The sequence below is a fragment of the Pituophis catenifer genome, unplaced genomic scaffold (genome assembly GCF_029215685.1).
Source record: "Pituophis catenifer annectens isolate HBS135680 unplaced genomic scaffold, rPitCat1.0.hap2 SCAF_2, whole genome shotgun sequence".
Classification (NCBI taxonomy): Eukaryota; Metazoa; Chordata; class Lepidosauria; order Squamata; family Colubridae; genus Pituophis; species Pituophis catenifer.
Window position 1 is genome coordinate 36,221,591 of NW_027256882.1, and position 72,089 is coordinate 36,293,679.

At 38.7% G+C, this 72,089-nt stretch overlaps 3 protein-coding genes across 3 annotated transcripts in view; all 3 read right to left on the reverse strand.

Annotated features, from left to right (window-relative positions):
• Nucleotides 1-17,925: 17,925 nt before the first annotated feature.
• LOC139310122 (vomeronasal type-2 receptor 26-like) lies at nucleotides 17,926-25,843 on the reverse strand. The gene is made up of 5 exons (XM_070934279.1): nucleotides 25,682-25,843; nucleotides 24,131-24,961; nucleotides 21,058-21,207; nucleotides 19,256-19,382; nucleotides 17,926-18,827 (listed from the first exon to the last, which is right to left on the reverse strand). The coding sequence occupies exons 1-5, from the start codon at nucleotides 25,841-25,843 to the stop codon at nucleotides 17,926-17,928; spliced, it is 2,172 nt and encodes a 723-aa protein (XP_070790380.1).
• An 11,786-nt stretch (nucleotides 25,844-37,629) lies between these two features.
• On the reverse strand, nucleotides 37,630-45,730 carry LOC139310123 (vomeronasal type-2 receptor 26-like). Its single transcript, XM_070934280.1, has 6 exons — nucleotides 45,726-45,730; nucleotides 44,977-45,289; nucleotides 43,330-44,166; nucleotides 40,827-41,054; nucleotides 38,974-39,100; nucleotides 37,630-38,531 (listed from the first exon to the last, which is right to left on the reverse strand). Exons 1-6 carry the CDS (start codon nucleotides 45,728-45,730, stop codon nucleotides 37,630-37,632), a joined length of 2,412 nt encoding a protein of 803 aa, XP_070790381.1.
• Nucleotides 45,731-66,240: 20,510 nt separating this feature from the next.
• The window catches only part of LOC139310124 (vomeronasal type-2 receptor 26-like), a 14,371-nt gene continuing 8,522 nt past the window's right edge, over nucleotides 66,241-72,089 (reverse strand). Inside the window, exons 3-5 of the mRNA XM_070934281.1 lie at nucleotides 70,382-70,609; nucleotides 67,673-67,799; nucleotides 66,241-67,142 (exon numbers count right to left, since the gene is read on the reverse strand). Coding sequence (XP_070790382.1) covers nucleotides 66,241-67,142; nucleotides 67,673-67,799; nucleotides 70,382-70,609 — 1,257 coding nt within the window. The remainder of the gene's footprint in view (nucleotides 67,143-67,672; nucleotides 67,800-70,381; nucleotides 70,610-72,089) is intronic.

Sequence of the window (72,089 nt, forward strand, 5' to 3'; positions counted from 1 at the left end):
CACCCTGAGGAGGCCCACTCTGTGTGAGCGTACTGGCCGGTGGGAGGCTATTGGTGGCAGAAGGCGGTCTCGTAAGTACCCCGGCCCTAAGCCATGGAGCGCTTTAAAGGTGGTCACCAACACCTTGAAGCGCACCCGGAAGACCACCGGGAGCCAGTGCAGCTCGCGCAGGAGAGGTGTCACGTGGGAGCGCCTCGTCGCCCCCATGATCCCCCGCGCGGCCGCGTTCTGGACCAGCTGGAGCCTCCGGGTGCACCCCAGGGGGAGCCCCATGTAGAGAGCGTTGCAGTAGTCCAGGCGGGAGGTGACGAGTGCCTGAGTGACTGTGCGTAGGGAGTCCCGATCTAGAAAGGGACGCAACTGGCGTATCAGGCGAACCTGATAAAAAGCCCCCCTGGCCACGGCCGTCAAATGATCTTCCAAGGACAGCCGTGCGTCCAGGAGGACGCCCAAGTTGCGAGCCCTCTCCGTGGGGGCGAGTGATTCACCCCCAATAGTCAGCGATGGCGTCAGCTGGCTATATCGGGACGCCGGGAGCCACAGCCACTCGGTCTTGGAGGGGTTGAGTTGGAGCCTGTTTCTCCCCATCCAGGCCCGCACGGCCTCCAGGCACTGGGACAACACTTCAAGGGCATCATTGGGGTGGCCTGGGGTGGAGATATACAGCTGGGTGTCATCCGCGTATTGATGGAACTCCACCCCGAAGCCACGGATGATCTCACCCAGCGGCTTTACATAAATGTTGAACAGAAGGGGCGAGAGCACCGACCCTTGTGGCACCCCACAAGCAAGGTGCCTCGGGGTCGACCGCTGCCCCCCTGTCAACACAGATTGCGACCGGTCGGAGAGGTAGGAGGAGAACCACCGCAAAACGGTGCCTCCCACCCCCAACCCCGCCAACCGGTGCAACATGATACCATGGTCGATGGTATCAAAAGCCGCTGAGAGGTCTAACAGGACCAGGATAGAGGAATGACCCCTATCCCGGGCCCTCCAGAGATCATCCACCAATGCGACCAATGCCGTTTCCGTGCTGTGCCCAGGCCGGAAGCCGGACTGGAGCGGGTCTAGATAGACAGCTTCATCCAGGTACCGGGGAAGCTGTTGCGCCACCACACTCTCAACAACCTTCGCAACGAAGCGAAGGTTGGAGACTGGACGATAGTTAGCCAAAACAGCCGGATCCAGAGAGGGCTTCTTGAGGAGGGGCCTCACCACCGCTTCTTTCAAAGCGGCCGGCAGGACCCCCTCACCCAAAGAAGCGTTAACAATCATCTGGAGCCAGCCTCGCGTCACCTCCCGGGAGGCCAGTACCAACCAGGAGGGACACGGGTCCAATAAACATGTGGTCGCGTTCAGCCGTCCCAGGATCCTGTCCATGTCCTCGGGAGTCACAGGGTCGAACTCCCCCCAGATAACACTCTCAAGACCTGCCTCAGTCATCCCGTCCGGACATACCCAGTCAGAGGCCAGCCCTTCTCGAATCTGAGCGATTTTGTCATACAGATATTGCACAAAATCCTCAGCTCGACCCTGCAAGGGGTCATCCCGCACTTCCAGATGGAGGAGGGAGCGGGTCACCCTAAACAGGGCGGCTGGGCGATTATCTGATGACGCGATAAGAGCGGCAAAATAGCTAGTTTTCGCCGCTTTTATCGCCACTAGGTAGGTCTTAATATGAGACCTCACCCGTGTTCGGTCAGATTCGGAGCGGCTGGTCCTCCAGCTACTCTCCAGGCGTCTTTTCCGGCGCTTCATCTCTCTAAGCTCCTCGGAGAACCAAGGAGCTAGGTGAGTTCGGTGCCGGGTCAGAGGCCGCAAAGGCACGACTCGGTCCAAGGCCCCGGCAGCCGCACTGTCCCAGGCGGCCACCAGGTCTTCCGCCGAGTCATGAGCCAGAATCTCAGGAAATGGCCCAAGCTCCATCTGGAACCTGTCAGGGTCCATCAGGCGCCTGGGGCGGAACCACCTTGTCGGTCCCGCCTCCCTGCGGCAGGGTGCAGCGGTTAGAAAGTCCAGTCGAAGGAGCGAGTGGTCAGACCATGACAAGGGTTCGATGACTATATCCCCTATATCAAGGCCACTCAACCACTGACCAGAGACAAAAACTAAGTCCAGAGTGTGTCCCCCTGTGTGAGTGGGGTCATGAATTAACTGAGTAAGGTCCATGGCCGTCATGGAAGCCATGAACTCTCGAGCCACCTCAGACGTTTCACCGATGGATGGCAGGTTAAAGTCCCCCATGATGGCAAGTCTGGGGGTAGCCACCGCCACCTCGGCTATAACGTTAAGGAGCTCGGGCAGGGCCGTTGCCACGTGGCAGGGAGCCAGGTACGTGACCAACAAGCCCATCTGTACTCCATGACCCCACTTCACAAAGAGGGACTCACATCCGGCTATCTGTGGAACAGTGGTCTCCCTTGGATCTAGACCTTCCTTTATAATAACCGCCACCCCCCCCGCCCCTGCCCTGAGCCCTCGGTTGATGAAATGCACGGAAGCCTGGTGGGCATATATCCACGAGGGGGACTCCCCCCTCATGGCCCAACCAGGTCTCCGTAATGCCCGCCAGGTCCGCCTCCCCCTCCTGAATAAGATCGTGAATGAGGGGGGCTTTATTAACAACGGACCTGGCATTGCACAGCATCAGCCGGAGGCTCTGGCCCTGAGAATCTGGACAGCCTGGGGAACAAGAAAAGCATTGGGGGCCGGAGTGCGCAATCGCTCTAAGATAGCGAGTGCGCATTCCCCGCACATGATATGGTCCCCAGCTTCCGCCATATCTGCCCCTCCCACTCACTATGCTGATGGAACAGCCCTCTTCAAATCGAACTCCAACCCCCTCCCCGACCTCCGGTTCTGCGTCCCTAGTGTCGCAGCCCTTCGCTAAGGCTGGTCTTGAACCCAGTGGATTTCCCCCAGAACCCACCCTAATCCCCCCCGAACCCCTTAAAATTTTTGTTAAAAACCCACTAAGAAACCCACTTAAAAAACCCCTCAAACTCTTCTTAGCCGCATGCCATCTCTCGGGGCTCCAACGCCCGTCATCAAGATAGGCCCTCGATAACGAAGAGGGCCAAGCCTGCGAGAGGGGGGAGTCTCGCAGGGCACGAAGGTCATTCCCCGAATACATCAACGTCAAGGGAGGTGATAATTCATGGCCAATAGCCAGGGGCCAATTTGATGTTAACACAGTCAGAAGGAGTGGAATGCCAGATTTCAATAGAGTTCCATTGGAGCATGTGAGACCTCAGTGCCCTCTCACGGCAATGGCGGGAGTAAAATGCTGTTTCGATCCGGCAGGGGTGACCCAGCCCCCCTCTCACGGCGGCTGGTCAACCACGATCGTCCAGAAGGCCGGAATTGAGACAGTAGTTATAGACCCACTCCACCACGACTTGAATCCCCAGATGTAAACCTCCATTCAATGGAGGGAAAGAATGGGATCAGGTCAGTCCACAAAGTCCAAGCAGGCTCAAATAGCGGAGATCATAACCGTCATTACCTCCGGGGAGGTCAAGATGGCACCTAGACCTGGAGATGAATTGTTCAGCAGGCATACCCAGCATGGCATCACCACATACAGGGGGGGGGAGAGCAAAAAGGAGAGCAGAGGCAACAAACTCCATAGGGGGAAAACCCCTCAGTCATAGTCCAGCTCTCCCCTACCCCTCCCAGATCTTCTTTGCAGCCATGCTGCTTGCCTCGCCCAACCTCGCCCAGCCTCCATAAGTCCACATGGAGGCCTCTGGGATGACCGAGGGGCCAAAAACAACGCCCCACGGTCGCCCAGGAGATCCAAAACGGCCAGTGAGCGGCTGCCAACCTCTCCGACGCTCCCACGCACCAAACTATGGCGGCTTCTTTCTTGTCCCGGCGGCCGCCATTTCCACGCCGCCAGCATCGCCGTCGCCGCCGCTGCCAGCCTCCCCGTCCCTACCTCGCCCCCCCCCTCCGCCCCTAGCACATGTCCAGGGCGGATTGGGTTGGCGAGGATCCCAGCGAGGGTGCTGCATCGCCGCCGCCGCGGCGCCGGCGCCGTCATCCTGGCTCTGCCGCCTTCGCAAAGAAAATCCGCCGCCGCCCTCCTCCTTCGGGCCGCTCTCGCCGTCCTACGGTCTCCGCAAGCCTCAAGGACACTCTAAGAGGCCGGAGACCCCTCAACAGAGAGCCCCAACACTCCTCCAGCTGGGCCAGGGCTGCAGCGGTCGAAATTCAGCCCTCCAGAGGCCCCCTGGAGCCATAATCACCCCCCCGAGGATCACCCGGATCACAGGGAAGCTGCCATCTTGCGCATGCGCAGAAACTTGGCTGAATACATCCCTCCCTGACTCCATTACTACAGTAAGAGACTATCATGTTTACCGGTCAGATCGTGAAATCCGTAGAGGAGGTGCTGTTGCTATCTTCTACAAAAAGTCCCTACATCTAAAAAATATTCAAGTTACACGCAAACTTGCTCTTCCTGAGACCATCATCTGTGACCTGTCCTTAAATACCATATTTCGATTCTTACTTTGTTACAGAGCCCCAGATTACGACACCAAACATGCAAGCAAGTTAATTTCGCTACTAACCTGGACAGGCTCCAGCCCAAAACCAATAATCTTTCTTGGTGACCTTAACTTACCACTCATTAATTGGACCCTAAATGAATGTACAACTGAACCTATACATCCAACCCTGTACAATATTGTAACTAATCTGGGACTTGATCAACTACTAACTAACAACACTAGACTCAACAACTGCCTTGATCTCATCTTCTGCAACAGTTTAAATTCAATTTATGGACTACAAATAAAAGAACCATTCTCCAACAGCGACCACAGCATGATTGACACAGTTTACATAGACTTCTGTAAAGCTTTTGATTCAGTGGTGCACGACAAATTACTTCTAAAACTAAAATCCTATGGCATTTCTGGACTCCTACATAAATGGATAGCTGCCTTCCTGTCAAACAGACAACAAGTCGTCAAAATAGGAAATGCTCAATCAAATCTTGTACATGTTAATAGCGGTTTTCCCCAAGGCAGTGTTTTAGGTCCAACACTCTTCATACTTTACATAAATGACCTTTGTGATCATATTAAAAACAACTGTGTTCTCTTCGCTGATGATGTTAAACTATTCAACACCACCGACAATGCAACTACCCTTCAAAAAGACCTTGACTATGTGTCAGATTGGTCTAACAAGTGGCAACTTCAAATCTCAGCCAACAAATGCTCTGTCTTGCACATTGGCAAAAAAAATTAAAACATAAAATACAAATTAGATGGACATTACCTTGTAGATGATCCTTGCTCTGTCAAGGACCTTGGAGTACTCATTTCTAAAGATCTAAGTGCCCGAGCCCACTGTAACAACATTGCCAAAAAGGCATTAAAAGTTGTTAACCTAATCTTGTGTAGCTTCTTCTCTGATAATGTTGTACTACTAACTAGAGCATACAAAACATTTGCTAGACCAATTTTTGAATACAGCTCATCTGTCTGGAACCCACACTGCATATCGGTCATAAATACAATCGAGAGAGTCCAGAGATATTTTATGAGAAGAGTCCTCCAATCCTCTAACCGCAATAAAATACCTTATGACACCATACTCCAAATTTTGGGCTTAGACAACTTAGAACTACTCTGACTTCAGTCTGACCTAAGCATAGTACATAAAATTATCTGCCACAATGTCCTTCCTGTCAATGACTACTTCAGCTTCAACCACAACAACACACGAGCAAATAATAGATACAAACTCAAGGTAAACTGTTCCAAACTTGATTGCAGAGTGGTCAATGCCTGGAAAGCACTACCTAACTCTGTAGTTTCTTCCCCAAACCCCCAAAACTTTAAACTTAAACAGTCTACTGTTGACCCCATTCCTAAGAGGTCTGTAAGGGGCATGCATAAGTGCACCAGTGGGCCTACCATCCCTATCCTAATATTCCTTTTTACAAGAAAAAATGGTTGGAAACTAACGAAGGAGAGAAGCAACCTAGAACTAAAGATAAATTTCATAACAGTGAGGGCAATCAACCAATGGAATAGCTTGCCTTCAGAAGTTGTGAGTGCTCCATCATTGGAGGCTTTCAAAAAGAGACTGTGGAAATTGGGATCGTAGAAACACCCAGGAGCATAGAAGAGTCCAAAGGCAGATGCATGAATAAATGTGATAAATGTATTTATTCATATAACAAAACATATTAACTATATACAAAGGCTGTCTTAATATCCATTAGGATAGGGGGCACACAGCGTGTGTGACTACCCTTATTAAAGATCATGTCTCATGGAGAACAAATGTAAAAGAGAGCATGGTGGAAAGGTTAGAGGGGGTTTTATACTCAGTGTAAGCCCCTCCTCTCCACATAGGAGTGGGGGCACTTTCTGCCTCCACTAGTGTCTGTATGATACATGTGCCAATGGCTTGCAAATACTTGACAGAGACCTGGGCAACCATTTGTCTGAAATAGCATAGGGTCTCTGCTCGATTTGTGGGTTGGACTAGAAAAACCTCTGAGGTCCTTTCAAACTCTTATTATTCTATGTCTTATGTTCTATGTTTTGCTGTTTCACCATCACAGCCCCATCTGAGGCAAGACATTTTGCAGATATGGGAAAACTTGTAATCGGAGAAGATAGAGAATACAATTTTGCCATCAGTCCTGATCAAGATGAAGTTAGCGAAGTTTAACTTTGGGCTAGGAAGTGACAAAAATTGCATAGTGATGTTATCTCTTCCAAAGAATAGCTCCGGAAGCATATCCATTAGTTCAGGAGATGTGTGGATAAACCTTTTGTTGCTTTGATTAATATCTTGTTGCTATGTTAGAAACTTTTAGCCAGCAAAGTTCAATCTTAATCCAGAACAAACAATCCAGTTGAACTCCTTAGCTTGGAGACTAGATCTGATCGCAATAAGAGTTTGAGGATTGATGGAATATTCTGATGCTTGTTTAGTTTTGAAAATTACGTTTTCGCCATAGAGCTATTTCTGTCACCAAAGCATCCCAAACTAGCACAGGTTGTTTAACTTTGGAAGATTTTTCTCTATCATCTCTCTCTAACTCACCATCAGGGTTCCAGGTAATACGCCCATAGCAAACAGGACTCTGAGGCAAGCAGGTTCCTCAAATATCAGTTTTATTGGACATATCATATAGGCATAGGATGGTGAAAACTGACTCTAAATCTTCACTAAAATGTAGATAGAAAGGAAATATTTTTAAACATAATAGTGGCAAAATTAAAAGTTAGAAAGGGGACAGAAACTAGAGAGAGGGGGATTAATGGAATACACATCTTTATATAATAAGGTGAAGTAATAATAAGAGGGGAAATCAGAACGTGAATGATGGTACTATTAAGAATGTTTGAATAATATGGTGATTGACACAAAAATAACATATTGAAATATGGAATAACTAATTTAAGAATATAATTCAACAAAAATATGTTTATTATTACCAGAACTATATAAGCTTGTAACTGTAGTAAATATGATGAATATTATTTTATTTGTACCAAAATGTAACTCACTCAGGTGCCACATTGTTCACGAATTGGTATGTTTGTAAAAAATTGAAAAAAATGAAAAACTTGGAAAAAAGCAAAAAAAACATTTAGAAACGGTTTAATGTCAGGGTTCCGAATAATCCGCCCGTGGCAAACAAGACTCTGAAGCAAATGGGTTCCTCAAAATAAAGAAAAAGTTGTACTCCTCTTTCCAAACATTCAGTCACATGGTCCAATCAAGGTATCATCCAGTTGTCTGGTGACTTCACTCATCCTTCCTCCGGCCATTGGTGGGAATGTCCTTGGTTCCCAGGAGAAAGTATTTTGTTTTGGCTACAAAACTACAGCTATCTCTATTTCCCCCTCCATATCCCTCAGCTCCAGTGTGACAACACTGAAGCATCAAAATGGCCTCAGTCAGGTCAGCTTCAGGATTGACACTCACTCTCAAATACCACAAACTGGGCAACTGCTCTTTGGAATATCTCACCCCTTTCTACAACTAATTTAATATTGAGGAATTGGAAGGGGAGAATCCATGGAACCTCAAGGGAGAAGATTTACCTGCCATGGCTGTACAATCTGGGCTGGTTGATGGTCTCCAACTTGCATTCTCCTCTTACTCCGTTGGGAGGACAAAACAGCACTGAGGACCCAGGCCACAATTTGAATTATTTGGGAAATACTGGAGGAATCCTGAGACAGGATTCTTGCAATCACATCATGGGGTGGGAATTCCCAATTCTCTTTTTCTCTGCATTTTTTCCAAACTTTCTTAGATAACACAGGACTTGAATAAGAACATTGGAACACTTCCTTTCCATACAATATGACCATAGATGCATAAGATTTAATGTCATCATACTGAGTCTTTCTCTTTGTCTGGATGAGGAAGGAAAACAAAGCATATTTATTTTGGAGATCAACCCAGAGATAAAAAGTATCTACGCTTAAAGCTGTCAAAGTTGTTGCAATCCACACCCTTCCCACAATGGATGTATCAATACTTTGTATTATTACTGCTAAAGTTCCCGAGGCCTGAAAATCCAGTTGGCATACTATAATTTTTATTTGACTCTTGATAAGAGAAAGTAACATTTTCCATTTTTCTTGCATGAGAGTTTCTCCAGCACTTGGCTGCATATTTCCATCTGGGACGGTTCCTGACAGGACAATGCAAATCCTGTTTTTTAGAGTGAGAACTTCCAAGCGTCTTTTGAATTTTTCTCCTTTTTCATTGTCCCGAGAAAGGACACCGATCCACGTCCATTGGAAATGCAGGAGCAGCTTGACGATTGCTGAGTAAGGAGGTTCTTGGTTTGGGGTCATCCGATATGAAAAAGGAAAACGATGATTTTGCTCAGCCATCTGGTTGGTGACACTATAGTTGATCTAAGATAAAAGAGAAAATATTGATAGTTTTTGCCAGTTTTAATGATAAAAGTCAGATGGTAAATCTAAGGGCCTTTCCACACTGCTGAGAGACACTTCAAACGACAAGTGCATGAATTTTGCTGGTTCCCTTGATGTTCTGTCCTGTTGTCTTGTATGCTCCCTTTGAAACCAGGGAGCTCTGAATTATCCGTGGGTGATGTTCATTGGTGGTCCTCATAGAGCACACCCTTCTGGTCACATTATAACTCTGTGGGTCACTCATCCACTCAGTCAATTAGTCCATCAGAACAGAGCTGAAAAGTCTTCTAGTCCAATCACATATGTGTGTGTGTGTGTTTCTGTGAACGTGTGCTTTGTGTGTGTGTGCAGTGTTCAAAATACACCAATTTCAAGCTCTATAGCTTACCTTCTAAGGCAGCCCCAATAAGTAAAACACCTGAGGCATGGAAATCCACCATGCCAGGCAAATCAGCTGAGCTAAGAAATGTAGGACAGGATAGGGTGGGGGCAAGTGGGCAGGGACAACAGATCGCCGGAACTACCGGTTCGCCAGAACCAGGCCGAACTAGCACCAGCCCACCACTGTATGTATATAGAGACACACAAACATACTTTGTAAATTAAACATTCTTTCAGCTGTTCTAATATTTACTCTCAGACTTTCAATTTGTTTGGAGAAATATATACAAGTGCTGCCTTCTAGGTAAATCTGAACAATTTACAACATGGAATTTATTTCATTTGGCTTTATACCTGTGGAAATTTATAGATGCTCAAGACATTGGAAATATGATGAAAGAGTTCAGAATCCATCTCTTCAAGAATTGCCAGCAGGTTCTTTTCTTTTCCACATCTGTAGTTTGGGATGTTCTTCTGCCCTGTAGACAGCACATCCAGCATGGCCTCATATGTCATTCTTGCACTGAAAAAGTTCTCATAGATGTTGTAGCCCAGGGTGATGTTGGGTAAGAGCCTTGAATTCTGATTGACCTCATGAACAGCCAATAAGAAGGGCAGAATGTGGTTGAAGGTGTTTTCACTGCAATGTAAGACATTTCATCATCCTTTTTTTTTAAAAAAAAAGATTTATATGCCGCCTTTCTCCAGAGACTCAGGGCAGCTTACAATGCGTTAAGCAATTTTTTGCTCTACATTAACATTTTCTGTGATCAACTTAAAAGCAATTGTGTTCTTTTTGCTGATGACATAAAATTATTCAATTCTACAGATAATTCTGTTGTTTTTGCAAAGTGATCTCAACTACATTTTTGAATGGTGTCTGAATGGTCATCTATTTGGCAACTTCAAATTTCGATTCATAAATGCTCTTTCTTATATATTGGTAAACGTAGTCAGAATGCCAAGTGTAAGCTAGGTGGCATTGATCTACCAGATGATCCTCACCTTGTTAAGGACCTAGGTGTACTTATCTCGGATGATTTAGGCTCCAAAACTCACTGTAACAGCATTGCTAAAAAAGCATTAAGAGTTGTAAACTTAATTTTGCGAAGCTTTTTTTCTGTAAAACAATTTATTGCTCATTACAGCTTATGAAACTTATGACAGACCAATCAAAGAGTATTGTTCAATTGTTTGGAATCCCCACCATATATCTGACATCAGTATAATTGAGTGGGTTCAGAAGTATTTCATGAGAAAAGTCTTGCACTCTTTTGTACACAATAGAATTCATGTCAGGGTTCCAATGGATGCCCTAATTAAATCATGAGCCTTGAGCCAAGCTTCAAAAGAAATCCAGTTATTTATTAGGAGTTTCATGTCAGCACGTTCCGAACTGAAGCCAACTCTGACCCCACATAATTTATACCCTAATCATGATGCTGTTTCCTCCGTGCCCCCATGGTGTGTCATCAATCACATTCGACAATGGAGCAATTTCGCGGGTTTTAGAGATCACTCCTCTCCATCCGCTGTGGTAACCCTGGGATACTGCCTTGAGAGAGATAAGTCTGGAATGTGCATCTGGCTGCTGTGCTGTTTTGTCGGTTTCCCATCGCCCTTCCCTATTGCAATTTGAGAGCAGGCCAGGGATTCTTTGCGAGTTTGTTAGGATCAAAGGAATCCTATCAAAATCACCAGAACTGATTCTGCCTATCATTTTCTCCACATTATGATTTGGGAGGAAAAAATGAGGAAAATTATTCTTATAGTTCAGTAGCCAGGTAAGGAAAACGGTTACAATAGTAAGAAACCTCCACACCTTCTTCTACTCAAAAAGAAATTGTGAAGGTTTCTGACTATTGTAACTGTTTCAATCTGCTTAGAATAAACTTTTTGCAAAAGCAACCCATTTATTTTATTCACATACCTATTTACAAAGCTAATATATCACTCATATGATATATAATATATCACTAATATATATCACTAATATCATATATATACATATACATATACATATACATATACATATACATATACATATACATATACATATACATATACATATACATATACATATACATATACATATACATATACATATACATATATATATATATATATATATATATATATATATATATATATATATAACTAATATATCACTCATATGAAGGCTGAGACCACTCAAGGTTGATTCAGCCTTCCATCCATTCTAAGGTAGGTGAAATGAGGACCCAGATTGTGGGGACAATAAGCTGACTTTGTATAAATATACAAAAGTATGAAGGCTATTGCTTAACGCATTGTAAGCCACCCTGAGTCTCTGGAGAAGGGCGGCATATAAATGAAAGCAAAACAAAATAAATAAAATAAATATCAATTTACAAAAATCCATGAAATGTAATTAAAATTCACTCAGGTGTAATTAAAGTTCACTCAGGTGTGAACTAAATCATATCCTTGATGAATATACATTAGAGGTGACAAATAGATTTAAGGAATTAGATCTGATAGAGTGCCTGAAGAATTATGGACGGAGGTTCGCAACATTGTACAAGAGGTAGAAACTAAAACCATCCCAAAGAAAAAGAAAGGCAAGAAAGCAAAATGGCTGTCAGAGGAAGTTTTGCAAATAGCTGAGGAAAGAAGGGAAATGAAAGGCAAGGGAGAAAGAGAAAGATACACCCAATTGAATGCAGAATTCCAGAGAATAGCTAGAAGAGATAAGAATACTTCTTAAATGAACAGTGCAAAGAAATAGAAGAAAACAATAGAATTGGGAGGACCAGAGATCTCTTCAAGAAAATTGGAGATATGAACGAAACATTTCATGCAAAGACGGGCATGATAAAGGACCAAAATGGCAGGGACCTAACAGAAGCAGAAGAGATTAAGAAGAGGTGGCAAAATTACACAGAAGAACTATAAGTCCTCAAGAATGCGAATAAGGGATAATACCAAGTGTACATGTACAGATTGTGATCATATGATATGATTTCTTCCTGTTATATCACCCTGGAGAGGACTAAGGGTTGGATTTAAGTGCTAAATTAGCAAGTGGTATTACCAATCTGAAGATGGATATCTCTTCAGCAAGCCTTCTTTAGACCTAGAGATTTGCTGCAAAATATTCATGGCTGAGCGCCAAAGAATTGAGGCCTTTGAACTATGGTGCTGAAGAAACTTCTGCGAGTCCCTTGGACTGCAAGGCGATCAAACCGGTCAGTCCTAGAGGAGATCAACCCTGACTGCTCTTTAGAAGGCCAGATCCTGAAGATGAAACTCAAATACTTTGGCCACCTAAGGAGAAGGAAGGACTCAGTGCAGAAGAGCCTAGTGCTGGGAACGTTTGAGGGCAAAAGAAGAAGGGGACGGCAGAGAATGAGGTGGCTGGATGGAGTCACTGAAGCAGTCGGTGTGAGCTTAAATGTACTCTAGGGGATGGTAGAGGACAGGAAGGCATGGAGGAATGTTGTCCATGGGGTCAATGGGCTGAACACGACTTCAGCACTAACAACAACATTCATGGTCTTGGAGTTATTGTCCTCGATTCTACAGTTAACTACAGTTAATATGATTCCTCTGCCACTAAACATTAACTTATCTCATAAAGCCTATCCCTTCCTTGAATTTGGTTTTTAAAAAGTATCCTTTTATTTAAACCAAAAGGAAAAGGGAAGCCACAAAAGTGGCAAAAGTGTTAAAATATAGAAAGAAAGATCTGAGAGGGTGGTAGAAATTATAGAGTAAATGTAAGGAAGGGGAAGACAACAGTGGGGGAGAAAATACAAGAGATCTCACTATATTCTAAGGTATCATTCAATCACTTTATTGGGAGTTACTGTTTAATTATTGTTAATAAATAAATGAAATAGATATGAATAAATAAGTTGCTGACTCTTCACAGTCCTACCATCCCTTTCTTAATGTTTCTTTTATTTGTACCAATTTTATGTATCCAATTCATGCTCATACTTATTATCAAATACATTCTTGACAAATAAATAAATAATTAAATAAATAAATAAATAAATAATAAAATTTTTAAAGCAGGCAGAGCCCCATCATAGGACAGTGTACTCTGGGTAATGGTAGAGGACAGGAAGGCCTGGAGGAACGTTGTCCATGGGGTCGCAATGGGCTGAACACAACTTCGCGACTAACATCAACATTCATGGCTTTGGAGTTATTGTCCTCTATTCTACAGTTAACTACAGTTAATGTGATTCCTCTGTGACTAACATTAACTTATCACATAAAGTCTCTCCCCTCCTTGAATTTGGTATTTAAAAAGTATCCTTTTATTTAAACCAAAAGGAACAGGGAAGCCACAAAAGAGGCAAAAGTGTTAAAGGGTGGAAATAAAGAGTGGAGAGGGTGGTAGGAATTAGAGAGTAAATGTAAGGAAGGGGAAGACAACAGTGGGGAAAAATAGAAGAGATCTCACTCTGTTCTAAGGTATCATTCAATCACTTTTTGGGAGTTACTGTTTAGTTATTGTTAATAAATAAATAAAATAGATATGAATAAATAAGTTGCTGACTCTCCACAGTCCTACCATCCCTTTCCTATTTGTACCTATTTTATGCATCCAATTCATGCTTATACTTATTACCAAATACGTTCATGACAAATAAATAAATAAATAAATTAAAAAAAATAAAATTTTGAAAGCAGGCAAAGCCCCATCGTAGGACAATGTTGGCAGTGCCCAGTGTTGCCCAGTATTGAGGCTGACACTTTCCAAACTCAGGATTTACAAAATCATCAGGTTCCCCAGGAGCCTTTCCTCTAAAGCAAATTGGGATGGGCAATAATGACCTGCCTTTCTCAAGGTGAGGAATAGGGGAAAGGAAATCATTCCTAGAAAAGACATTGGAGGTATGTGGTTGGAGAAGATGATGCAGGAACATATCGATTTAAAACCTGGAGCATTCCTGTTGGGGATTCTACCAGAAGCTTATAGTAAAGAAAATGGATACTTGATTATTCATGTAATCATGTAATAACTAGAGCTAGAATTTTATTTTAACAAAATTGGAAAAGTGAAGAGATCCCTACAGATGAAACTATGATTAAGAAAATATTAGATTGTGCAGAAATGAATAGATTAACACTTGCAATCAAAGGAAAGGAAGAATCTGATTATTATAATATATGGGACTTATTCTATCAATGGTTGGAGAATAAATACGAAAGACATTGGAGCTGGTAAAATCAATCACTAGAATCCTTGGGTGAGCTGACAATTACCTTTTCAATTGGTGGGTTGGAGGCTCGGAGAACGAAAATGGGTACAAAAGAGCTACGAGTCCAGACATTATTCCAGTAATCCAGTAGTCTCCTGGCTTGTAGTAATGGAACCACTCCTTTTCTTCTATGATCACCTTAAATGGACATTTCATCAGTGTACTGGCACAGGGAATTTGAGACAGAAACTGAAGCAGAAAAAGCTGTATATGCAGCAGCAGCAACATTTGACATCCAGTATACTGCAGGAGATCCTTCCTAGAGTTCTTTCTTTGGAACAGAGTTAAATCTCAGAGATCATAAAAAGACCACAACTACAGTGAGGAAGGTCCAGTTTACCCCCAGATTTGGAAGAACTATCTGCAATTTCAGACTGCTAGAGTATTTGCCCAGCTTTACCCCAAACTCTGATCTCATCACAGGAGGCTGTTACAAATCAGATTATCACATGCTGTCTATCCCATTTGTTGTCACATTGATTGGCAACTAATTGTGGTGGTGGAAATCCCATAAACCTTGTTCAAAGGAGAATAAATAATTTTAATAATTAGAAAGGGAATTGGGAATGAGCCTTGGCCATAAAAGTGTGCTGTTGGAGAAAAGTGTTTTGTTTCACTCAGGAGAATAATCCTAATTTGAGAGTCGAGAAAGAAACAATACAGGGAAGTTTGATTGTTTTTTAGTCTCCAAACTTATTCTTGAGATTGTAAAGATTAAAATGTGAAAAAACAGTTCAACACTCTTGAACTAGGCAGTGAGCCAGTATAATTCCTTCTTATTTTGTCTGGTGTGGATGAGGCCATCTTCTTCAATGAAGGTTAGATACTCCAGAATGGTTAACTCCAGATCATGACATATTGAACAACCTATTGTTGTTGATGATGAGCCATGGTGACGCAGTGGTTAAGTGCAGGACTGCAGGCTACTTTTGCTGATCACCGGCTGCCAGCAGTTTGGCAGATTGAATCTCACCAGGCTCAAGGTTGACTCAGACTTCCATCCTTCCGAGGTTGGTAAAATGAGGACCCAGATTGTTGGGGGCCATAGGCTGACTCTGTAAACTGCTTAGAGAGGGCTGTAAAGCACCATGAAGTGGTATATAAATCTAAGTGCTATTGCTATTGCACCCCCTATTTAAATATCTTGTATCTTTCAAAATGTAGAAGAGACTATCAGTTTTAATGGTTACAAAGAAGAACTAGTCCAAATTCTCTGGGGCATTAATCTGAAACAATGGCCCATTACTGACTTCTTCATGATAGCAATCGCAATAGCAGACTTATATAATGCTTCATAGTGATTTTACAGCCCTGTCAAAGCAGTTTACAGAGTCAGCCTATTGTCCCCAACAATCTGGGTCCTTGTTTTACTGATCTCGGAAGGATGGAAGGCTGAGTCAACTTTGAACCGGTGAGAATCAAACTGCCAAATTGCTGGCAGCCAGAAGGCAGCAGAATAGCCTGCAATACTGCATTCTGAGCACTGTGCTTCCTCCTCCTTCTGATGTGATGACATTTGCTGTCTCTTACATAAGGTATCTAATAGGGAACCAAGAGATGATGCTATATGAGTACAATCCCACAATAGCTGAAGGTGAAGGGCTAAACAAAATTTGAGGACCTGAGCCCAGGGCCTTTGCTATATGACAGTGGTGATGAACCTTTTACTCACCAAGTGCCAAAGCATGACAAAACATGCTTCATGAATAGAATAGAATAGAATAGAATAGAATAGAATAGAATAGAATAGAATAGAATAGAATAGAATAGAATAGAATAGAATAGAATAGAATAACAGAGTTGGAAGGGACCTTGGAGGTCTTCTAGTCCAACCCTCTGCTTAGGTAGGAAACCGTATACCATTTTATTCTTGTTGAGTTCATTCTTGTTGAGTATTGGGTTCTGGACACTTTGATTTGGTAAACAATTGGAGGGAGGAAATGTTTCTCATCTTTGCAGATAACCTAGAAGTGGCTAGGATAGATTCGATACTACAATGACAGAAATCAAAATTAGGACAATCTAGAATCCTGATTTAGCATAATGAGTGAAACTGATCAGTATGTGAATAAAAATACATTGCAATTGCTTTGCTTTTCCAATGCTTTCTCAATATCCAAAGAAAGATAATTTAGAAGGCAGAGGTAATGGCATTGAGAGACCATTAGCAAGACAAGGTCAGATAAAAGTAGTACTGATTTATATGATATAGTTTTCCTAATCTGTAATACATTGAAGGTCTGACTGATAAAAAGACAAAGACAAAGAAAAGATACATGCACAAATTTAGGTTAGGTGGTTATAGGTAAAGATTTCCCCTGTCAGTCATGACCAACTCAAGGGGTGCTCATCTTTGATTCACAAATGAAGAGCCTTTATCTGAAGAAGCTTCCATGGTCATTTGGCTGGCATGACAATGCACTGAAGATGCACGAAACAGTGTTACTTTCTCACAAAAGTGGTACCTATTTATCTTCTTGCATTTACATGCTTTTGAATTGTTAGGTGGGCAGGACACACACAGAGACACACAGACACTGTATGTACAGTATATGGAAATGGATATGGATATGGATAAAAAGAGGAACCAATTTTAATACTCATAAGCACAACTTCATTGTCACATCATATCTACATGATTCCCCTCCCTCAAAAAATCATTCAGAGTTCTACATATTTTTCTTTTGATTAAAGACTGTCAAAAATAATAATTTGCCTCATTAATTGATTCAAAGGGATGGAGAAAAAAATTAAAGTTGCTCCAATGTTCATGTTGATATTTTATCTATTCTTAATATGCAGAATATTATCTGTCTCTCTATTTTTCTTTCTTTATTTCTCCTATCTATCTATCTATCTATCTATCTATCTATCTATCTATCTATCTATCACATTTCTCTATGAATGATCTTACATTATCGAGCCAGAAGAGATCAATCAAATATATCCAGTATTTGAAATTATCTATTTTTTAAAAACAAAGTCAGAACATCACCCCAAAAAATAAAATATAACACCAGCACACCAACCTATATAGTAACAAAAACACACGTCATTAGCCATAATCTTTAATTTAATCTAAAACGATATCAGAACAACTCTGGTCACAGTTTATCTGGCCTGGCTTCAGAAATTTTATAAATGTCATAATATGAATTCAGATTAGGACAATTGAAGGATATGATTATTTCAAATAGCTTGAAGTTTTTTTTAATAACTTTACTACTCAATTACTATAATTCAAAATTCACATGGAATGAAGAAAGATAAGCGACAACAGACAAAACATTACTTCGAAGTATGTGATTTTATGCTGCATGTAAACTGTACAAAAATAAATACCAACACAAGGAGACTTAATGATTTTTTATCCGCAGATGTTCCTTGGTGTTCATGGCAGGTCTCAGGATAATAATGTAGCATTTGGGGATAAAGTTGCAGCCCAGTAAACCCAGGCCAGAGGCCAAGATGGAGAAGATCTGCACAGCTACCATGTATTTCCCCTTGGTGCTCAGATATGTGGGAACAAAGGAGAGCCAAACGCTACAAAAAACCAACATGCTGAAGGTGATCAGTTTGGCTTCATTAAAGGCCCCTGGCAGATTTCGAGCCAGAAATATCACCAAGAAACAGATTGCAGCCAAAAAACCCATGTAGCCAAGAGCAGAATAGAACATGGTGACAGAGCCTTCATTGCACTGCAGCAGGATGTGTTCTGGTTGGGAATGAAAGTCAGAATCTGGGAATGGGGGAAAGACTCCCAGCCACATCATACAGAAGCCTACTTGAATACCAGAGCAGGATAAAACAATAGAGTTGGCTAGACTCTTCCCCAGCCATTTCCTCATGCTGCTGCCTGGCTTTGTGGCCAGAAAGGCCACCACCACCATGACAGTCTTGGCCAGCAAGGAAGACACAGCAACTGAGAAAACAACACTGAAAATGGTTTGTCGAAGGAGACAGGTCATTTTCACGGGGTGACCGATAAATAGAAGGGAGGTCAAGAAAGAAAGCAGGAGTGAAACCAGGAGGATGTAGGTGAGTTCACAGTTGTTGGCTTTGACTATGGGAGTGTCTCGGTATTTAATGAAGATTCCCAGAATAAAGGCAGTGGTTAGGGACAAAGCGATGGCAAAGAAAGCCAGGATGTGTCCCAACAATTCTTGATAGGATAAGAAGCTTATATTTTTGGGGACACACCGATCTCGCTTCTTATTGGAATACTGGTCATCTGGACACTTTTCACAATGGGCTGCATCTAAAAAAAATGGTTATGAATCTGTTTGTGCAGCTGTAGGAGCATGAAAACTACATCAAAAATCAATTACTTCATTTTCAAGGAATAATATAATATTTCTCCCCAGAAATATCCATACAAAACAACATTAATTAACACTCTTTTTAAAGGCTGAAGATGAATGTGATTATCAGTTCTCAAATCTTATTTCCTAAAACAAAGCAAGAAAGTAACAACTCAGTAGAAATCAACAACCTTTATTTTAATACTCACATCATCATCCAAATTTGGCAATAGTGCCCAATCTTTGAAGTTTGTGGATGCCTTCAAGAAATTTAATGTTTTTCTTACTTCTTGATCAAATACCCCCCCCCCCCAAAAAAAAACAAGATAGAATATTGATTGTATCTTGAATTTTTATGGGTTATTTTTGGAGCCACCTACTGTACCTTCTTGCCCAGAGAATGTTCCTTCCATACACAGAGAACAGTCATAGCAGCAAACTGGGGCTCCCTCTCTAACAACCTTGGCATAACCCGGGGAGCAACTTTCTGTACATCTTGAATAAGGCACCATCTAAACATAAACAGAAAGATTAGTCAAGGTAATATATGAATTAGAAAGATTTAGGGAAATCAAGTGGCTTCTAGAAGCTCAGGGTCACTTTGAGCAAAATCAGTCAAGAAGTAGTGGCATGAACTTTAATTACTCTACTTGCAAGGGGCAAATGAAAGGTCATTCTCTTTCTCTATCAATTTCCATTGTAGATCTCAAAACATACTCATTACCTCATTCTTTTTTCCAAAGGAAAGTAGTTCCATTGCAAAAAGTGTTTCTCCTTAGGGCATGTATGAGAATGCTATAACGTACAGTATTTTTCAGAGTATAAAATACACTCCCCCCCTAAAAGAGGGTGAAAATTTGAGTGCGTCTTATACACTGAACAAGGTTAAAACATGAGGCACGGAGCAGCAGAGGAAAACACAAGCAGAGGAGAAGAGTTTCAGTTTCAGAGATCAGCACAGCATGCAGCTTTAGAACAATTGACCTACTGTAAGCCATGCAGAGGCTCCTTCCTTGTTGCTCACACAGCAAATACTGTTTCAGTTTCCAAACAGCCGTCAACTCTTAACACGCCAACAAGACGCTATCCAGATGAATACGGATGAATGCTGGTAGCAAGAGGCAGATTTTTTTTCTTATTTTCCTCCTCCAAAACTAAGGTACGTCTTATACTCCGAAAAATATGGTATATATTTTTTCTCCATCTTTGCTTTCTCAGCTCCAATATCTAGCTTTCTTTAGAGTCCCTATCTTTCTCTCCTACAACTGATCATTGTATCATAATATGTAAATGACTTTTTTAGCTACCAACATTTCCTTCACCACATTCTTAGTGATATCTTTCTCTTATGCAATTCAGTGGGCTAAACCTTCATGTTCTGGATTTTCTCCCAAAGGTGCTTTTTCAAAAGGCACCTGGACTTTGTTTTTCCTTGAAGATGTTTCACTTCTCATCCAAGATGCTTCTTCAGTTCTGACTGAATGGTGAAGTATGGAAGGATTTATATTCTTTCCAGTCATCTAGTTGTTAGCAGTCTTTCTGAAAGTTGTTGAGGCCACTTGGAATTTATCTGTGCCCTCAGGGTCACGTGAATCATGCAAATGGGTGTGGAATCTTCCTGCAATTGCTGAATCTATATCCTGTTTACAACACAGTCTTTTCAGTAGTTCCAAATCTTTCCATCCTCCATCATTCAGAAAGAACTGAAGAAGCTTCTTGGATGAGAAGTGAAACATCTTCAAGGAAAAAACAAAGTCCAGGTGCCTTTTGAAAAAGGACCTTTGGCACAACCGTGACCTGGATGACTGAGAATCTCCATAGACATTCTGGATTTTCTCTTACTGAAAACAAGATAATTCGATTTACTTTAAATTGTGGCAACATATCCCAGTTTAATAATGTAGATTGCAATACTATGCGGCATCTTTCAGCGTGTGATAGATTATTGTAAAACCTCTAAAGTAAAATTATATCTAATAAATTAATGAGGCTTTAAGTTCTCTTATTTGGAAGTTTTCTCAATTGGACTCAATAAGAATTATTCCTGAGCAGAAAAATTCCCACATATAGAGATAAATAGAAGAGCAAAATCCAAGCAGCCTCAACTACTTTGTTAAATAAAGTTGGCCATTGGATGGCGCTTTGATTGACAGAAATCTTGACTTCCAAGGAGGCTTGTCTTTCTACAGTCCCAATTTTCACCCCCATGTCTGATTTGTTCATAACTGATGTCCACTGCATGATATCAAAGTCACCAACAGGAACTCCATTTTCATCAAAAGAAATCCCATCTCTGGAAATATTGTGATGTTGGAAGTTTCTCAGGAACCTATGAAGCTGCAGAAACATAGAAAAAACATTACAGTTTGAGCCTTTATTCAATGTTTTTTTTTTCTTGCTATTATTCTGGATTGGAGGTACTCTGAATAATTCCATCTCTTCAAATCACCACTGCAGTCTGAAGCAGATCAGTTCAGCATTTCATGGGAAGCTTCTTTCAGTCATACTCCAGGAATTTACAGCTCTTTTTCAAATACTGTATTTTTCGGACTATAAGACATACATTTTTGTCTTCCAAAAGGGGATGAAAATGCCTGTGCGTCTTATAGACCAAATATTGCTGAAGCCTTGCCCACTCACTGGTCATTTTGGTCTCTGCACACCCCATTTTCAGCCATTATTCGGCCTTTTTCAGGCATTTTTTGGCCCAACTTTGGAGCTTTTTTCAGGCGATTTTTGAGGCTTTTCTTTGGCCTGTTTTAGAGGCTTTTTGGCCTGAAAAAAGCCACAAAAATGGGCTGAAAAAAGGCTGGGAAAGGGCCAAGAAAGGGCCAAGAAAGGGCCAAGAAAAGGGCCAAGACTGGAGAGCGCAGAGGCCCAAAATGGTTTTTTTTCTTTGTTTTCCTCTTCTAAATTAATGTGTGTCTTATAGTCCAAAAAAATAAGGTATTTATCTCTCATTCTTGAAAACATGGTATAGATAACACCACCCTCAGGTGGCTTTGTAACTGGCTGACAAATTATATTCAACATGTAGTTCTCTGGGGAACCTCATCAACATGGAGGAACGTAAGCAATGGGGTACCCCAAGCTTCCATTTTCGGCCCAGCACTCTTCAATATTTTCAAAAAAGATCTAGGCGAGGGAATTGAAGGGGAACTGATCAGATTTGAAGATGACACTAAGCTGGCAGGAATAGCCAACACCCCCAGAAGACAAGCTAAAGATCAAACTCAAGCGCACACACACGACCCCACTGTGAACCAGTAGTAAAGGTAAGTAGACCCCACCCCTGGTCTAGTCTAAGGAAATGAAGGACTGGGAAGAAATGATACCATTTTTCTAACATTTGAGGGGCTCCTACAAAGATGAGGGGGTCAAAACATTTCCCAAAGCACCAATAGGCAAGACAAGAAACAATGGTTGGAAACTAATGAAGGAGAGAAGCAACCTAGAACTAAAGAGAAATTTCCTAATGTGAAAGCAATCAACCAATGCAATAGCTCGCGTTCAGAAGTTGTGAGTGCTCCATCATTGGAGGCTTTCAAAAAGAGACGCAGGCAACCATTTGTCTGAAATGGTATAGGGTCTCCTGCTTGATTAATGGGTTGGACTAGAAAAACCTCTGAGGTTCTTTCAAATTCTTATTATTCTGTTTAATGTTCTGTATTTTCTTGCTTTAATATCACAGCCCATCTGAGGCAAAAACAATTGTAGATATGGAAAAACTTGTAACAGGAGAAGATGGAGAATACAATTTTGCCATCAGTCCTGATCAAGATGAAATTAGCAGAGTTTATGTTGCTATGTTAGAAACTTTTAGCCAGAAAAATTCAATCTTAATCAGAACAAAGAATCCAGTTGAACTCCTTAGCTTGGAGACTAGATCTGATCGCAATAAGAGTTTGAGGATTGCTTGAATATTCTGATGCTTGTTTAGGTTTGAAAATTACGATGCCACTATAGAGCTATTTCTGACACAAAAGCATCCCAAACTAGCACAGGTTGTTTAACTTTGGAAGATTTTTCTCTATCATCTCTCTCTAACTCACTGTCAGGGTTCCAAGTAATACACCCATAGCAAACAGGACTCTGAGGCAAGCAGGTTGCTCAAATATCAGTTTTATTGGACATATCATATAGGCATAGGCTGCTGAAAACTGACTCTAAATCTTCACTAAAATATGGATGAAAAGGGAATATTTTTCAATATAGTAGTGGCAAAATTAAAAGTTAGAAAGGGGATGGAAACTAGAGAGAGGGAGATTAATGGAATACATATCTTTATATAATAAGATGAAGTAATAATAAGAGGGGAAATCAGAACGTGAACGATGGTAATATTAAAAATGTTTGAATAATATGGTGATTGGCATAAAAATAACATATTGAAATATTGAATAATTAAATAATGGAAGATTATCATTCAACAAAATATGTGTAATATTACCAGAACTATATAAGCTTGTCAACTGTAGTAAATATGATGAATATTATTTTATTGGTACAAAAATGTAAGTAACTCAGGCGACACACTGTTCATGCGTTGATATGTTTCTAAAAAATTAAAAACTTGAAAAAAAGAAAAAAAAATTTCTTTAGAGACTGTTTAATGTCAAGGTTCGTTTTATTTATTTTAATTTTGTTTTTATATGTTTTTATTCTATGGCTGTTCACCACTTTGAGTCCTTCGGGAGTAGGGCGGTATACAAATTCAATAACATAAATAAAAAATAAATAAAAAGGTTCCAAGTAATATGCCCATAGCAAACAGGACTCTGAGGCTGGCACTTTCCTCAAATATCAGTTTTATTGGAAATATCATATAGGCACAGGCTGGTGAAAGCTGACTCTAAATGTTCCCACAGTTTTCATCTAATTAAAAGTAAAAGATTTCCTCCTCTTTCCAAACAATCAGTCACATGGTCCAATCAAGATGTCATCCGGTTGCCTGGTGACTTCACTCATCCTCCCTCCGGCCATCGGTGGGAATGTCCTTGGTTCCCAGGAGAAAATATTTTGTTTTGGCTACAAAACCCCAGCTATCTCTATTTTCCACTCCCTATCCCTCAGCTCCAATGTGGCAACACTGAAGCCTCCAACATGGCCTCGGTCAGATCAGCTTCAGGGTTGACACTCACTCTTAAATACCACAAACTGGGCAACTGTTCCTTGGAATATCTGACCCCTTTATACATCTAATTTAATATTGAGGAATTGGAAGGGGAGAATCAGTGGAATCTCAAAGGAGGAGACTTACCTGCCATGGCTGTACAATCTGGGGTGGTTGATGGTCTCCAACTTGCATTCTCCTCTTACCCCTTTGGGAGGAAGAGGCAGCACTGAGGACCCAGGCCACAATTTGAATTATTTGGGAAATACTGGAGGAATCCTGAGACAGGATTCTTGCAATCACATCATTGGGTGGGAATTCCCAATCCTCTTTTTCTCTGCATTTTTTCCAAACTTTCTTAGATAATACAGGACTTGAATAAGAACATTGGAACGCTTCCTTTCCATACAATATGGCTGTAGATGCATAAGATTTAATGTCATCATACTGAGTCGTTCTTTTTGTCTGGAAGGAAAACAAAGCATATTTATTTTGGAGATCAACCCAGAGGTAAAATATATCTATACTTAAAGGTGTCAAAGTTGTTGCAATCCAAACCCTTCCCACAATTGATGTATTAGTCGTATCAATCGTTTGTATTATTGTTGCTAATATTCCTGAGGCCTTAAAATCCAGTTGGCATACTATAATTTTTATTTGACTCTTGATAAGAGAAAAGAACATTTCCCTTTTTTCTTGCATGAGAGTTTCTCCAGCACTTGTCTGCATATTTGCTTCTGGGACGGTTCCTGAGAGGACAATGCAAATCCCATATTTTAGAGCGAGAACTTCCAAGCGTCTTTTGAATTTTTCTCCTCTTTCATTGTCCCGAGAAAGGAGGCCGATCCACGTCCATTGGAAATGCAGGAGCAGCTTGACGATTGCTGAGTAAGGAGGTTCTTGGTTTGGGGTCATCCGATATGAAAAAGGAAAACGATGATTTTGCTCAGCCATCTGGTTGGTGATACTATAGTTGATCTAAGATGAAAGAGAAAATATTGGTAGTTTTTCCAGTTTTAATGATAAAAGTCGGATGGTAAATCTAAGGGCCTTTCCACACTGCTGAGAGACGTTTCAAATGATAACTGCATGAATTTTGCTAGTTCCCTTGATGTTCTGTCCTGTTTTTCTTGTATGCTCCCTTTCAAACCAGGGAGCTCTGAATTATCTGTGGGTGATGTTCATTGGTGGTCCTCATAGAGCACACCCTTCTGGTCACATTACAACTCTGTGGGTCATCCATCCATTCGGCCACAGCATTCAAAATACACCAATTTTAACATCTACAGCTTACCTTCTAGGGCAGCCCCAGTAAGTAAAACAGCTGAGGCACAGAAATCCACCATTCCAGTCAAATCAGCTGAGCTGAGAAACACGGAAGTATAGGACATGATAGGATGGGGGCAGGTGACATGGACAGGGACAACTGATTGCCAGAACTACCGGTTTACTAGAACCGGTCTGAACCGGCAGCAGCCCAGCACTGTATGTATATAGACACACACACAGACACACACACACACACAAACATATATATGTATATACACACACACATACTTTGTGAATTAAAAATTCTTTCAGCTCTTCTAATATTTACTCTCTGACTTTCAATTTATCTGGAGAAATATATCCAAGTGCTGCCCGCTAGGCAAATCTGAACAATTTACAACCCAGAATTTATTTCATTTGGCTTTATACCTGTGGAATTTTATAGATGCTCAGGACATTGGAAATATGATTAAAGAGTTCAGAATCCATCTCTTCAAGAATTGCTAGCAGGTTCTTTTGTCTTCCACATCTGTAGTTTGGGATGTTCTCTTGTCCTGTAGACAGCACATCCAGCATGGCCTCATATGTCATTCTTGCACTGAAAAAGTTCTGATAGATGTTGTAGCCCAGGGTGATGTTGGGTAAGAGCCTTGAATTCTGGTTGACTTCATGAACAGCCAACAAGAAGGGCAGAATGTGGTAGAAGGTGTTCTCACTGCAACGTAAGAAATTTCATCATCTTTTTTTGCTCTATATCAACGATTTATGTGATCAACTTAAAAGCAATTGCATTCTTTTTGCCGATGACATAAAATTATTCAATTCTACAGATAATTCCTTTGTTTTGAAAGTGATTATGTATCTGAATGGTCATCTATTTGGCAACTTCAAATTTTGATTAACAAATGCTCTGTCTTACATATTGATAAATGTAATCAGAATGTCAAGTATAAGATAGGTGGCATTGATCTAGCAGATGACCCTTACCTCGTTAAAGAACTAGGTGTACTTATCTCTGAGGATTTATGCTCCAAAGCTCACTGTAACAGCATTGCTAAAAAAGCATTAAGAGTTGTTAATTTAATTTTGCGAAGCTTTTTTTCTGGAAACATTGTATTGCTCATTACAGCTTATGAAACTTATGCTAGACCAATCTTAGAATATTGTTCAACTGTTTGGAATCCCCACCATATATCTGACATCAGTACAGTCGAGCGGGTTCAGAAGTATTTCATGAGAAAAGTTGTGCATTCTTCTGTACACAATAGAATTCCCTATGCTACTAGGCTCAAAATTCTCAGTTTGGATAAAGTAAAAAAAATTGAATTTCACAACTTCTATCGTCCCTGTCATTGTATATTTATTCTATTATTCTTGTTCTCATTTTCCTTTGTCAAATTCCAATAAAGAAATAAATAAATCTTCACTTTGGATTTTCATGAAAGCAAGTCATATTTACTGTAGCTTTATATCTATATAGTGCAATGCCAAAAAGATAATCAACTTCTCATTATTCATGTCAGGGATCCAATGGATGCCTTTATTAAATCATGAGCCTTGAGCCAAGCTTCAAAAGAAATCCAGATATTTATTAGGAGCTTCATGTCGGCATGTTCCCAAGTGAAGCCAACTCTGACCCCATATAATTTACGCCCCAATCATGACCCTGTTTCCTCCCTCCCCCCAGGGTGTGTCATCAATCACATTTGCCAATGGAGCAATTTTGCGGGTTGTAGAGATCACTCCTCTCCAGCCGCTGTGATAATCCTGGGATACAGCCTTAAGAGAGAGAAGTCTGGAATGTGCATCTGTCTTTGGCTGAAACGGTTACAATAGTAAGAAACCTTCACACTTTCTTCTACTCAAAAAGAAAGTGTGAAGGTTTCTTACTATTGTAACTGTTTCAATCTGCTTAGAATAAACTTTTTGCAAAACCAAAAGCATTTATTTTATTCACTTACCTATTTACAAAGCTAATATATCACTCATATCAATTCACAACAATCCATAAAATGTAATTAAAATCATACCACTCAGGTGTGAACTAAATCGTATCCCTGATGAATATACAGTAGAGGTGACAAATAGATTTAAGGAATTAGATCTGATAGACAGAGTGCCTGAAGAACTATGGACAGAGGTTCACAACATTGTACAAGAAGTAGCAACTAAAACCATCCCAAAGAAAAAGAAAGACAAGAAAGCAAAATGGCTGTCAGAGGAAGCTTTGGAAATAGCTGAGGAAAGAAGGGAAGCAAAAGGCAAGGGAGAAAGAGAAAGATACACCCAACTAAATGCAGAATTCCAGAGAATAGCTAGAAGAGATAAGAATACCTTCTTAAATGAACAGTGCAAAGAAAGAGATGAAAACAAAAAAATCGGGAGGACCAGAGATCTCTTCAAGAATATTGGAGATATGAAGGGAACATTTCATGAAAAGATGTGCATGATAAGAATAATTTTGGATACTTTAGACTATTATGAAGCACATCCTGAAAAACAAATGGCTTTGGTATTTTTAGATGCACAAAAAGCTTTTGACAACGTTAATTGGTGATTTATGATACTCCAAATGGAAATGATGGGCTTTGTAGGAAATTTATACAGGCAATTGAAGCTATTTATTTTAAACAGACGGCAAAAGTGATGATAAATGGAGAACTGACCGATCCTATTGAAATAGAAAAAGGCACTATACAAGGACCTTTTTATTTCAACAGACTGGCCTAGCCTAACTTCCTTTTAATTGTTAATTTTAAATTTGTTTTAAAACAATAGGGGTGTTTTAATCTGTATGGGCCAAATTATTTAATGTGCTTTTACATTGTTTTTTAAATTTTGTATTATGTGTGTTTTATCTTTTGGCTGTTCACCGCCCTGAATCCTTTGGGAGTAGGGCGGTATATAAATCCAAAATAAAGTAAAGTAAAAGTAAAAAGTAAAAGGATGCCAGCTGTCCCCATTGTTGTTTATATTGAGTTTAGAAGTTTTAAATAGACACATTAGAGAAGAAAAAGAGATAAAAGGCATGAAAATTTGAAAAGAAGAATATAAACTTCAAGCCTTTGCAGATGATTTGGTCTTTATTATTGAAGAACCATTAACAACAATAAATAAATTGATAGAAACTGTTGGAGAATTTGGCAAAGTAGCTGGCTTGAATATTAATAAAGATAAAACGAAGATAATTACTAAAAATATGTTGAAAAAGCAAAATGAAGAATTGATGGAGGTTTCAAAAATGCAGGTTACAAACAAAGTAAAATATTTTGGGATATATTTAACACCAAGGTGTAGTGCACTCAAAGAAAATAACTGTAATAAGCCTAAACAACAGATAGGGCAAAACTTGGCGAAATGGGGTAATTTGCAGTTATCTTTGATTGGTAGGATCTCAACTATTAAGATGAATATTTTGCCTAGAATTTTGTACCTATTTCAGACAATTCCAATTAAGTTGGGTAAGGAATTTTTTGTAGATTTAAACAAAATGATACTGAAATATATTTGGCAAGGAAAAAAGGCGAGAATAAAATTAAAACTGTTACAAGATGCTAAAGCCAGGGGTGGTTTTGGGTTGCCTAATTTTGAACTATATTATCAAGCAGCAAGTTTAATATGGACTAAAGAATGGATAACTTTGAGAAATACCAGATTATTGAATTTGGAGGGACATGATTTGTTGATGGGGTGGCACGTCTTTTTATAGTACAAAGGCACAAAAATACAAGGGTATTTTAGAAGACATCAGATACATGAAGTTTTATGGTTGAATTGGGAGAAGGTCAAAAAATATCATTATTTGAAGATTCCAACCTGGATATCTACAACTGAAGCTTTTTCATATCCAGTAATACTCAAAAGGGAACAAATTATTAGGTATAGTGAATTGTTGGATGAAAAGGGTGAACTTAAATTAAAGCAGGAATTAGAAGACCAGGGATATAAGATGGATTGGTTTTTATATATGCAAATATTTTCTAGATATCGAGAAGATCTCAAACAAGAAGACTTTTATAATGTCTTGACTAATTTAGATAAGATTTTGATGGGCTCTGATGATCATATAGTTAAAAAGTTGTATGGTTATTTGTTAGAAGTAAAACTGGAAGAAGAACAAGTTAAAGAAACAATGATAGCGTGGGGGAAAAATTTTGGTCACGGGATTGATTTAGAGAAATGGCAAAACTTGTGGTCACATAATTTTAAAATGACAATGTATACAGCATATAAGGAGAATTTGTATATGTTTTACAGGTGGCATCTACCCCTGACGAGGATAGCCAGAATGTTCCAGAATAAATTGGAGAAGTGTTGGAAGTGCCATCAGACTCCAGGATCGTATTACCACATGTGGTGGACATGTGGAGATGCAAAGAGATATTGGATCAAGACACACATGTGGTTGGAAAAAATGACTAAGAGACATATTGATCTTAAACCAGAGATATTTTTATTAGGTATCTTACCAGAAACATATAATAAAGAATTGCAATATTTAATTGTGAACCTTTTAACAGCAGCTAGAATTGTATTTGCAAAAAATTGGAAAGGAGAAAGGACACCTACTGATGAAAAAATTATTAAGAAAATGATGGACTGTGCTGAAATGAGTAAATTGACATTTAAAGTAAGAGAGCAGGAAGATAAACAATATTATTTGATATGGGATTTATTTTATCAATGGATGGACAATAAAAAATGGAGATAAACATGAAATATGTGGATGTTGAGATAAATTAAGTGATTTCTTTTTTTTTCATATGAAAATAACCTTAAAATAGTGATATGTTGAAGAGAGGAGGGAGCACAAAAGGACACAAAGCCATCAATATACTGTCTGTAATTGTATGGAATGATGATGTTTTTATGTTTTACTTTTGTTTAAAAATAAAAAAAATATTTGGAAAAAAAAAAGAATATTGGAGATATGAAGGAAAGGTTTCATGCAAAAATGGGCATGATAAAGGACCAAAACGGCAGGGACCTAACAGAGGCAGAAGAGATTAAAAAGAGGTGGCAAAATTACACAGAAGAACTATACAAGATCCGTATCTTCCCAGTCTTCAAGAATGCTAATAAGGGATGCTACCACCTGTACATTTATAGGTTTTGATCATATGATTTCTTCCTGTTATATCACCCTGGAGAAGACTAACAGTTGGGATTCAAGTGCTAGATTAGCAAGTGGTATTACCTATCTGAAAGTGGATATTTCTTTAGCAAGCCTTCTTTAGACCTAGAGATTTGCTGCAAAATACTCATGGCTTCCATAAGGAAGGCTGAGCACCAAAGAAGTAAGGCTTTGAACTATGGTGCTGAGGAAGACTTCTGTGAGTCCCTTGGACTGCAAGATGATCAATTGGTCAGTCCTAGAGGAGATCAACCCTGACTGCTCTTTAGAGGGCCAGATCCTGATGATGAAACTCAAATACTCTGGCCACCTAATGAGAAGGAAGGACTCACTGGAGAAGAGTAGGCGTGAGATTAAATGGACTCTGGGGGATGGTAGAGGACAGGAAGGCTAATTTAACTACAGTTAATGTGATTCCTCTGCAACTAAACATTAAGAACATAATATTCTTTTATCCCTTAACTCCATCCACTCTTTCAACCAGGTTATACAAGATGCTTGGTAATATATTTCCCATTCTGGGAATGCTACTCCTCCTCTATCTTTTGTGTCTTGCAATGTTTTTAGTCTAATTTTCGGTGTTTTTCCTTGCCATATAAATTTAGTAATTGTTTTATTTAATGTTTCAAAGAAAGTTTTCTTTAATTTTACTGGTATAACTTAGAAGAGAAATAATATTTTGGGCAAAATATTCATTTTGATCGTGGCGATCCTTCCCATAAATGAAATTTGTAAATTTTTCCAGTTATCTAAATCATTTTTAATTTGCTGTAGTAATTTGTCATAGTTGTCTTCCTTAATTGTAGAGCATCTTGCAGTAAGCCAAATCCCTAAGTATTTTATTTTCTTGGTTATTTGAATTTTTGTACTATATTCTAATTCTTTCTCTTGTTTCTTTGTAAGATTTCTCGTTAATCATTTGGATTTATTTTTGTTAATTTTAAGTCCTGCTACTTTACTAAATTCTTCTATTTTTTTAATCAATTTTGGGCCTGATTCTAATGCTTCCTCCACTATAAACACCAGATCATCAGCAAAAGCCTGAAGCTTATATTCTTCTTTCTTTATCTTTAACCCTTTTATTTCTCGATCCTCTCTAATTCTCTTCAGAAGCATTTCTAAAGTTAATATAAATAGAAGTGGAGAAAGTGGGCATCCTTGTCTCACCCCTTTTGTTATATCAATTTTTTCTGTCGTATCTTCATTCATAATTACCCTTGTTTTGTATAAATTTTTCTGATCATGTTTTCAAATTTAGTCCCAAATTCCATAAATTTCAATTGATTTAACATAAATTTCCAGTTCAAATTATCAGATGCCTCTTGGGCATCAAGGAAAACCAGTGAAACTTGTTTTTCCAGATGTATTTCATAAACCTCTAAGGTATTTATTATTGTTTTCATATTGTTTTTAATTTGTCGGCCTGGCAGGAAACCGTTTTGATCTGAATATATATGTTTGTTCAAGATTTTTTTTATTCTTTTGGCTATAATTGACATAAATATCTTGTAATCAGTATTTAACAATGAAATTGGTCTGTAGTTCTGTATTTGTTGATGGTCTGTATCTTCTTTGGGAATAAGAGTGAATATTGCTTCTGTCCATGTTTTAGGTATATTTGCCTGTTCTAGAGCCTCATTAAATATTTCCAACATCATCCCTCCCAGCATTTCTTGAGTGTTTTTATATAACTCCACTGGGAGTCCATCCGGGCCCAGTGTTTTGTTGTTGTTGTTTTTTTCCCATTGCCATTTCAAATTCTGTTTCCGTCATCGGTCTATTTAGTATTTCTTGTTGTTCCTCCGTAATTTTAGACAAGTTTGTTCCCTCTATATAATCTTTAACTTTTTCTTCTGCTATCTCTTCCTGACAATATAAATTTGAGAAAAACTTTTGTATAATTTCCTTTATATCCTCCCTTTTGTGTTGGGTTATTCCATTTTCATCTTCCAATTGATATATCATTCTTTTATCTTTTTCTTTTTTTAATCTATAGGCCAACCATCTACCCGTTTTATTTGCATGTTCAAAATAATTTTGTTTTGACATCTTTATTTTCTGTGCTATTTCCTTTGGGGTTGTTAAATTTATTTTATTTTTGACTATATTCCATTCCTCTTTAATTTTTTTTATTTTGGGGATCTTTCTGTAAATTTCTTTCTAACTTTTAAGTTCTTCCTGTAATTTTTCTTGTTGACATTTCCTTTCCTTCTTCTTCCTTGCATTATAAGCCATTGTCAGTCCTCAGATATATGCCTTTAGCGTGTCCCAGAGGTTTTGTATTGATGTATCTTCTTTTTTACTTACACTAAAAAATATCTTCAACTCACTTTCCAACATCTGTTTGTATTCTTTGTCTTTACATATATTTTGATTTAATGTCCATCTTTTAAATCTTTTTTGTCCTTTACATTTTATAGTTATTGGGATATGGTCTGTCCACTCATTTACTCCTATTTCTACTTCTTCCAATCCTGTCCGTATTTCAGCTTTCATCCAAACCATATCAATCCTGGATCAGGATTGATGTGGGTGTGAATAAAATGTATATTGGCTCTCTCCTCTATGCATTTCTCTGTATGTTTTAAAAGACAAATAAATTAAGAAGAGAAACGTTATAAATATATACATAAAGAAAAGACATTGGAGCAGATAAAATCAATCACCAGAATCCTTTGGATGAGTTGACAATTACCTTTTCAGTTGGTGGGTTGGAGGCTTGGAGAACGAAAATTGGTACAATAGAGCTACGATTCCAGACATTATTCCAGTAATCCAGTAGTCTCCTGGCTTGTAGTAATGGAACCATTCCTTTTCTTCTATGATCACCTTAAATGGACATTTCATCAGTGTACTGGCACAGGGAATTTGAGACAGAAACTGAAGCAGAAAAAGCTGGATATGCAGCAGCAGCAACATTTGACATACAGTATACTGCAGGAGATCCTTCCTAGAGTTCTTTCTTCAGCACAGAGTTAAATCTCAGAGATCATAAAAAGACCACAACTACAGTGAAGAAGGTCCAGTTTATCCCCAGATTTTGAAGAGCTATCTGCAATTTCAGCCTGCTATAGTATTTGCCCAGCTTTTCCCCAAACTCTGATCTCATCACAGGAGGCTGTTACAAATCAGATTATCACATGCTGTCTATCCCATTTGTTGTCACGTTGATTGGCCACTAATTGTGGTGGTGGAAATCCCATGAACCTTGTTCAAAGGAGAATAAATAATCATGATTGATCCCGGACCTCCGGACCTTCCGTAAAGCCCTGAAGATGTTTTTATTCCATCAAGCCGGCCTAGCCTAAATGGTTTTTTAATTGGGATTTTAAATTTTATGGATTTGGGGTTTTAAATTTGGGTAGCCAATGATTTAATTCTTTTAATTATCTTAACTTTTGCATTTGTATGTTTTTTAATTTTGGCTGTTCACCGCCCTGAGTCCCTTCTGGGAGAAGGGCGGTATACAAATTAAATTAATAAATAAATAAATAAATAAATGATTTTGATAATTAGAAGGGGAATTGGGAACGAGCCTTGGCCATAAAAGTGTGCCGTTGGAGAAAAGAGTTTTGTTTGATTCAGGAGAATAATTCTAATTTGAGAGTCGAGAAAGAAACAATACAGGGAAGTTTGACTGTTTTTTAGTCTCCAAACTTATTCTTGAGTTTGTAAAGATTTATGTGGAAAAACAGTTCAACACTCTTGAACTAGACAGTGGGCCATTATAATTCCTTCTTATTTTGTCTGGTGTGGATGAGGCCATCTTCTTCAATGAAGGTTTGATACTCTAGAATGGTTAACACCAGATCATGACATACTTAACAAACTATTGTTGTAGATGATGAGCTGCGGTGCCACAGTGGTTAAGTGCAGTACTCCAGGCTACTTCTGCTGATCACCGGCTGCCAGCAGTTTGGCAGATCAAATCTCACCAGGCTCAAGGTTGACTCAGCCTTCCATCCCTCTGGGGTCAATAAAATGTGGACCCAGATTGTTGGGGGCAATAGGCTGACTCTGTAAACTGCTTAGAGAGGGCTGTAAAGTACTATGCAGTGGTATATAAGTCTTAGTGCTATTGCTATTGGAGCCCCCTGTTAAATGTCTTGTATCTTTCAAAATGTAGAAGTGAGTATCAATGGTTACAAAGAAGATCTAGTTCAAATGCCCTGGGGCATTAAACTGAAACAATGGCCCGTTATTGACTTCTTCATGATAGCAATCGCAATAGCAGACTTATATAACCCCCAACAATCTGGGTCCTCATTTTACCGACCTCAGAAGGACAGAAGGCTGAGTCAACCTTGAACTGGTGAGAATCAAACTGCCAAAATGCAACAGCCAGCAGCCAGCAGAAATAGCCTGCAATACTGCATTCTAACCACTTTGCCTCCTCTTCCTCCTGATGTGATGACATTTGCTGTCTCTTATATAAGGTATCTAGTAGGGAACCAAGAGATGATGCTATATGAGTACAATGCCGCAATGGCTGAAGGTGAAGGGCTAAACAAAACTTGAGGACCTGAGCCCCGGGCCATTGCTCTATGACAGCGGTGGTGAAACTTTTACTCACCGAGTGCCAAAATATGACAAAACATGCTTAATGAATAGAATAGAATAGAATAGAATAGAATAGAATAGAATAGAATAGAATAGAATAGAATAGAATAGAATAACAGAGTTGGATCCAACCCCCTGCTGAGGCAGGAAACCATATAACATTTAGAATAGAATAGTTGGAAGGGATCTTGGTCTTCTACTCCAATCCCCTGCTAATGGGCATGGGGGGCAGAAAAGAAGATGTTTGAAGTGGAAACTTAAATTGACAAAAACCCAAAAAGAAAATTGACTTTTGAATAAAAATATTTGGAGAATTTAAAAATTAGAAGAAATAGCCCCAGAATTGGTTAAAGGATTGGAAAGAAAATAAGCAGATCCTTTTTTTTTAATGTTAAAGAAAAACAAAAGAGAAATTGAAATTTATTTATTTATTTATTTATTTATTTATTTATTTATTTATTTATTTATTTATTATTCGAACTTCTATACCGCCCTTCTCCTTTCGGACTCAGGGCGGTGAACAGCCAAAATAAAAAACATTTATACATAAAGTACAATTAAAAAATAAATTTAAAATAATTAGATAAATTTGGCCCGTAGTTTAAAATTTATCAATTTAAAATCCGTATCAAATTTTAAAACCAACCATAAAATCAAGACAGACCGGCTAACTGAAAAAAATAAGTTTTTAGGGCCTGACAAAAAGTCTGGAGGTCGGAGATCACTCGTATCTCTGGGGGTAGATTGTTCCAGAGGGTAGGTGCCACCACAGAGAAGGCTCTCCTCCTGGGGGTCGCCAGCCGGCATTGTCTGGCCGACGGCACCCTGAGGAGGCCCTCTCTGTGGGAGCAAACTGGCCGGTGGGAGGCTATTGGTGGCAGAAGGCGGTCCCGTAAGTACCCCGGCCCTAAGCCATGGTACGCTTTAAAGGTGATCACCAACACCTTGAAGCGCACCCGGAAGTCCACCGGAAGCCAATGCAGCTCGCGCAGGAGAGGAGTCACATGGGAGAGCCCCGTTGCTCCCATAATCCCCAGCGTGGTGCACTCTGCACCAGTTGGAGCCTCCGGGTGTACCCCAAGGGGAACCCCATGTAGAGAGCGTTACAATAGTCCAGACGAGAGGTGACGAGTGCTTGAGTGACTGTGCGTAGGGAGTCCCGATCCAGAAAGGGGCGCAACTGGCGTATCAGGCGAACCTGATAAAAAGCCCCCCTGGCCACGGCCGTCATATGCCCTTCTAAAGACAGCCGTGCGTCCAGGAGGACGCCCAAGTTGCGGGCCCTTTCCGTGGGGGTCAGTGATTTGCCCCCAATAACCAGCAATGGCGTCAGCTGGCTATACCGGGACGCCGGCAGTCACAGCCACTCGGTCTTGGAAGGGTTGAGTCGAATCCTGTTTCTCCCCATCCAGACCCGTACAGCCTCCAGGCACTGGGACATCACTTCCAAGGCAATTAAGCCCTGAAATAGAAGTGCTGTACAAAAAAAAAGGGGGGGGCATATTGTTTAATTTGGACTGGACTCTAAAACTGATATGGCATTTTCAAAGTTAAAAAGAAGAAAAGAGAAATTAGTAAAGACTGTTAACGTGGATTGAAACAAAATGGATACTTTGTCAGACTGCTGATTGGAATTGTGGATCGTAGAGAGACAACTTCAGGAGAAATAAGAACATTGCAATTCGGAACTTTTGTTTTGGAAAATTCTGAACTTTAATAGTGATAACAGTCGTGACAATTTTTGGGGAGGATTTCTTTGTCTGCAAGCGGCTTGACTTTGAAAAAAAAAGTGGAATAAAATGAAACTTTTAAATTGGAATAATATCAACCCTGAAAGAATAAAATGGTGCAGGAAATTAGAGAAATGATGAAAATGAAAGCAGAAATGATTAAGTTGTGGTTTTGAGGAATATATGGGGAAAGTTATTTGGTTTATTATTATCATGTAAAGAGAAAAGATGGCTACATAATTAACTGACTTTTTAAGAAGTTGGATTGTATGGAAATTGTATTAATTGGAATATTCATGTTTACATTCCTGGAATTTATATAATGATGGGTTTTAGAAATGTGAATAAAAGGGATATAAGGAAATATTAGGAATCATATTAGGTGAGATCTTAAATTTGAGGGGTACAACATAGATAGAAGGGAAAAATTGAAACTTGGTTAAGATTAGAGGTTAGGATGAAGGGTAATATTGGTTTCAAAAAAATAGAGAGAATAAATATTATGGCAAAAAGGAAGTATAGAAATTGTAAATTTAGTTGAAATGATTAAAACTGTTTAAATTTGTGAATCGGCCAATACTGTGTTCAGAAAAAATACATTGCATATTTGTATGTGTGTTTGTGTAAAAAAATTTAAAAAAACTTTTTAAAAAATAGCCATAGTCTTTAATTTAATCTAAAACCATATCAGAACATCTCTGGTCACAGTTTATCTGGCCTGGTTTCAGAAATTTTATTAATGTCATAATATGAACTCAGATTATGACAATTGAAGGATATGATTATTTCAAATAGTTTGAGTTGTTTTAGCAACCTTACTACTTAATTATTATACTACTCAAAATTCACATGGAATGAAGAAAGATAAGCAACAACACATGAAAAATTATTTCAAAGTATGTGATTTCATGCTGCATGTAAATGTACAAAAATAAAACCCAACACAAAGAAACTTAATAATTTTTTATCATCAGATGTTCTTTGGTGTTCATGGCAGGTCTGAGGATAATAATGTAGCATTTGGGGATAAAGATGCAGCCCAGTAAACCCAGGCCAGAGGCCAGGATGGAGAAAATCTGCACGGCTACCATGTATTTCCCCTTGGTGCTCAGATATGTGGGAACAAAGGAGATCCATACGCTACAAAAAACCAACATGCTGAAGGTGATCAGTTTGGCTTCATTAAAAGCCCCTGGCAGATTTCGAGCCAGAAATGCCACCAAGAAACAGATGGCAGCCAAAAAACCCATGTAGCCAAGAGCAGAGTAGAACATGGTGACAGAGCCTTCATTGCACTGCAGCAGGATATGTTCTGGTTGGGAATGAAAGTCAGAATCTGGGAATGGGGGAAAGACTCCCAGCCACATCATACAGAGGCCAACTTGAATACCAGAGCAGGATAAAACAATAGAGTTGGCCAGACTCTTCCCCAGCCATTTCCTCATGCTGCTGCCTGGCTTGGTGGCCAGAAAGGCCACCACCACCATGACAGTCTTGGCCAGCAAGGAAGACACAGCAACTGAGAAAACAATACTGAAAATGGTTTGTCGAAGGAGACAGGTCATTTTCACGGGGCGACCGATGAATAGAAGGGAGGTCAAGAAAGAAAGCAGGAGTGAAACCAGGAGGATGTAGGTGAGTTCACAGTTGTTGGCTTTGACTATGGGAGTGTCTCGGTATTTCATGAAGATTCCCAGAATAAAGGCGGTGGTTAGAGACAAAACGATGGCAAAGAAAGCCAGGATGAGTCCCAACAATTCTTGATAGGATAAGAAGCTTATATTTTTGGGGACACACTGATCTCGCTTCTTATTGGAATACTGGTCATCTGGACACTTTTCACAATGGGCTGCATCTGAGAAAAAAAAAGTTAACATGAATCTGTTTGTGCAGCTGCAGGAGCATGAAAACCGCATCAGGAATTAGTTACTTCATTTTCAAGGAATAATATAATATTTCTCCCCGGGGATATTCATACGACAGAACATTAGTTAAAATAATCAAACAGTCTTTTTAAAGGCTGAAGATGAATGTGATTATCAGTTCTCAAATCTTCTTTCCTAAAACAAAGTAAGAGAGTAACAACTGAATACAAATCAGCAACCTTTCATTATTTCTTTTAATACTCACATCATCATCCAAATTTGGCAATAGTGCCCAATCTTTGAAGTTTGTGGATGCCTTCAAGAAATGTAATGTTTTTCTTACTTATTGATCAAACCCCACCCCCCAAAAAAAACAAGATAATATATTGATTGTATCCTGATTTATTTATTTTTTGGAGTCACCTACTGTACCTTCTTGCTCAGAGAATGTTCCTTCCATACACAGAGAACACTCGTAGCAGCAAACTGGGGCTCCCTCTCTCACAAGCTTGGCATAACCCGGGGAGCAACTTTCTGTACATCTTGAATAAGGCACCATCTAAACATAAACAGAAAGATTACTCAGGTCAATGTATTAATTAGAAGGATTTACTGAAATCAAGTGTCTTCCAGAAGCTCAGAAACCAATTGAGCAAAATCAGTCAAGAAGTAATGGCATGAACTTTAATTACTCTACTTGCAAGGGGCAAATAAAAGGTCATTCTCTTTCTCTATCAATCTCCATTGTAGATCCCAAAACAGACTCATTGCCTCATTCTTTTTTCCAAAGGAAAATAGTTCCATTGCAAAAGGTGTTTCTCCTTAGGGCATGTATAAGAATGCTATAATTTACCATATTTTTCGGAGTATAAGACGCACCCCCCCCCCAAAAGAGGGTGAAAATTTGAGTGCGTCTTATACACCAAATGTAGCCAAAAATGTGAGGCACAGACAAGGCGATGGTCTATGGCAATCCTTGTAGCCTGGAACAGCTGATTGGGATTATTCTGGGAGACCAATCCACCTGACAATCAGTTCCTTGTGCTGAATCAGGCTGCAATAATGTGCTGTAGCTGACCTGGCTGTTCGTGCAAGGACTGTCAGAGTTTTCAGCAACAAGGAAAACACAAGCAGAGGAGAGGAGTTTCAGTTTCAGTTTTAGTTTCAGAGATCAGCACAGCATGCAGCTTTACAACAATTGACCTAACCCACGCCCAGGCTCCTTCCTTGTTGCTCACAGAGCAAATACTGTTTCAGTTTCCAAACAGCCCTCAACTCTCTCACACACTGACAGGATGCTAGCCAGATGAATACGGATGGATGCTGGTAGGCAGAGGCAGATTTTGTTTTTCTTATTTTCCTCCCACAAAACTAAGGTGCGCCTTATAGTCCGGAGCGTCTTATACTTCGAAAAATATGGTATATATATTTTTCTCCATCTTTGCTTTCTCAGGAAACCTCTAATATCTAGCTTTCTCTAGAGTCCCTATCTTTCTCTCCTACAACTGATCATTGTATCATCAAATGTAAATTACTTTTTTAGCTGCCCACATTTCCTTCACCACATTCTTAGTGATATCTTTCTCTTATGCAATTCAGTGGGCTAAACCCTTCATATTCTGGATTTTCTCCCAAAGGTGCTTTTTCAAAAGACAACTGATCTTTGTTTTCCCTTGAAGATGTTTCTCTTCTCATTCCAGAAGCTTCTTCAGTTCTGACTGAATAGTGGAGGATTTATATTCCTTTCAGTCATTTGGTGGCTAGTAATCTTTCTGAAAGTTGTTGAGGCCACTTAACATTTATCTGTGCCCTCAAGGTCATGTCAGTAGTGCAAATGGGTGTGGAACATTCCTGCAATTGCTGAATCTATATCCTGTTTACAACACAGTCTTTTCAGTGGTTCCAAATCTTTCCATCATCCACCATTCAGTCAGAACCGAAGAAGCTTCTTAGATGAGAAGTGAAACATCTTCAAGGGAAAACGAAGTCCAGGTGCCTTTTGAAAAATTTGATGTACTATATAATTTGATGTACTATAAATTGTGGCAATATATTCCAGTTTAATAATGTAGATTGCAAATCCCACAATACAATGCAGCAGGTTCCAGCGTGTGATAGATTATTGTAAAACCTCTAAAGTAAAATGATATCTAATAAATTAATGAGGCTTTAAGTTCTCTTATTTGGAAGTTATCTCAGTTGGCCTCAATAAGAATTATTTCAAGCAGAAAAAATTCTACATATGGAGATAAATAGAAGAGCAAAATACAAGCAGCCTCAACTACTTTGTTAAATAAAGTTGGCCATTGGATGGCGCTTTGATTGACAGAAATCTTGACTTCTGAGGAGGCTTGTCTTTCTACATTCCCAATTTTCACCCCCACATCTGATTTGTTCAAAACGGATGTCCACTGCATGATATCAAAGTCTCCAACAGGAACTCCATTTTCATCAAAAGAAATCCCATCTCTGGAAATATTGTGATGTTGGAAGTTTCTCAGGAACCTATGAAGCTGCAGAAACATAGAAAAAACATTACAGTTTGAGCCTTTATTCAATATTTTTCCTTGCTATTATTCTGGATTGGAGGTACTCTGAATAATTCCACCTCTTCAAATCACCACTGCAGTCTGAAGCAGATCAGTTCAGCATTTCATGGGAAGTTTCTTTCAGTCATTCTTCAGGAATTTACAGCTCTTTTTCAAATACCGTATTTTTCGGACTTTACGACACATTTTTTGTCTCCCAAAATGGGGTGAAAATGTCTGTGCATTTTATAGACCTAATATTGAAGAAGGCTCACCCCAAAATGGGCTGAAATAAGCCCTGAAAATGGGCCAAAAAATGGCTGCAAAAGGGCCAAAAAAAAAAAGGGCCAAAAATGGAGCGTGTTGAGGCCAAAAACTTTTTTTGTTGTTTTCCTCTTTTAGGTGTGTCTTAAAGTCAGGTCTACCTAATAGTCTGGAAAATATGGTTCTTTTTCAAATATTTATCTCACATTCTTGAAAATATAGTATAGGTAACACCACCATCAGGTGTCTTTGTAGCTGTCTGACAAATTATATTCAACATATAGTCCTCAAGGGAACCTCATCCACATGGAGGGAAGTAAGCAATGGGGTACCCCAAGCTTCCATTTTAGGCCCAGCACTCTTCAATATCTTCAAAAAAGATGTAGGCAAGGGAATTGAAGGGGAACTCATCAAATTTGCAGATGACACTAAGCTGGAAGGAATAGCCAACATCCCAGAAGACAAGCTCAAGATCCAAAAAGATCTTGACAAATTGAACATGGTCTTCTACCTAACAGAATGAAATTCAACATAGATAAAAGTAAGGTTTTATACTTAGGCAAGAAAAACCAACAGTATAGATATAGACTATGGGAAACTTGGCTCAATGCCGGTACCCATGAGAAGGATCTTGGAATACTAGTGGACAATCACTTAAATATGAGCCAACAATGTCTGGCAGGAGACAAAAATGCCAATGCAATCCTAGACTGCATTAGTTCTGGTCAACACAATACACAAAAGATATTGAAATTCTGGAAGGACTGTAGAGATGAGCAAAAAGTGATTAGAGGGCTGGAGGCTAAAACATACCAAGAACAGTTACAGGAATTTGGTATGTCTGGTCTAAGGAAAAGAAGAACTGGGGAGACATGATATCACTTTTCTAATATTTGAGGTGTTCCTATAATAGTGGGTTGGACTAGAAAATCTCTGAGATCTTTCAAAATCTTATTCTATGTTTTATGTTCTATGTTTTGCTGCTTCACCATTGCAGCCCCATCTGAGGCAAGACCATTTGCAGATATGGGAAATCTTGTAATGGGAGAAGGCAGAGAATACAATTTTGCCATCAGTCCTGATCAAGATAAAGTTAGCGGAGCTTAATGTTGCACTAGGAATGTGAAAAAATTGCATAGTGATGTTATCTCTTTCAAAGAATAGCTATGGAAACATATCCATTAGTTCAGGAGATGTGTGGATGAACCTTTTGTTGCCCCCAGAAGATGCTTTGATTAATATCTTGTTGCTATGTTAGAAAATTTTAGCTAGCAAAGTTCAATCTTAATCCAGAAAAAACAATCCATCTGAACTCCTTAGCTTGGAGACTATATCACTTGTGATCACAATAAAAGGTTGAGGATTGCTTGAATATTCTGATGCTTGTTTAGTTTTGAAAATTAAGTTGTCACCATAGAGCTATTTCTGTCACAAAAGCATCCCAAACTAGTACAATTTGTTTAACTTTGTAAGATTTTTCTCTATCATCTCTCTCTAACTCACCATCAGGGTTCCAAGTAATACGCCCAGAGCAAACAGGACTCTGAGGCAAGCAGGTTCCTCAAATATCAGTTTTATTGGACATACCATATAGGCACAGGCTGGTGAAAACTGACTCTAAATGTTCCCACAGTTTTCACCTAATTAAAAGTAAAAGTTTTCAACCCCTTTCCACACAATCAGTCACATGGTCCAATCAAGGTGTCATCTGGTTGCCTGGTGACTTCACTCATCCTCCCTCTGGCCATTGTTGGGAATGTACTTGGTTCCCAGGAGAAAATATTTTGTTTTGGCTACAAAATCCCAGCTATCTCTATTTCCCCCCTCCATATCCCTCAGCTCCAGTGTCGCAACACTGAAGCCTCGGTCAGGTCAGCTTCAGGATTGACACTCACTCTCAAATACCACAAACTGGGCAACTGCCCTTTCTACATCTAATTTAATATTGAGGAATTGGAAGGGGAGAATCAGTGGAACTTCAAGGGAGAAGACTTGCCTGCCATGGCTGTACAATCTGGGGTGGTTGATGGTCTCCAACTTGCATTCTCCTCTTACTCCGTTGGGAGGAAGAGGCAGCACTGAGGATCCAGGCCACAATTTGAATTATTTGGGAAATACTGGAGGAATCCTGAGACAGGATTCTTGTAATCACATCATTGGGTGGGAATTCCCAATTCTCTTTTTCTCTGCATTTTTTCCAAATTTTCTTAGATAACACAGGACTTGTATAAGAACATTGGAACGCTTCCTTTCCATACGATATGACTGTAGATGCATAAGATTTAATATCATCATACTGAGTCCTTCTCTTTGTCTGGATGAGGAAGGAAAACAAAGCATATTTATTTTGGAGATCAAGCAAGCGATTAAAAATACTTACACTTAAAGCTGTCAAAGTTGTTGCAATCCACACCCTTCCCACAATGGATGTATTAGTCGTATCAATCATTTGTATTATTGCTGTTAACATTCCCGAGGCCTGAAAATCCAGTTGGCATACTATAATTTTTATTTGACTCTTGATAAGAGAAAAGAACATTTTCCTTTTTTCTTGCATGTGAGTTTCTCCAGTACTTGTCTGCATATTTCCTTCTGGGACGGTTCCTGAAAGGACAATGCAAATCCCATTTTTTAGAGCAAGAACTTCCAAGCGTCTTTTGAATTTTTCTCCTTTTTCATTGTCCCGAGAAAGGAGGCCAATCCACATCCATTGGAACTGCAGGAGCAGATTGACAATTGCTGAGTCAGGAGGTTCTTGGTTTGGGGTCATCCGATATGAAAAAGGAAAAGGATGATTTTGCTCAGCCATCTGGTTGGTGATACTATAGTTGATCTAAGATGAAAGAGAAGGTATTGGTAGTTTGTGCCAGTTTTAATGATAAAGGTCAGTTGGTAAATCTGAGGGCCTTTCCACACTGCTGAGAGACACTTCAAATGATGCTGCTTGAATTTTGCTAGTTCCCTTGATGTTCTGTCCTGTTGTTTTTTATGCTCCCTTTGAAACCAGGGAGCTCTGAATTATCTGTGGGTGATGTTCATTGGTGGTCCTCATAGAGCTCACCCTTCTGGTCACATTAGAATGCTGTGGGTCACCCATCCACTCATTCAATTAGTCAATCAGAATAGAGCTGGAAAGTCTTCTAGTGCAACCACATATTTGTGTCTGTGTGTTTCTGTAACCATGTGCTTTGTGCGCATGCACAGCATTCAAAATACACCAATTTTAACATCTACAGCTTACCTTCTAGGGCAGCCCCAGTAAGTAAAACAGCTGAGGCATGGAAATCCACCATACCACGCAAATCAGCTGAGCTGAGAAACACGGAAGTATAGGACAGGATAGGGTGGGGGCAGGTGACATGGACAGGGACAACTGATCGCCAGAACTACCGGTTCACTAGAACCGGTCTGAACCGGCAGCAGCCCAGCACTGTATGTATATAGACACACACAACCACACACACACACACACACACACATATGTATATACACACATGCATACTTTGTGAATTAAAAAGTCTTTCAGCTCTTCTAATATTTACTCTCTGATTTTCAAGTTATTTGGAGAAATATATACAAGTGCTGCCTTCTAAGCAAATCTGAACATTTTACAACATGGAATTAATTTCATTTGGCTTTATACCTGTGGAATTTTATAGATGTTCAAGACATTGGAAATATGATCAAAGAGTTCAGAATCCATATCTTCAAGAATCGCCAGCAGGTTCTTTTGTCTTCCACATCTGTAGTTTGGGATGTTCTCCTGTCCTGTAGACAGCACATCCAGCATGGCCTCATATGTCATTCTTGCACTGAAAAAGGTCTCATAGATGTTGTAGCCCAGGGTGATGTTGGGTAAGGGCCTTGAATTCTGGTTGACTTCATGAACAGCCAATAAGAAGGGCAGAATGTGGTAGAAGATGTTCTCACTGCAACATAAGACCTCTTTTTTTGCTCTATATCAACGATTTATGTGATAAATTTAAAAGGAATTGCGTTCTTTTTTACCGATGACATAAAATTATTCAATTTTACAGATAATTCTGTTGTTTTGCAAAATGATCTCAACTACGTTTCTGAATGGTGTCTGAATGGTCATCTATTTGGCAACTTCAAATTTCGATTAACAAATGCTCTGTCTTACATATTGATAAATGTAATCAGAATGTCAAGTATAAGATAGGTGGCATTGATCTAGGAGATGACCCTTACCTCGTTAAAGAACTAGGTGTACTTATCTCAGACAATTTATGCTCCAAAGCTCACTGTAAAAGCATTGCTAAAAAATTTCTCTAATAGAGTTGTCAAAGTCTCGAATGCCCTACCTGATTCAGTTGTCTCAGCTACAAATTTTCACAGTTTCTATCACAAATTAACTTCCATGGACCTTACGTCATGCTTTAAGGGGTCAGTAGAGGGAGCATGCATAGAGGCACTAATGTCCTATCGTCCAGGGGTAAAATTCAGCAGGTTCTGGAGAACCAGTAGTGGAAATTTTGAGTAGTTCGGAGAACTGGCAATTACCACCTCTGACTGTCCCCAGATTATGGTGGGAATGGGATTTTGCAGTATCCTTTCCCTGGATTGGGGTGGGAATGGAGATTTTGCAGCATCATTCCCCTGCCACACCCACCAAGCCATGTCCACCAAGCCACTCCATGGTCACCAAGCCACGCCCACAGACTGATAGTAAAAAAATATTGAATTTCATCGCTGCTATCGTCCCTGTCATTGTATATTTATTCATTATTCTTGTTCTCATTTTTTTTTTGACAAATTCCAGTAAAGAAAGAAATATATCTTCAGTTTGGATTTTCATGAAAGCAAGTCATATTTACTGTAGCTTCATATCTATATAGTGCAATGCCAAAAAGATAATCAACTTCTCATTATTCTTGTCAGGGTTCCAACGGATGCCCTAATTAAATAATGAGCCATGAGCCAAGCTTCAAAAGAAATCCAGTTATTTATTAGGAGCTTCATGTCAGCACATTCCCAAGTGAAGCCAACTCTGGCCCCACATAATTTACGCCCCAATCATGACCCTGTTTCCTCCATCCCTCCAGGGTTTGTCATCAATCACATTCACCAATGGAGCAATTTCACAGGTTGTAGAGATCGCTCCTCTCCAGCCGCTGCGGTAACCCTGGGATACAGCCTTGAGAGAGATAAGTCTGGAATGTGCATCTGTCTTTGGCTGCTGTGCTGTTTTGTTGGTTTCCCATCCCACTTCCCTATGGCAACTTGAGAGCAAGCCAGGGATGCTTTGTGACAAATTGAAATTGACATTTCAATTAAATTATTCAATTTATTTGAACTTTGCAAGTGATAGACATTTTTGAAATTTCTATGAGAAGAACAGTCCCATTGACACCACTAGGAGCTTCTTGCCAAAAGAAATATCAGAGAGAGATAGCAAGCTTGTTATGTCAGGATCAAAGGAAGCCTATCAAAATCACCAGAACTGATTCTGCCTATCATTTTCTCCACATTATGACTTGGAAAGAAAAAATGAGAAAAATTATTCATATAGTTCAGTAGCCAGGTAAGGAAAATAGTTACAATAGTAAGAAACCTCCACACCTTCTTCTACTCAAAAGGAAAATGTGAAGGTTTCTTACTATTGTAACTGTTTCAATCTGCTTAGAATAAACTTTTTGCAAAACCAAAGCATTTATTTTATTCACTTACGTATTTACAAATCTAATATATCACTCATATCAATTCACAACACTCCATAAAATGTAATTAAAATCATACCACTCAGGTGTGAACTAAATCATATCCCTGATGAATATACAGTAGACGCACAAATAGATTTAATGAATTAAATCTAATAGACAGAGTGCCTGAAGAATTATGGATGGAAGTCCGCAAAGTTGTACAAGAAGTAGCAACTAAAACCATCCCAAAGAAAAAGAAATGCAAGAAAGTAAAATGGCTGTCAGAAGAAGTTTTGCAAATAACTGAAGAAAGAAGGGAAGCGAAAGGCAAGGGAGAAAGAGAAAGATACACCCAATTGAATTCAGAATTCCAGAGAATAGCTAGAAGAGATAAGAATACCTTCTTAAATGAACAGTTCAAAGAAATAGAAGAAAAGACCAGAGATCTCTTCAAGAAAATTGGAAATATGAAGGAAATGTTTCATGCTAAGATGGGCATGATAAAGGACCAAAACGGCAGGGACCTAACAGAGGCAGAAGAGATTAAGAAGAGGTGGCAAAATTACACAGAAGAACTATACAAGATCCATATCTTCCCAGTCCTCAAGAATGCTAATAAGGGATGCTACCAAATGTACATGTATAGGTTGTGATCATATGATATGATTTCTTCCTGTTATATCACCCTGGAGAGGACTAACAATTGGATTCAAGTGCTAGATTAGCAAGTGGTATTACCTATCTGAAGATGGATATCTCTTCAGCAAGCCTTCTTTAGACCTAGAGATTTGCTGCAAAATACTTATGGCTTCCATAAAGAAGGTTGAACGCCAAAGAATTGAGGCCTTTGAACTATAGTGCTGGAGAAGACTCCTGAGCATCCCTTGGACTGCAAAGCGATCAAACCGGTCAGTCCTAGAGGAGATCAACCCTGACTGCTCTTTAGAACACCAGATCCTGAAGATGAAACTCAAATACTTTGGCCACCTAATGAGAAGGAAGGACTCACTGGAAAAGAGCCTAATGAAGGGAACAATTGAGGGCAAAAGAATTAGGGGATGGCAGAGAATGAGGTGGCTGGATGGAGTCACTGAAGCAGTAGGCGTGAGCTTAAATAGACTCCAAAGGATGGTAGAGGACAGGAAGTCCTGGAGGAATGTTGTCCATGGGTTACAATGGGCTGGACATGACTTCGCAACAACAATATTCATGGTTTTAGAGTTATTGTCCTATATTTTACAGTTAACTACAATTAATCTTATTCCTCTGTGACTAAACATTAACTTATCACATAAAGTCTCTCCCCTCCTTGAATTTGGTTTTTAAAAAGTATCCCTTTTATTTAAACCAAAAGGAACAGAGAAGCCACAAAAATGGCAAAAGTGTTAAAGGGTGGAAAGAAAGAGCAGAGAGGGTGGTAGGAATTATAGAGTAAATGTAAGGAAGGGGAAGAAACAGTAGGGAGAAAATACAAGAGATCTCACTGTGTTGTAAGGTATCATTCAATCACTTTATTGGGAGTTACTGTTTAACTTTTGTTAATAAATAAATAAAATAGATATGAATAAATAAGTTGCTGACTCTCCACAGTCCAAAGGTAGTCATTTGGAAAGCAGGCAGAACCCCATCCAGGCAAGATTCATTGTGGGACAGTGTTGGCAGTGCCCAGTGTTGCCCAGTGTTGAGGCTGACAGTTGTGGAAGAACTTAAAAAGAAACTTTGCAAACCCAGGTTTTACAACATCATCAGGTTACCCAGGAGCCTTTCCTCTAAAGCAAATTGGGATGAGCAATAATGACTTGCCTTTCTCAAGGTGAGGAATAGGAGAAAGGAAATCATTCCTAGAAAAGACATTGAAGGTATGTGGTTGGAGAAGATGACGAAGCAACATATTGATTAAAAACCTGGACTATTCCTGTTGGGGATTCTACTAGAAGCTTATAGTAAAGAAAATGTATACTTGATTATTCATGTAATAACTGCACTAGAATTGTATTTGCACAAAATCGGAAAAAATCCCTATGGATAAAAATATGATTAAGAAAATATTAATATGTGCAGAAATGAATAAATTAAGACTTGCAATCAAAGGAAAGGAAGAATCTGATTATTACAATATATGGGAGTTATTCTATCAATGGTTGGAGAATAAATAAATATGAAAGCAATGTATTATAAAGAAAAATAAGTTAAGAAGAGAAATGTTATAATAATAGGTATGTTAAATATCAGTAGTAATATAAGAATAAATACAAATAATGTACTCGGACAACACAGTTTACTAAAAGAGGGAATGTTTGTATTAAAATATATATATATATAAAGAAAAGACATTGGAGCAAGTAAAATCAATCACCAGAATCCTTGGACGAGGTGACAATTACCTTTTCAGTTGGTGGGTTGGAGGCTTGGAGAATGAAAATGGGTACAATAGAGCTCCAAGTCCAGACATTATTCCCGTAATCCAGTAGTCTCCTGGCTTGTAGTAATGGAACCACTCCTTTTCTTCTATTATCACCTTAAATGGACATTTCATCAGCGTACTGGCACAGGGAATTTGAGACAGAAACTGAAGCAGAAAAAGCTGTGTATGCAGCAGCAGCAACATTTGACATACAGAATACTGCAGGAAATCCTTCCTAGTGTTCTTTCTTCAGCACAGAGTTAAATCTCAGAGATCACAAAAAACCCACAACTACAGTGAAGAAGGTCCAGTTTGCCTCCAGATTTGGAAGAGCTATCTGCCATTTAAGACTGCTACAGATTTTGCCCAGCTTTATCCCAAACTCTGATCTCTCTACAGGAGGCTGTTACAAATCAGATTATCACATGCTGTCTGTCCCATTTGTTGTCACATTGATTGGCCACTAATTGTGGTGGTGGAAATCCCATGAACCTTGTTCAAAGGAGAATAAATAAACATGATTTTGATAATTAGAAGGGGAATTGGTAACGAGCCTTGGCCATAAAAGTGTGCCGTTGGAGAAAAGAGTTTTGTTTGATTCCGGAGAATAATCCTAATTTGAGAGTCGAGAAAGAAACAATTCAGGGAAGTTTGACTGTTTTTTAGTCTCCAAATTTATTCTTGAGGTTGTAAAGATTTAAATGTGGACTTCCGGTTGGCTCCGCGAGCCTCAAAGACGCTCTTTTATGAGCGCCCGATCCCCGGTTCCATTAAAGCCCCAGAACAGCTGAAAAACAGCTGTCTGGAGGCTTGGAACCCTCTCCCCAGGCAAAGGGGAGAGAGAAGAGCTGACAGGTGGAGGTTGAGCCCCCCCAAATGCCCTAGGAAGGATCCTGGGGCGCGAAGGGTGTGCGGTCCCTAAAAGCCTGTCAAGCCGCTCCGGACCAGGGACGAATCCGCTAATTAGCGGACCTAGAAGCCGCGACCAATTCTGCCGATGGAAATGAGGGGACTTTAACATTTTGAACCAGCAGCAGGCAGAACAAGCAAGGAGAAATCAGACTGCAAGTATCTTTACCTAACTCTGACGTTTGTAGCCTCCTTCGGAACTAACAATTAGCATTTTGCAACAAAACGGCGATTGAAGCCTGAAGGGGTGGGGGAAAGTGAAAGTCAAAGAAAGTTTCATTTTGCTGGCAGCCCTTTGCCTGGAAAGAACTTTGTATTGATAGAAGGAGGATTTTAAAATGCTAATTAAGTTTGGAATTTTTTTTGAGGAACTTTTCTTTTTGGCTTCTGATTAAAAGATAAAGAATTCAGAGGGTTGAAGATGATGTAGCTATGATACAATACAGAGATATGGAATTTGCTTTAAGATTTAGAGGGGTGAAGGAGAACAAACAAGAGAACTTGAGAGAAATGATGTCTGAGGTATTGGCACCGTTGGTGGGGGAGTCAAAAAATGATCTGGGCTGGCAGATTGACAAGCTGTATCGTGTTAATTCTTGGGTTGCTAGACAGAAACATTTACCAAGAGACATTGTGATATATTTTACTACAAGGAGAGTACGTAATGAAATTCTACAGGCCACTTTTCAAAACAAACTTCGGGTTGAAGGCCAAGAAGTGATGACAATGAAAGAAATCCCCCCTAAGATCTTGAGAGCCAGAAGGGAGTATGCTTTTCTGGTGGATGAACTGAAAAAATGCCAGATACAGTACAGATGGGAGGTGCAACTGGATTAATGGTGACTTACTCAGGAGAGAGGTATCGGTTTAACACAATATGGAAAGCAAGAGATTTTTATATTAATGTATTAAAGGCTGGCACACCCAAATCACCCATATCACCAGAAGGCAAAAGAAAGAAGGATGTGATGGAAGGTGAAAAAGAAGAGCTCCTGACAGTAGTCCAGGGGGAGTCTTGACAGGCCAAGGAGAAGAACCATTACAAATTCAGATGGCTGTTCAAGAGTTGGAGTTAATTGATTTAGCGCAACCCAAGGATCAAAGACAGACCAGATCGGTGACAGCTAGGCTCAAAGAAGTATCAAGACAGCAACAATTCCAGATGGCAACTCAAGCAACAATTCAAGAATCTACCAAAACAGAAGCAGTGGGAGGAGCAAGACCTAAAGGTCAAATGAGACAAGACCACCAGAATCTGCTCCAGTTGCTTCAAGGGCCCAGAGATGGGAACTAGATTTTTGACTTGGAATGTTAATGGTTTGAATTCTCCACAGAAAAGAAGAAAAATATTTCATTATCTTAAACAATTTAAAAATGATGTGATTTGTTTACAAGAGACTCATATAAGAGTACAAGACCAAAAATACCTGATAAATGCAAGACTTGGTACACACTACGTAGCAGCAGCACCAGAAAAGAAAAATGGTATAGTTATATATCTGAAAAGAGACTTAGTTGCTAAATTAATTGAAGCAGATGACCAAGGAAGATTCTTAGCGATAGAACTTTTAATTAAAGGAGAAAAAATACTTGTAATTGGAGTCTATGCCCTGAATCAACAACAAGAAAATTTCTACAATTTGCTACACTCAAAGTTGACACAATGAGCATATAAAACTTGTATCCTGTTGGGGGATTGGAATGGCGTCTTGGATATTAAAAAAGATAAGAAGGGACCTAAACAAAATGTTTTAACAAGAGCAAAATTGCCCAAAGCGTTTTGGGAGATGATGGATGATTGGGAGCTGAGGGATATTTGGCATGAAAGAAATCCAGAGGAAAAAGATTTTACTTTTTTCTCAGACAGACATCAATCCTTTTCAAGGATTGATTTCATATTAATTACTAATGATTTCTTATCTAGGGTGAAGAACACGAAGATTTGCCCAAGAATATTGACAGACCATAGTCCAGTTTGGTTGGAATTGGAGTGTGGAAAATGGTCTAGGAGGTCCTGGAGGTTAAATGATAATTTGTTTAGGTATGAAGAAAATGTAAAAGAGTGTAAAAAATTTATGAAAGAATTTTTTGTTATGAATATGCAAAAGGGTACATCTATGGAAATGGTATGGGATGCAAGTAAAGCATATATGCGAGGAATTTTGATATATTTGAATAATAAACATAGAAAGAAACAGGGGGCAAAAAGAAAAGAATTAGAAGATGAGATTAGTAAACAGGGACAAGCTTTAATAGTCAATCCAACAGATAAGAAAATTAAAGGGGCAATCAATTTATTGAAAGGTCAATTTAACATGTTAATAGCAGATCAAGTGGCAACTAATTTACGATATGCAAAACATAATACTTTTTATAATGCCAATAAACCAGGCAGGTGGTTAGCGTACCTATTAAGGAAAAAGCAAAAATCAAGGACAATAGAGAAAATAAGATATAAGGGTAAGGAGGTTTATGAGCAACAATTGATTAAAAAATCTTTCTTAGAGTTTTATTCGAGGCTGTATACTGGTGATAAAATTAAAGATATAGATATAGATAGATATTTGCAGAAAGAGAATATTTATACAATCTCAAATGAGCAGAGGGATAGTTTAAAACAAATGATAACTTCCGAGGAAATTGTGTTAGCAATTAAGCAGTTGAAAGTGGGTAAAGCTCCTGGGAGCTATTTATTATAAAACTTTACAGGAGGAAATGGTGGAACCATTGAAAGAATTATTTAACAATATACAACAGGGAGGAGAGGTGCCTCCAACTTGGAAGACAGCATTTATCTCATTGATCCCAAAAGAAGGGCATGACGAAACAGATCCTAAAAATTATAGGCCAATTTCATTATTGAACACAGATTATAAGATTTTTGCTAAAATTTTAGCAAATAGATTAATGACAGTTATGCAGCAAATGATTAACCATGATCAAACTGGTTTTATAAATGGCAGACAAATGAAGAGTAATGTAAGGCAAAATGTTAATTTATTAGAGTATCTGGGAAGGAACAACCAGGTCCCCGCAGTGCTAGTGTTTTTGGATGCTGAAAAAGCCTTTGACAGATTGAATTGGCAATTTTTATTAAAATTAATAGAAAGGATGCAATTTGGAGAACAATTTGTACAATCTATTAAGGCAATATATCAAAAACAAACAGCGCAAATAATAGTTAATGGTGGTTTAACAGATCCTTTTAATATAGAAAAAGGAACAAGGCAAGGTTGTCCCCTGTCTCCGTTATTGTTTGTGTTGACGCTGGAAATTTTATTAAACAAGATACGCGAGATGAATACAATTAAGGGAATTAAAATTAGACAGCATGAATACAAGGTATGAGCATTTGCGGATGACCTGGTTGTTACCTTAACCCAACCGGTACAATCGATTACAGCCTTGATGGATATAACCTGCTTATATGGACAAGTATCTGGTTTTAAAATAAATGCAGCTAAAACGAAAATAATAGCTAAAAATATGGTTAGAAGCCAGAAAGAAGAGATAGAAAGGTTAACAGGATTTGAAGTAGTTAAGAAGGTTAAATACTTAGGTGTTTATATTATGACTGCAAATATGAAATTATATCAGCACAATTATGAACCATTATGGCACAAAATACAAAAAGAGATGGAAAATTGGAAAAAACTACAATTGTCTTTGCTGGGAAGGATAGCCGCTGTAAAAATGAATATTTTACCAAAATTTTTATTTCTTTTTCAAATGATACCTATATTAAAAAAAGATGAAAATTTGAAGGAATGGCAGAAGGGCATAAGTAAGTTTGTGTGGGCAGGGAAGAAACCTCGAGTTAAACAAAAGATAATGCAAGATATCCGAGAAAGTGGTGGTCTTAAAATGCCCAACTTAAGACTGTACTATGAAGCCGCTGCCCTCTCAGCAATCACAGACTGGATAAATTTAACGGAGGAAAAGATATTGAATATTGAAGGATATGGTTTGGTCTACGGCTGGCATGCTTATTTAGTCTATGACAAGAAAGTAGATAAGGCTTTTAAAAGTCATATATTAAGAAATTCTCTATTGCGGATCTGGAAAAAGTATAAATATAAATTAAGTGATAAATTACCAATATGGACAGTACCCAGACACGCGATAGAGAATATAAACTTAGAACAAAAGCAAGATAAGATTACATATAAGGAACTTCTTTATAAGGAAGGAGTCAGATTACAATTAAAACCAATGGAGCAATTAAGAGAAGAAGGAATTATTAGGACTTGGTTTCAGTATGGACAGCTGCAGGACAGATGGAGAGAAGATCAAAAAATTGGTATTTTGCAGCAGGATGAGAATTTGATAAAGCAAACAAGAGATAAAGGTCAAATGCATATAAAAAGGTTGTATAATGCACTAGTGGAAATAGATTCAGAAACAGAGTTAGTCAAGGACTGTATGATAAAATGGGCACAAAACGTAGGTGAACCAATAATGATGGAAACATGGGAAAAGATATGGGTCAGGAATGTAAGATTTACACAAGCACAAAATCTAAGGGAGAATTTTTATAAAATGTTTTATAGATGGCATTTAGACCCAAAAAAATTAGCCTGTATGTATCCAAATTTACAACCTAAGTGTTGGCAATGTGAATGTAAAGATGCTACATATTTTCATATATGGTGGACATGTAAAAAAATTAAGGCTTTTTGGATAAAAATATGGTGGATTATTCAAAACATTTTAAAGAAAAAAATTAAATTTACACCACAGTTCTTTTTGTTGGGAATAGTCATGGATTGTACTGTAATAGAGACTGAGTTGGTTTTGAACTTAATAACAGCTGCCAGGTTACTGGTGGCACAGTACTGGAAGAAGGAAGATCCACCCACCATTGAGGAATGGACATTAAAAGTTGTGCATTTGGCAGAAATGGCGAAAATTTCATCATATCTTAAAGACCATTCAAATGAAAGATACATATCGGAATGGAGAAAATGGATCGATTATATACAGAAGAAGTATCCGAATAAGAAGATTCATATAGCATATGAATGAAGTAACTTTAAGTAGTTTATGCTTGTTTTTTGAATTATAAGGAGTTAAGGATCTAGGGAGAATATGAAATGTAATAATTTGTTAGCATATTTTAGCTTTTGATTTGTGAATGCTATACCCTGTGCTTGTTCTGGGAAGTCTAGGGAGGGGGGTGGGAGGGAAGGAGGGGAAGGGGGGTGGGAAAGGGGAGGGAGGGGTTGAGGGGGGAAGGGTGGGGGGTGAAAATGTTTGTATTTTCTACAAAACTTTTTATCAAACCTTCATTGGTAGGTTGTTTAATAAAAAAAAAGATTTAAATGTGGAAAAATAGTTCAACACTCTTGAACTAGGCAGTGGGCCATTATAATTCCTTCTTATTTTGTCTGGTGTGGATAAGGCCATCTTCTTCAATGAAGGTTTGATACTCTAGAATGGTTAACACCAGATCATGACATATTTAACAAACTATTGTTGTAGATGATGAGCTGCGTTGCCGCAGTGGTTAAGTGCAGTACTGCAGGCTACTTCTGCTGATCACCGGCTGCCAGCAGTTTGGCAGATCGAATCTCACCAGGCTCAAGGTTGACTCAGCCTTCCATCCCTCCGAGGTCAATAAAATGTGGACCCAGATTTTGGGGGGCAATAGGCTGACTCTGTAAACTGCTTAGAGAGGGCTGTAAAGTACTATGAAGTGGTATATAAGTCTAAGTGCTATTGCTATTGGAGCCCCCTATTAAATGTCTTGTATCTTTCAAAATGTAGAAGAGAGTATCAGTCTTAATGGTTACAAAGAAGATCTAGTCAATTTGGATGTCCTCCTAGACTCACAACTAAGATTAGAGCAACATCTGACAGGTATGGCTAGGGGGGCCTTTGCACAGGTTCACCTGGTGCACCAATTGCGACCCTACTTGGATCAGGAGCCTCTCCTCACAGTCACTCATGCCCTTGTCACCTCATGGTTAAATTATTGCAATGTGCTCTATATGGGGCTACCCTTGAAAAGTGTTCAGAGGATACAGTTGTCCAGAACGCAGCTGCGCGAGCTGTCGTGGGTCCACCTAGGTACACCCACATTACACTAATTCTCCACGAGCTGCACTGACTCCCTATTGGTCTCCGGGCACAATTCAAGGTGTTGGTTATTACCTTTAAAGCCCTACATGGCTCAGGGCCAGGTTATCTTCGAGACCGCCTTCTACCACATAGCTCCCAGCGACCGGTAAGATCCCACAGAGTTGGTCTCCTCCAGGTCCCATCAACTAAACAATGCCGGCTGGCAGGCCCGCGGGGGAGGGCCTTCTCTGTGGCTGCCCCAGCTCTCTGGAACCAGTTACCTCCTGAGGTCCAGACCATCCCCACCCTATTGGCCTTCTGAAAAGCGGTGAAGACCTGGTTTTTCCAGCAGGCCTGGGGCTGTTGATCTCACTTTGCAATCTGACGAGAGCCAGCCATGAATGGTGTGAAGGGGTTTTATTGTCTTTAATGTTTTTAATTTTTAAGTGTTTTTATAGTGATTTTTTTAGTGTATTGTGAGCCGCCCTGAGTCTTCGGAGAGGGGCGGCATATAAATTGAATAAATAAATAAATAGTCAAAATTCCCTGGGGCATTAATCTAAAACAATGGCCCGTTATTGACTTCTTTATGATAACAATAGCAATAGCAGACTTATATAACACTTCACAGTGCTTTACAGCACTCTCTAAGCGGTTTTACAGACAGAAGGCTGAGTCAACCTTGAACCGGTGGAAATCAAACTGCCATTTGATTTAAAGAGTATGAACTGATTTGGAAAATAATGGAAAGCAAATTGGGCAAAGTGAATTTAGATTGAAATACGGATGAATTTTGGACTTTAAAATATATATTGGAAAGGTCTAAGTCAGAACAAATAGACAAGACCAATGGAATAAGTTGTGAAGTTACATAGTGCCATCTAATCGTGATTTTTTTTTTTGTATGTGTGGAAAGAACAAAGAATGACCTTGAGTAACATTTGAGATAAGCTGTTTTATGACTTATTGGGAGTAAAAGAGGAGAAGGGGAAAAAGAAAAAAGATTACCAACTGAATAATAGATTAAAGACTATTCTGTTTGAATTATTATTTTTTTCTACATGTATTATCTGCTGTTATACTATTTTTGTTGACTATTTGGAGTGAAAGCTTTTGGATCTTTTTTTTTCCTTTCGTCTGTTTTGGTTCAAAACCTGAAACGTTGAAAAGTAAAAATTTGGATATTGTATCTTTTTTTTTTTTTTTGGATTTTGCCCCTTTCAACATTTTGTATTTTGGATACTTATTTTTTTCTTATTTCCTCTTTTTATTGTTTTTACTGCATTTTTACATCTATTTTTACTACAACTAGATTTTTATTTTTTTTATTTTTTTTTTTTTGAATCTCTGATATTTTTTTTTATTAAAAAGTTTTTTATTTTAAACACATTAAAAACCAAACATAGACATACATTTATAGAATAATAACAATAATAGTAATAGTAATAATAATAATAATAATAATAATAATAATAATAATAATAATAATAATTTAATATCACTTTTCTTTTCAGTTAGGTGCAGCGGTCCATTCTTTCTATACATCAATATTTACAGATAATTTAGTATTAAGTTATTTGATGTTCATTTTCTACTTTCTATCATTCCTTCTATCCTATCAATTGATCGTACACATTTTCCCCCTCTTTTCTTCATTCATTTATCTTATTTCCTTATTTTTCAACCATTCATACCATCTACTCCATACCTTATAGTACTTTGATTCTTCTTTCCCATTAATTTCTTTAGTTAATTTATCTAATTCTGCGCATTCCAGAATTTTCTTAATTAAATCCTCTTCAGATGATAAGTTTTCTTTCTTCCAATATTGCGCATATACAATACGTGCTGCAGTCAGTATATGCAGTATGAGGTACTGTATTCCTTTGGTATAATTTTCTATAGAGATTCCTAACAAAAACTGTTCTGGTTCTCCCTCTATTGAATTCTGAGTTATTTCTTCTCTCCAAGTTTTAATTTTCATCCAGAATTCCTGTGCAATCGGGCAAGTCCACCATTGATGGTAGTATGTTCCATAACTAGTTTTGCACTTCCAACATTTTGGGGAATTACTGGGGAACATTTTCGCAATTCTGGCTGGTGGGAGGTGCCATCTATGAAACATTTTCATCTGGTTTTCCTTGTATGCCGTCACAATTGTCAATTTTATGTTCGTTCTCCACATCTTCTCCCACTTCTCTAATTCTATCACATGGTTAAAAATTTTTGCCCATTTGATCATCGTGTCTTTCACTGTTTCCTCTTCCATTTTATACCGTAATAGAAATTTGTATAATCTGCTGATTAGTTTTCGTTCATTCCCTAATAGAATTTTGTCTAGTTCAGTTTGTTCTAGTTGGACTTGGTCCTTTTTTATCTCCTCTGTATACTTTGAATTTACAGTATCTGTAGATATGTCCACCATTGCATTTCCCTACCTAAATCCTGTTCCAGTTCGTTTTTGGTTTTTAGTGTTATTTTAGCCAAGCTACTAAATTTGGGTGTGTTAGAGTTTCTTCTGGGGAAATCCAAAACGGTACTTGTATATAATGTTGTTTTTTTAATTTTATTCCAAATTATTAATAATGAATTCCTAATTGTATGTCTTTTAAAGTATCCATGGGTATTTTGTCCCCCCCCACCACAGAAATGCATGCCACCCTATAGCTAAATCATGTCCTTCTAATATTAGCAATCTTTTATTTTCTAACTCTAGCCAATCCTTTATCCAGACTAATCCTGCTGCTTGATAATAAGACTCCCAATCTGGGAAGGCAGCCCCCCCCTCTATCTCTAGTGTCTTGTAGTACTTTTAGTCTAATTCTAGGCTTCTTCCCTTGCCAAATAAATTTTGTAGTCAATCTATTTAATAGGTCAAAAAAATTTTTTCTATTTTATCGGGATAACCTGGAAGAGGAATAAAATTTTGGGCAAGATGTTCATTTTTATCACTGCCACTCTTCCCATCCATGAAATCTGCAACTTTGTCCAGTTTTCCAAATCTTTCCCAATTTGCTCAATTAATTTATCATAGTTTTCTTTTTTAATTGAGGAGCTTCTTGCAGTCAGCCAAATTCCCAAGTATTTAATTTTTTTTGTTACTTGTATATTCATAATCCTTTCTAATTCTGTCTCCTGCTTTTTTGTGAGATTTTTAGTTAATAATTTTGATTTATTCTTATTAATTTTTAAGCCTGCTACTACACCAAATTCTTCTATTTTTCTGATCAATTTAGGGCCTGATTCTAAAGGTTCTTCAATTATGAAGACCATATCATCCGCATATGCCTGGACTTTATATTCCTCATTTTTAATTCTCAAACCCTTTATTTCTTGATCTTCCCTAATTCTATTTAAGAGTGACTCCAGTGATAGAATAAACAGAAGTGGGGAGAGTGGGCAACCTTGTCTTACTCCCTTTGTTATCTCAAAGCCTTTTGTCATGTCCTGATTAAACAATACTTTTGCTATCTGTTTTGAATAAATTTTTTCAACCATTTGTCCAAATTTTTGTCCATAATCCAATTTCTTTATTAATTGTATCATAAAATTCCAGTTCAGATTGTCAAAGGCTTTTTGTCAAGGAAAACCAGTGAAAATTGTTTCTCTGAGTGTACTTCGTAGTACTTTAGTATATCAACTATCGTACATGTATTATTTTTGATTTGACGTCCTGGCAGGAATCCACTTTGGTCCAAATGTATATGTTTGTTCAGAATCACCTTTAATCACCTTTAATCTTTCAGCAATTATCGACATAAATAATTTATAATCAGAATTCAATAGAGAGATAGGCCTGTAATTTTTTATTAATTGTTGATCAGAATCCTCCTTATGAATCAGTGTAATTAGTGCTTTTGTTTTTTTATTGCCATTCCAAATTCAGTTTTGGAGATTGGTCTATTCAATATTTCTTTTTGTTCCTTTGTCAATTTGCAAACATTTATTTCCTCTAAATATCTCTGGATTTTGGTTTCCTTCTTTTCTTCCTGTGTATATAATCTGGAGAAGAAGGTATGTACTATTCTTTTTTTGTCTTCTTTTTTGAATCAAGTTTCCCCTTCTTCATCGTTCAGATATTGTATCGTTCTTTTATCTTTTTCTTTTTTCAGCTTGTAGGCTAACCATCTACTTATTTTGCTTGCATGTTCAAAATAATTTTGTTTCACTGTCTTTATTTTCAAAGCTATTTCTTCTTGTGTGATCAAATTTAATTTATGTGTAGTTATTCTCCTTTCCTCTTTAACTTTCTTATTTTGAGGATCTTTATGTAGCTTTTCTTCTAGTTTTTGGAGTTCTTCCTATTGTTTATTTTGTTGGTATCTTTTCTCTTTCTTTTTCTTTGCATTATATGCAATTGACACCCCTCTAATGTAGGTTTTTAAGGTATCCCAAAGATTTTGGGGCGAGGGGTGTTCTTTTTTATTTATACCTAAAAAGATCTCTCTTTTCCCATTAATTGTTTATATTCTTTCTCCTTACATATATACTGGCTTAGAGTCCACCTTTTATATCTTTTTTGTCCCTTCCAATGTATTATTATAGGATTGTGGTCCACCCATTCATTTATTCCAATATCTATTTTTTCTATCTCCAATTGCAATTGTGTTGTCATCCAAGCTATATCAATCCTGGACCACGACTGATGCGGATGAGAATAGTATGTGTATTGTCTTTCTTCTTTGTTGATTTCTCTCCAGGTATCTCTTAGACCTAATTCTGATGTCATGTTGAAAAACTCTTTTGGCAATATTTTTTTTTTTTTTTTTGCTCTTCTTCTCACTATAATAGTCTTTTTTACTATCAACTATTGTGTTGTGGTCTCCTATTATACATATATTTTCTATTTCTTGTTCTAATATTTTATTGTGTAATTTTTTATAGTAATCTTTTTGATTAGTATTAGGGGTGTAAATCACTACTAGTAAGAATTGTTTCATTTCAGTATCTAATTTGACCATCAAAATTCTACCCTCATCATCCACATATTTTAATTCTGATTTTATTCTTTTCTTTATGTACACTGCTATTCCCCTTTTTTTCTGTTGAGATAGTACCACATATAATTTTCCTAATTTCTTATTTTCTAACAATTTTTGAAAATCTTTCTTTATGTGGACCTCTTGTAAACAAATCACGTCTAAATCTATTTTTTTTAGTTTTGTAAATATTTGGGTTCTCTTTTTCTGTACGTTTAGGCCATTGATATTCACGGAGAATAAAGATATTATTTCTTCCATCTTTTACTGTACTTGCCTTTTGGTGTTTCTTGTCTCTCTCTTGACTCTTCCTTTTGCTTCTTCTCTTTCTTCTCATTCCTTTTCTTGGGCTTTCTTTTGTTCTTTCTCTCTTTCTATTTCCTTCTGTAGTTCCTTCTCTTGGCTTTTGCCTTCTGATTCGTCTTTACTTTCTTGTTCTTCTTCTAAATAATTTTTATAGAACTCCTGCGCTTTTTCTACTGAGTCAATTTTGAATTTTTTTGTTTTACCATGTGATAAGGATACCTTCCGGTATAATCTATCAGAACATTACTTTATGTTGTATTAATTGAGATGTTAGGAAGTAATATAGCTGTCTTTGATCTCGTACTTTTCATGGAATTTGCTTTAAGATAATAATCTCTTTCCCATTGTACATTACTTTTTTGTCTCTTAATTTTTTATATATTTCGTCTCATTGTTTTTTTACTGAATCTGATATGTACTTTCCATGCCAACTGGTGATTTCTAATATGGTTGTTATGTATTCAGAATATTTCATCTATCGAATCTTTTATTTATTTATTTATTTATTTATTTATTTATTTATTTATTTATTTATTTATTTATTTATTTATTTATTTATTTATTTATTTATTTATTGGTTCGATTTATATGCTGCCCTTTTCCGGAGACTCAGGGCAGCTTACAATGCGTTAAGCAATAGCCTTTATACTTTTGTATATACCTGCTTAGTACAGCTTTCGCCCCACCCCCCAAAGCGGTGTTCTTTTTTATACAAAGTCAGCTTATTGCCCCCACAATCCGGGTCCTCATTTTACCTACCTCGAAAGGATGGAAGGCTGAGTCAACTTTGAGCCTGATGAGATTTGAACTTGCAGTATTTGCAGGCAGCTGGTGTTACTTAACTGTGCTTTAGTCTGCTGCACCACCAAGGCTCTTTTACTTCCATTTTGTCTCTCTATACTAATTCTGCTATTATATCACTATTTTTTTCTTCCAAATCTTCTTTCTCTTCGGTGATGTTCTGAGAATGCAGAAAGAAAGAAGCTTTCTCCATTTCCAAAAAAGTAATGGAGTCAGACAGTTCTTTGTTTAATTGTCGTGTTTTCTGTTCTGCCATTTCTAACTTTAAATCCAATTGATCTACCTTAGATTCTATTTTTTTAACTTTCTGCTCATTCTCTACTACTGTATATTGAATGTTCTCCATCTTCTCTTTCATACTTTTCAGATCATCCTTTATTTCTCCTATTTCATCTTTAATTTCTTAGTGATATCTTCTAGCTTCCTCTTGGTGGTCTGCCATTTTTTCTTGTGATTTCAGCAAGGTCTCTTGGATTGTTTGTACCATATTTTGCATGCTGCTCATTGTCGGCTCCATCTTATCCTTTTCTTTTCCTAGCATGGTCTCAATCGAACGCTGCGTTGTAGATGAGGCCATCACAGTTGGAGTTACTGTAGGTTTTTTCCCCCCAATTTTCGCTATTGTTGTTGTTGTTGACATTGTTAAATTTTTGGTCCAATTCCTCTACAATATCATAAACGTTTAGGATTACTTTACTTTACCATGTTATATCCCAATTAAAATAATAATAATAATACCCCTCACAAATATGACTTTCCAACAATTATCAGCTATTGTATCCTCTTTCTCCCACCTCTTTACACTGTACTATTTAAACAATCCCCTTTTCACCACTATCTATTCTCCTTTAATGCTTACTCCTTTCTATATAACCTATAACACTTATTCATACAATCAGCAAAACAGATCCCCCTCTTTCCCAATTGCAAATTCCTTTCAGAAATAATACTTAAATCAAGATCAACTCAGGAGGTGGTTTTTTTAAGATGCCTTCTTCCACTCCTTCCGCTCCTTATTGCATCAGATTGTCCAGATTGTCCAGTTCAGAATTTTTTTCATTGTTCACACCACCGTTCAGTTCTTCCCCATTTCCAGTCTTACACAGTCTTACACTTTATTGTCCTTCTTAATATTTATAAATCCACAATGTTCGGTCGATTGTACTTACTTCTCTGTCCACAAATCTCCTTTCAAAAATCGCCCAGTCAAATTGCCAACTAAAGACAGGGAGCTTCTTACTTTTTAATCTTAAATCCAAAGTCACCATTTTAAATTAAATTACTCTTTTTTTTCTCTCTCTTCTCTGCTGTATTTCCTCTGCATTGATCCAGAAAGTTCAAGTTGTTACTTTGTATCTTCTTTGTTGATTCTGCTCTCTATTTCCAAAGAAGTTACCTTCTTTCGATCGTCTCCTGCTGAGCGCTCTCCTCTTAATCGCCTCTTTTAATACTCTATGCGACTCTCTTTTCCAAGCCATTTTTTTTAAGTCTCACTATTTTTCTTCTTCTTTCCACCACTTTCAAATGACCGCTGCAGCTGAGATCACTCTTTGCTTCCTCTCTGAAGCGGATGCCATCCCTTTTGATCTGCCTTAAAGGCAGATTTTTCTCTTCTGGATTTAAGGGGTCCAGCTTTCACTCTCCAGGATGCTAGCGTCTTGTCCGAAGCTTGAAGCCTTCCCCTTTAATATTCTGAACCCTCTGGGTCTGGAACTGCCCTTATGGGGCTCCTATTCAGGAATTAGCTGCATTTATGGGAGCTGTCAAAGTCACCCTCACCCACACCATGTGATGTCGCTGCCGGAAGTCGTACATTTTTTTTTTACATGTTTGTTTTTTATATTTTTTGGCTGGTTTTTGAGCGTTTGGTTTTTCTTTCCTTTTTAATTATTTTCCTTTTTTCTTCTCTTGATTTCTACAATTTTTGGTGGTTTGTGATTCCTTTTTTCTCCCACTGTTTTTATTTTTTCTCTTATTTTAGTTTCCCTTTATGAGGAACATTTGAATTTGGTTTTGTTAACATCGTTTTTCAAACATATGAATTAGAGTAACAAGAACCTGGAGACTTGCGGTGACCAGGATGATAAATGTGGATTATAATTATTTATTTATAATATTTGGATTACAAATTGGGTGGTTTGAAATTAAAGATCAAGATGAAGAAGCTATCACAACATCTATCATCACCATCAATAACAGCAGCACCAAGCTCCACAGCACAAAAAGCAGCAGAAATAACACAACAAGACAAAACCAACATGAAATTAAAAAATATGATACAGGCAATGCACGATGAGCTCAAATAACGAATAGGTAAAGTGGAAGTAGAAGTAAAGAAGATGAAAGAGATAATGGGAAAAAATGAACAAAGATTGATAACCATGAAGGAGAAAGCAGAAGCAACAGAGAAAAAGGTGGAGGAGATGGACTATAAACTTACAACTATAGATAAAAACCAGAAAAAGACAATTATATAGTTGGAAATGGATAAGGCTGACTTTTACTTAAGATTTCAAAATATAGAGGAAGAAAAAGGAGAGAACTTACCAGAAAAAATTGCTGAAATATTAGCGGAAGTTATGAAAGAGAGCTCAGAAATGATAATGAATAATGAGTGTATACAAGATATGCAATGAGAAATAACCTACCTAGAGAAGTACATGTTAGATTCACCAAAAAAATGCTGAGAACAGAGATTTTGCAACTTATGAGGAACACAACAATAAAATATAAAGGTAGAGATATAGTGGCATTGAAACAAGTTCCAAGAAGAATGAGAGATTTAAGAAAAGAATACCAATTTTTGACGAAACACTTGATTAAAAAAGGAGTGGGTTTTAAATGGTTGATACCAGAAGGAATTTGGTGAACAAGAACAAAGGCACAGATTGGATACAGAATAGAATAGAATAGAATAGAATTTTTTATTGGCCAAGTGTGATTGGACACACAAAGAATTTGCCTTGGTGCATATGCTCTCAGTGTACATAAAAGAAAAGAAACGTTCATCAAGAATCATACTTAATGATAGTCGTAGGGTACAAATGGTACAAGCAACAAAATTACAGTCATACAGTCATAAGTGGAAGGAGATGGGTGGTGGGAATGATGAGAAGATTAATAGTAGTGCAGACTTAGTAAATAGTTTGACAGTGTGGAGGGAATTATTTGTTTAGCAGAGTGATGGTGTTTGGGGAAAAAACGGTACTTATGTTCTATCTATCTATCTATCTATCTATCTATCTATCTATCTATCATCTATCTCATTTATCTATTTCATTTATCTAACTATGAATGATCTTACATTATCGAGCCAGAAGAGATCAATTAAATATATACATATTTGAAATTAACTATTTTTTTAAACAAAGTCAGAACATCACCCCAGAAAATAAAATATAACACCAGCACACCAACCTATATAGTAAAAAAACAAAACAAAAAAAAAAACAACAAAAAACACACACACACACACACACATCATCATTAGCCATAGTCTTTAATTTAACCTAAAACCATATCAGAATATCTCTGGTAACAGTTTATCTGGCCTTTTTTCAGAAATTTTATTAATGTCATAATATGAATTCAGATTAGGACAATTGAAGGATATGATTATTTCAAATAGTTTGAGTAGTTTTAGCAACTTTACTACTCAATTATTATAATTCAAAATTCATATGGAATGAAGAAACATAAGCAACAACACAGAAAACATTACTTCAAAGTATGTGATTTTATGCTGCATGTAAAGTATACAAAAATAAACAACAACACAAGGAACCTTAATGATTTTTTATCCTCAGATGTTCTTTGGTGTTCATGTCAGGTCTCAGGATAATAATGTAGCATTTGGGGATAAAGATACAGCCCAGTAAACCCAGGCCAGAGGCCAAGATGGAGAAGATCTGCACAGCTACCATGTATTTCCCCTTGGTGCTCAGGTATGTGGGAACAAAGGAGATCCAAACGCTACAAAAAACCAACATGCTGAAGGTGATCAATTTGGCTTCATTAAAAGCCCCTGGCAGATTTCGAGCCAGAAAGGCCACCAAGAAACAGATGGCAGCCAAAAAACCCATGTAGCCAAGAGCAGAGTAGAACATGGTGACAGAGCCTTCATTGCACTGCAGCAGGATGTGTTCTGGTTGGGAATGAAAGTCAGAATCTGGGAATGGGGGAAAGACTCCCAGCCACATCATACAGAGGCCTACTTGAATACCAGAGCAGGATAAAACGATAGAGTTGGCCAGACTCTTCCCCAGCCATTTCCTCATGCTGCTGCCTGGCTTTGTGGCCAGAAAGGCCACCACCACCATGACAGTCTTGGCCAGCAAGGAAGACACAGCAACTGAGAAAACAATACTGAAAATGGTTTGTCGAAGGAGACAGGTGATTTTCACGGGGCGACCGATGAATAGAAGGGAGGTCAAGAAAGAAAGCAGGAGTGAAACCAGGAGGATGTAGGTGAGTTCACAGTTGTTGGCTTTGACTATGGGAGTGTCTCGGTATTTCATGAAGATTCCCAGAATAAAGGCGGTGGTTAGGGACAAAGCGATGGCAAAGAAAGCCAGGATGAGTCCCAACAATTCTTGATAGGATAAGAAGCTTATATTTTTGGGGACACACTGATCTCGCTTCTTATTGGAATACTGGTCATCTGGACACTTTTCACAATGGGCTGCATCTGAGAAAAAAAATGGTTAGCATGAATCTGTTTGTGCAGCTGTAGGAGCATGAAAACCACATCAGAAATCAATTACTTCATTTTCAAGGAATAATATAATATTTCTCACCAGGGATATCCATACTACACATTCGTTAAAATATTATTATTATTATTATTATTATTATTATTATTATTATTATTATTATTATTATTATTATTATTATTATTTTATTTCTATACCGCCCTAATCAAACCATTTTTTAAAGGCTGAAGATGAATGTGATGATCAGTTTTCAAATCTTCTTTCCCAAAACAAAGCAAGAAAGTAACAACTCAATACAAATCAGCAACCTTTCATTATATATTTTAATGTGATATCATCATCCAAATTTGGCAATAGTGCCCAATCTTTGAAGTTTGTAGATGCCTTCAAGAAATTTAATGTTTTTCTTGCTTCTTGATCAAATACCCCCCAAAAAACAAGATAAAATATTGATTGTATCTTGATTTATTTATCTTTTGGGTTTTTTTGGAGCCACCTACTGTACCTTCTTGCCCAGAGAATGTTCCTTCCATACACAGAGAACAGTCATAGCAGCAAACTGGGGCTCCCTCTCTCACAAGCTTGGCATAACCTGGGGAGCAACTTTCTGTACATCTTGAATAAGGCACCATCTAAACATAAACAGAAAGATTACTCAGGGGGAATGTCTGAATTAGAAGGATTTACTGAAATCAAGTGGCTTCCAGAAGCTCAGGGTCACTTTGAGCAAAATCAGTCAAGAAGTCGACCATGGTATCATGCTGCAGCGGTTGAGGGGGTTAGGAGTAGGGGGAACCATTTTGCGGTGGTTCTCCTCCTTCCTCTCCGACCGCTCGCAGTTCGTGTTGAGAGGGGGGCAGAGGTCGACTTCGAGGCGCCTTGCATTGGGAGTGCCGCAGGGGTCGGTCCTCTCGCCCCTTCTGTTCAACATTTATGTGAAGCCGCTGGGTGAGATCATCCGTGGTTTTGGGGTGAGAGTCCACCTGTACGCTGATGATACTCAGCTGTACATCTCCACCCCAGACCACCCCAACGATGCCCTTGATGTGATGTCTCACTGCCTGGAGGCCGCGCGGGTCTGGATGGGGAGAAATAGGCTCAGACTCAACCCCTCCAAGACTGAGTGGCTGTGGTTCCCGGCGTCGCGATATAGTCAGCTGGCACCATCGCTGACTAATGGGGGTAAGAGATCTGGGCGCACAGTCACTCACACCCTTGTCACCTCCTGACTGGACTACTGCAATGTTCTCTACATGGGGCTCCCCTTGAAAAGCACCCAGAGACTCCAACTGGTCCAGAATGCGGCCGCGCGGGTGGTTATGGGCACAATTCGTTGTGCCCACGTGACACCCCTCCTGCGCGAGCTGCACTGGCTCCCAGTGGTCTTCTGGGTGCGATTCAAAGTGTTGGTTACCACCTTTAAAGCGCTCCATGGCATTGGACCTGGATACCTTCGAGATCGTCTTCTGCCACCAGTAGCCTGCCACCGCTCCCACAGAGAGGGTCTCCTCAGGGTGCCATCGGCCAAATTATGTTGGCTGGCGACACCCAGGGGGAGGGCCTTCTCTGTGGGAGCCCCTGCCCTTTGGAATGAACTGCCCCCAGAAATTTGGAAAATCTCTGATCTCCGTGTATTTCGCTATGCCCTCAAAACCTTGTTGTTCCGCCAGGCTGGGCTATCAATGTAAAGATTTTAATTGGTTTTTAAAATGGGATTTTAAATTTGGGGTTTTAAAATTGAGCCTATCATTTAATAACTTTAATAATTTTAAATTTTGTTTTGTCTTGTGCTTTTAATCAGGCTGTACAGTGCCCTGAGTCCTTCGGGAGAAGGGCGGTATAGACATAAAATTAATAATAAATAAATAAATTACTCTACTTGCAAGGGGCAAATGAAAGGTCATTCTCTTTCTCTATCAGTCTCCATTGTAGATCCCAAAACAGACTCACTGCCTCATTCTTTTTTCCAAAGGAAAGTAGTTCCATTGCAAAAGGTGTTTCTCCTTAGGGCATGTATGAGAATGCTTACCGTATTTTTCGGACTATAAGACACACCAAGATTTTGAAGAAGAAAACAAGAAAAAAAGTTTTTGCCCTCCCCAGCCCCCTAGGGGCACTCTTCAGGCCTCCCAAATCCCTGCACATCCCATTTTTGCAAAAAACGGGCCTGTTTTTTGTAAGAAAGGGTTGTGCAGAGGGTTTGGGAGGCCTGCAGATTGCTCCTAGAGGCTGGGGAGGGCAAAAATGCACTGGTTAGAGGTGTGTGTCTTATACTCTGAAAAGTACAGTATATATATTTATTTCTCCATCTTTGCTTTCTCAGGAAACCTCCAACATCTAGCTTTCTCTAGAGTCCCTATTTTTCTCTCCTACAACTAATCGTTGTATCATCATATGTAAGTGACTTTTTTAGCTCCCCTCATTTCCTTCACCACATTCTTAGTAATATCTTTCTCTTATGCAATTCAGTGGGCTAAACCCTTCATATTCTGGATTTTCTCCCAAAGGTGCTTTTTCAAAAGACAACTGATCTTTCTGTTCCCTTGAAGACATTTCACTTCCCATTCCAGAAACTTCTTCAGATCTGACTGAATGGTGAAGTATGGAAGGATTTATATTCCTTGCTGTCATCTCTTCGTTAGCAGTCGTTCTGAAAGTAGTTGAGGCCACTTGGAATTTATCTGTGCCCTCAGGGTCACGTCAATAGTGCAAATGGGTGTGGAATCTTCCTGCAATTCCTGAATCTATATCTTGTTTACAACACAGTCTTTTCAGCAGTTCTAAATCTTTTCATCCTCCACCATTCAATCAGAACTGAAGAAGCTTCTTGGATGAGAAGTGAGACATCTTCAAGGGAAAACAAAGTCAAGGTGCCTTTTGAAAAAGCACCTTTGGCACAACCATGACCTGGATGACTGAGAATCTCCATAAACATTCTGGATTTTCTCTTTCTGAAAACAAGATAATTTGATGTACTATAAATTATGGCAATATATTCCAATTTAATAATGTAGATTGCAAATCCTGCAATACAATGGGGCAGGTTCCAGGGTGTGATAGATTATTGTAAAACCTCTAAAGTAAAATGATATCTAATAAATTAATGAGGCTTTAAGTTCTCTTATTTGGAAGTTATCTCAATTGGCCTCAATAAGAATTATTTCTGAGCAGATGGAGATAAATAGAAGAGCAAAATCCAAGCAGCCTCAACTACTTTGTTAAATAAAGTTGGCCATTGGACGGCACTTTGATTAACAGAAATCTTGACTTCTGAGGAGGCTTGTCTTTCTACATTCCCAATTTTCACCCCCGCATCTGATTTGTTCAAAACTGATGTCCACTGCATGATATCAAAGTCACCAACAGGAACTCCATTTTCATCAAAAGAAATCCAATCTCTGGAAATATTGTGATGTTGGAAGTTTCTCAGGAACCTATGAAGCTGCAGAAACATAGAAAAAACATTACAGTTTGGGCCTTTATTCTATCTTTTTTTTTCTTGCTATTATTCTGGATTGGAGGTACTCTGAATAATTCAACTTCTTCAAATCACCACTGCAGTCTGAAGCAGATTGGTTCAACATTTCATGGGAAGCTTCTTTCAGTCATTCTCCAGGAATTTACAGCTCTTTTTCAAATATTTCGGACTATAAAACGCACTTTCTTGTCTCCCAAAAGGGGGTGAAAATGTTTGTGCGTCTTATAGACTGAATATTGCTGAAGCCCTGCCCACCCACCAGCTGTTTTTTAGCCTCCTCAGATCCCATTTTTTGGCCTTTATTTGGCCTTTTTCAGGTCTTTTTTGGCCCATTTTTGGAGCTTTGTTCAGCCTATTTTTTTTTTTTAATTTGATTTATATGCCGCCCTTCTCCGGAGACTCAGGGCGGCTTACAGTGCGTTAAGCAATAGCCTTCATACTTTTGTATATTTATACAAAGTCAGCTTATTGCCCCCACAAACTGGGTCCTCATTTAACCTACCTTAGAAAGGATGGAAGGCTGAGTCAACCTTGAGCCTTGGAGAGATTCGAACCAGCAGTAAATTGCAGGCAGCTGTGTTAATAACAGGGTGCTTTAAACCACTGTAGTACCAAGGCTATTTTTGAGGCTTTTTGGCCCATTTTTGAGGATTTTGGGGCCTGTTTTTGAGGATTTTTTGGCTCATTTTTGAGGATTTTTTCGGCCCATTTTTTCCAAAAAAACACAGCCAAAGAAAGTGTTGCATATTGAATTGGAGTGAGCATAGGCTTTGCTCGGGTCTGCCAATCCAGTGGGAAAATAGTCAAACCCCATTGGCTGACCTGTCTGACAGCTCCCTATAAAAGGTTAAGCAGTCAGATGAGCTGGCTTCTGGATTGCACTGATCTACTAATAAAGAGCTGTTGTTACTGTTAGTACTGAGTCCTGTCTCTTCCATCGCCCGATCCAACGCAAAGCCTAGAAACGGGCTGAAAAAAGTCTCAAAAACAGGCTAAAAAAAGAGTAGAAAACATGCTGAGAAAATGGGTTGAGAAAACAGACCGAGAAAATCCTAGAAAATGAGCCAAAAAAGCCTCTAAAATGGGCCAAAAATGCCTCAATAATGGACCAAAAATGCCACAAAAATGGGCCAAAAAGGCCCCAAAATGGGCTGAGAAAATCCTAAAAAATGGGCTATGAAAGCCTCAAAAATGGGTGGAAAAAAGCCTCAAAAACAGGCCAAAAAAGGCCTCAAAAAGGCTGAAATAAAGTCCTGAAAACAGGCCAAAAAAAGCCAGAAAATAGGGTGTGTGGAGGCCAAAAACCTTTTCTTTCTTTTCCTCTTCTAAATTTAGTACCTCTTCTGGTCAGGTGCATCTGCTTTTGAGGCTTTTCTCAGCATGTTTTCGAGGCTTTTTTGGCTGAAAAAGCCTCAAAAATGGGCTGAAAAAAGCCTAAAAAATG

What these genes read in the sequence shown, in the direction of transcription:
- LOC139310122 (XM_070934279.1), bottom strand. Translation starts at nt 25,843, where the DNA reads ATGACATATGAGGCCATGCTGGATGTGCTGTCTACAGGACAAGAGAAC. An exon ending in AGATTGTACAGCCATGGCAG is followed by an intron (nt 21,208 to 24,130) that starts GTAAGTCTCCTC and finishes ATGTTTCTGCAG; the next exon opens with CTTCATAGGTTCCTGAGAAA. An exon ending in AACATTCTCTGGGCAAGAAG is followed by an intron (nt 18,828 to 19,255) that starts GTACAGTAGGTG and finishes CATTTTTTTTAG; the next exon opens with ATGCAGCCCATTGTGAAAAG.
- LOC139310123 (XM_070934280.1), bottom strand. An exon ending in AGATTGTACAGCCATGGCAG is followed by an intron (nt 41,055 to 43,329) that starts GCAAGTCTTCTC and finishes ATGTTTCTGCAG; the next exon opens with CTTCATAGGTTCCTGAGAAA. An exon ending in GGCCAACTTTATTTAACAAA is followed by an intron (nt 39,101 to 40,826) that starts GTAGTTGAGGCT and finishes GTTTATGTTTAG; the next exon opens with ATGGTGCCTTATTCAAGATG.